This window comes from Brienomyrus brachyistius, chromosome 3 (assembly GCF_023856365.1).
Source record: "Brienomyrus brachyistius isolate T26 chromosome 3, BBRACH_0.4, whole genome shotgun sequence".
In the NCBI taxonomy this organism is placed as follows: Eukaryota; Metazoa; Chordata; class Actinopteri; order Osteoglossiformes; family Mormyridae; genus Brienomyrus; species Brienomyrus brachyistius.
In genome coordinates, this window is record NC_064535.1 from 1,574,130 (window position 1) to 1,627,684 (window position 53,555).

At 53.8% G+C, this 53,555-nt stretch overlaps 2 protein-coding genes across 2 annotated transcripts; both read right to left on the reverse strand.

Moving 5' to 3' along the window:
* Positions 1–3,392: 3,392 nt before the first annotated feature.
* On the reverse strand, positions 3,393–4,070 carry LOC125738161 (protein eyes shut homolog). The gene is made up of 3 exons (XM_049006834.1): positions 3,900–4,070; positions 3,569–3,786; positions 3,393–3,487 (listed from the first exon to the last, which is right to left on the reverse strand). The coding sequence occupies exons 1-3, from the start codon at positions 3,954–3,956 to the stop codon at positions 3,448–3,450; spliced, it is 315 nt and encodes a 104-aa protein (XP_048862791.1). The 5' UTR covers positions 3,957–4,070; the 3' UTR covers positions 3,393–3,447.
* Positions 4,071–20,902: 16,832 nt separating this feature from the next.
* LOC125738577 (protein eyes shut homolog) lies at positions 20,903–53,055 on the reverse strand. The gene is made up of 11 exons (XM_049007723.1): positions 53,042–53,055; positions 52,407–52,557; positions 48,091–48,203; positions 36,014–36,177; positions 28,825–29,004; positions 22,681–22,831; positions 22,063–22,113; positions 21,909–21,959; positions 21,755–21,805; positions 21,447–21,497; positions 20,903–20,957 (listed from the first exon to the last, which is right to left on the reverse strand). The coding sequence occupies exons 1-11, from the start codon at positions 53,053–53,055 to the stop codon at positions 20,903–20,905; spliced, it is 1,032 nt and encodes a 343-aa protein (XP_048863680.1).
* Positions 53,056–53,555: the final 500 nt, after the last annotated feature.

The following is a 53,555-nucleotide window of genomic DNA, read 5'->3' on the forward strand; positions in this document are numbered from 1 at the left end:
ACTTAATTCAGCATGCAATCGCTGGATGACACGCGCAGGGCGCACAAAGAGAGCCGATTTTTATGGAATAAATAAACACCACAATAGACAATAAACACTCACAGCCGATTAGTTCAAAACCACATCTGCTGGACATCTGCGCCGTCTCCGTGGAAACAGAGTCAGTGTGCTAGGTCTTATACCTGCATCCTGCATGTTTGCGGATGATAGCGACACCCTTGCTCTGAAGGTGGCGCTATGGTGCCCTTAACTTTAATTATAAATTGCCCAGAATCTCACTGTTTAGGGGAGAAGCAGGCTGCTGAAGAGGAGCCTGATGTAAACCTATCAATTATGCATTCTTATATCTGTTATGTGACACGCTCAAAACACACATTTTAAATAATTAAGCCCAAAATGCCTCTGTAGCATTTCTTGAATACAGACCCCTAATTAATGTCACTGCGAAGGCGGTGAGGAGGCCCGGCCCTGTGTGTGGAGACATTCCTCCTCTGTCACAGCTCTGCTCGCTGTCCGTCCTTCATCCGCTGCTCCCTTAAAGCCTCACTCTTGTTTCTTTGAATATTGGTTTTCTGAGGAGGCTAGCGACATGTTTTTGTGCTTGTTAAATATATTTCTCTTGAAAGTTGTAAAAATAATGCTGCAAAACTGCTTACTGAGCTTAACGCCGCATCCAAGCACAAATGAAGGCAAATACACTCCGGTTTGTGCAGCCCTTTGATTTCCTGTTATTCATCTACTTTGCAAAATGAAAAGATCAATTTTTGTTTTTTTGTTTCCTGCATTTCCAGAGCTTTGCAGAAGATGCAGTGTGTGTGTGTGTCTGCGTGTGTGTGTGTCTGCGTGTGTGTGTGTCGGTGTGTGTGTGTGTCTGCGTGTGTGTCTGTCTGTCTGTGTGTATCTGTTTTCTGGAGGGTTTTGTCGATCTGCACGGCCTGCCAGACTAATAGCTTCCTGAAGCCCACTCACACTAATCTGGCCTCCTGAACATCACGGCCATACTTCTGGGTCTTGGGTGAATACCGACAAGCTCATCCAAGACCTGCAATACTTGCCAGACATAATTAAAAATAAAAAAAAAAATGAACTTGCAGTGTTTATCCTAAGCCTTGTTCAGTCCAGCAGTATCCTGCTGAGTCGTGTGCTGTTTGTTTCAGGACTGCTTTTAACATGCTCAGACTCTTTGCATGGTGAACGTACTTTGGCTCAGAGGAACTCTTTTGCTGTTGGTTGTAGTTGGTAAAGAGGCATTTGTATTAGTGTTTAGTAGGCCAGCTCTTCCGAGGGTAGGCATCACGGTGACAATGACATCATAATTATGACATTATGCTTCTTACATCACAATGTTCATCACATCAGAATAGCAGAATGACAGTAGAAAGCAGCCGGTCTTCGAAAAGGATTCAGTCGCAAGAGGCCCACTCTGGTACTGGCGCAGTGATGCTGAAGTCACACGTTAGCGACAGTTGTCAGGGGATGCGGTTGCTGGGCACCAGCTCAGTGGAGAAGGATTTGGGGAATGAGCGCAGGGGCTATGCCCCACGGTGTACCCGGCAGCATGCTGGCACGCAGCCGCACGCCGTTCCGCACGTTCACTGGCCCCATCCACTCCCTCCTGCTCTGAAAGCTCCCCGGTCGACATGGCTAAAGCTGCACTCAGACTCAGTCGTGGTGGGAAATCTCTCCCCACTGCTGGCTTCCTCCAATTACCTGCCTTTCTGGTGATTTACAGGGTCACCCTGCCCTACTGGACTCCCCATTAACTTTAAGTAACCCCTGCTTGTTAGGTTCCTCTTTGAGGAAGACAGCAAAATAAACCCAATCAAACCACTGCAAGCTGCTGTGAGGGAAGCAGCACCTTACAAACCCTTTTTCCAAAAGAACTTTGGGCGACGTCCCTCTCTGTCCAGGTTAATGACAGATTCAGCGAAGCTCTGGCAGCTTTCAGCAGTAGCTTTGCATAATGTTAATTACACATTCTCACAATCAGCAATTCCACGGCTTGGAAATTGCTGTAAGCTTAAGGAAATAGCATGAAATACGCCGTAAAATAGAAAGTGCATAGCCAGCGGCACATCTAAAAGATCGGAAGAATGCAGGACAACATGATGAACACACATCCCTGTCCATCCAGCAAATGTTACACCTTCGCTGCCCAGGTCCACAAGACGAGCTCTCTGCCATTTTCAGGCAGAACGGGAAGATCCGGGCTTGTGGCCCGCCGAATCCGTTCCGGGAGCTGAAAGCGCATTAAAAGCTAAAGCAGAAGCTTTTTAAAGTACTTGGGTTCCTATCTGCTGTTTACAACATGAAGTCAAAATCAAAGAGTCACACACCTAGCCAGACTTCCAATTAACTGCCACAAAGTTGCTTGCTCCTCTCTTATGAGTCATCACACAGTGGGTGGCTCAAAGCCACAATTTATGTACAGATTTGATAAAAGCAAAGTGTTTGTGAGCACTTTCTGTCCTTTTGTGAAGTTCCACTGCAGACGCCTGGACACCGTCTTGACTTACCACTAACTAGGAAGCCTCAAGCTCACAGATCTGCTATCAAACTGCACATTTTCTGTTATGACGGACTGTAAAAAGCTTTCCTGTGGGAAGCTCGCACTGTCAGCACAGACGCTGTCCTCATGCCCTTTTCCACTTCTCAGACTTTTGGGAAGGAGGAAAATGTAAGATGCTAATAAAAACAGCCGCTTTGCCAAATGAGAATATCAATAACCGGGATTTCTACTGGACGTTTCCGAGGGCCAACCAGAGAAGCTAATACGCTGTGGAGCTTCATCTCGAATAAGCATCTTAATGTTAATGAACCTATTCTCTATTCTCGGGCTCCTCAGAGGTGAGGTCACTGCAAGGCCGATCAAATGGGCGGGCTCCTCAGAGGTGATCACGGTCACTGCATGGCCGATCAAATGGGCGGGCTCCTCAGAGGTGAGGTCACTGCATGGCCGATCAAATGGCCGGGCTCCTCAGAGGTGAGGTCACTGCATGGCCGATCAAATGGGCGGGCTCCTCAGAGGTGAGGTCACTGCATGGCCGATCAAATGGGCGGGCTCCTCAGAGGTGAGGTCACTGCATGGCTGATCAAATGGGCGGGCTCCTCAGAGGTGAGGTCACTGCAAGGCCGATCAAATGGGCGGGCTCCTCAGAGGTGAGGTCACTGCATGGCCGATCAAATGGGTGGGCGCCATGCAGAGGTGAGGTCACTGCACGGCCGATCAAAAGGGTGCTGTCAGTCCAGCCCGTTTGAAATGAATGATATCTCTGTGTCACTGCTCCTTTCCATGGTAGTATGACGGCCAAATGCTGCATTTACTCGCTTTGACGTGATCTTTTTTTCTGCTAATTTGCAGAACTTCAGTGGGATTATAGGAAAGAATGCCACTGCTGGCACTGTAGACTGGTTGTCACTGGTGACTTCCCTCAGGAAGACTGAGGACTACGAGAACTCTGATGTGACCCAGTGCTCCACAGAAAGCCTGCAAAATCAAAATCAAAACTCCAGTGACCAATGATGCCCCCTACTGGCTGAAGAATGAATGCGCAGAGCAGCTCCTCACCTGACACAGGCGCCTCCGTTGCGACACGGGCGCTGCTGGCAGGGGGAGGAGACACAGTTTCTGATGTTCCTCCCCTTCACGGCCTCCTTGACAAGGGGCACCTCCCTGTCGTTCACCTGCAGCACTCCGATGCAGCCAAAAAAGCCGGTGGCCCCCCTGTGGTTACGCAGCCAGGACTGAGCTGGGACCCCTCCCAGGAAGATGGGTCCCAACTCCACCTATGGAACCAAGCAAACATGCAGTACTGGGGCAGGTGTACTCCGATCATTAAGAACAACTGCAGAACATTCTGTTGCCAGGGCAGAAGCTGTGGAGAGGAGGAGAGGCGTACCTGCAGCACAGGGTGCAGTGGGGGGCTCTCGTGCCATCGTTCCATGCCACTGGCCATCTCTATTTCAGCCGTGCACCGTGGAACGCCCCCTCTGGCGGGCAGGGCGTACCTGCCAGGGAGAGACAGCGGAGACAGGATGACCTCCCTGCAGCACCAGCGCACTAATGCCGGGTCATCTGGGGGGGCGAAGAGAGAAGCGACAATGTACAGGATTGAGCTCTCTCTGCTCTCCCGAAATGCGCTGCCGTGATGGTGATTATTATTATTATGGGATTCTCTGTAGTTACGGGGGCTGCACAGTCACATGCTGTTTTTCTTACGTTTAACTGTTATTCTTATTTTTTATTATTCCCATGGTAATTGAGACCTTCCTTCTCCTACAGTTTTCACCTAGAAACTCAGTCCCCCCCCCCCCAGATGATCCACCCATTAAGCAGAAGTGTGCTTGATATTCCACCTGCATCACTCTTTTCGTCAATTTTTTCCCATTGACTTGTATGGGAAAAAATTTCAAACTGCTCCCAATCCGTCAGTCTTCAACATAAAACCTCAAAACTTGCTGAACACATCCAGTGTGCAGCTGAAAAGTATTCAACCGACTTTCATCCATTTCTCCCTCATTCATTCCTTCTTTCCTCCCTCCCATTGACTTCAGTTCTCTTTTTGGCACCAATCTCCTCCTACAGTTTGTCACCTAGGAACTCTGTTCCACCTCTTAAATGTTCCACCCATTAAGAAGTGTGCTTTTATTTCTTTTTTTTGATATCCCACCCACATCCCTCTTTTTCATCCCTTTTTCCAGAAAGTCAATCCTTTCTTTCCTAGGCCGAGCATTAGTATCCAGTTAATTGCATAGGTTATGGTATGCATTGAATGACTGATGCTGTAGGCGCAGTCACATTTGCATTCTCTTGCAGAAATGCACCTCTAGTTACCTCTGCTGTTTCGCTGATACACTTACAGAGGCGACGCATGTGGCAGACAGACTCGATTCAATCAACAGAGGAGGAGATCGCCGGCTCTCCGTGACAGAGATATACGCAGTTTAATCCTGTCTTGAGGCACTAATGGTGGCGTTTCACAGACCCACTAAATGCAGGAAACGAACATTTATTGTCAGTCGTCGTCCGACGCTCGCGATTGGCAACAGGCAGATAAATGAAAATAAATGCCGAGTTAGTGTCAGCCTATGGAGGAAACACGTTCAGCGTCTGCAGGATGCCCCGTCCACAGACACGCGGGGGCCACCCTCCTGCTTCTCCAGGCCAGTCTTCAGAGGGAAGCTGAAGAGGAGGGAGAGGCCGGCGTGTTACGACGACTGCAGGCACATCCTTAGACGCCCACAACACAGATCGACTGACACCGGAGCTGCTGCACTGAGCATCACTGTCAGCATGGAGGCGCTGCACTGTAAACAAAACCATCCATCCATTTTCCAAACTGCTTATCCTTCAGGGTTGCAGGGGGGGGGGGGGGGGGGGAGGTGTCCGGAGCCTATCCCAGAAGCAATGGGCATGAGGCAGGGAACAACGCAGAACGGGGGGCCAGCCCATCGCAGTAAACAAAACCAGCACATGTGACGTCCATCAATACAAATGTATAAAAGCCACTAATCACCGTAACTCATTAATGCCACACTGATACACACTGATATACACTGATACACACTGATATACACTGATATACACTGATACACACTGATATACACTGATATACACTGATACACACTTATACACACTGACATACACTGATACACACTGATATACACTGATATACACTGATATACACTGATACACACTTATACACACTGACATACACTGATACACACTGATATACACTGATATACACTGATACACACTTATACACACTGACATACACTGATACACACTGATATACACTGATACACATTGATATCTGTATGTATTCTTGTCCAGCTGACCGACTTGAACCACAAGACAACGTGTTCCTGAACGCTAAAGAACAATCTGGAAGTGAAAAGGAGAAAAGAAGACAAGGCCAGTAGCCGCAGGGGAGGTCTGACCCAAACAGGCATCTCAGTGGAGCTCGGTTACGCTGAATCCAGGATGAGTAAAGATGCCTGAATGTCCTTCAGGATTCACGCTCCCTGTTTATGGGGCTGAACATGTGTTTAAACCCAAACCACACAGAACATTCGAGGGAAACAAGCAGGCTGCAGATTTCATCATCACCCCTGCACATAAGCCATGACCGAACCTTCAAACAAAACACTTCCCCTGGATTTTAATGTCCCAGCGTGTGCTTTGGGTGAACACGGTGCCTCGCGCGGTGAGACATATGGCAGGAGCAAGCGTGGGATCAGACGGCTGATTCACTCGGCACGCGCGTTAACTTTCTTTATGTCTCTTTTTGGTACTTTCAGTTTATGAAGAACTAAATCATTAAGCCATTACAAGACAATAATAAAAATAATCAGAAAAATTCTGAGAATGTAAGTAGGTGTGGAAATTAATAAAAAAAAACATTTCAATCAGTATTAAATATGAAGAGTTATGTGACTTTGCCATATCAAATTTATGAGTCAGTGTTAGAGAGAGTCGTGTCAAATATTCGTATTGTGTTATATTTTCAGATCCTTTTCAAGAAATATCTAATATTGTTTGACAGTATAAATGTGATTAGCTTGAAAACAGACATACAGTTGAACAAAATAACTTCTGTTGCTCAGTTAATTAAAAGTGGTCGAATGGACTGCAGCGGCCACAGTAAGTGCAGAATAAAATATTCCTCTTTTGCGCAATCATGGAATCATAGTCTTTCATTTGCTCGTGAAGTTTTATAGTATTCGGGGGGCGCAAACCAGATCGGGCTGCCAGCGCGGAGTGGGACGCTGCTTAGCCACGTAGAAACATTAACGCGGCTGCCGTATAACGCAACATTAACCCGCCATCGGAGCCCATAAAGCCGCCCGAGAGTAGAGATGGAGAGATCGGCAGCTTTTATGATATCCGGGCATGTGGAGCGACATCGCCCCCCCCCCCCCCACAACGCTGCTTAATTCATATTAAATTTACGGGTTATAACAAACACGCTGCTCGCTTTGTAAAGATTTTTCCTTGTTAGAACTAATACAAATATCCATTTTTATTAACCTAAGATACCTTTTAGACCGATTGCAGGTGACAGTTATAATATCGTACAGGAATTCATGATCCATCACCATCACTTTCACTAAACACATTTCAAGGCAGCAGCATAAGCTGCGGGAAGATCTGCACGAGAAGCTTCGGGAAAATTTCAGGGTTGCCAGCTTTGGTCAGCTGGCTGGTGTGAGATTTTCATTTCAAAACAAGTCTGCATGGACATTTACATGAATGTAAGAGTTGTATTACATTGTAAATAGTCTGCAGGGTTTGCAAACAGCCCCAGCCCTAACTTTAGGTTTATAATGGAATAATACAGATTTGCCGTAAGTTTTCTTGGTGAGCATGAGAGTCGGAAACCGTGAGTGTCACGCGGACGCATGAAAGCTGGCAACCCTGAGCTTGAGAGGTCTTTCTTTTACACACCACTAAACAGACTCCACAGGGATGGTCTTTATCTTGGTGTGTTATGATTTAAAGATTACATACGCTGGACATTTTTAGATCGCGTTGTCACCTTACTGTTAATGTCAATGATGTGTAATTAAGAGGCGGCACTTTTCACAGCCAAACGCCATAATCAGTCAGTACTGCTGAACGGACGTTTTGGCGGTACATTGGGGCTTTGGTTTCAGAAATATTAACAGTAATCATAAATGCATATGCTTTAGAAATAAATCACTAAATTTGATTACAGCTGACATTTCAATTACCCTGTAGGATGTCGATTACAGGTGACGCAGCGTCATTTACGCCCATCATAAAGGGAAAGCTCAAACTAACATTCATTAATGAAAATCAATATAACTGCTGAAGACTGAGCAGAATCGAGGAGAATGTAGCAGATCAGTGCATCTGACTGTGTCGCTGTGGTTACGGACAAAACAGCGTCCATCTATCCATCTACCCATCTACCCACTGCGCTGTACTACACACAATGACTACTTAAAAATGCATTTACATTTTTATTTATTGGCGGTTTTATCCAAAGCTACATACCTCCACCCCCCCATCACCTTCCAATCACGATGCATAGCAGAACATTTAGCAAAGCAAAATAACACTTAAGTCCTAAGAAAACATCTAATACCACATCTAATACGTACAAACGCGGCTGTGTGTTTACCCACCACGCCCTGCCACACGCTCTAAGCCCGACTGAGTTTCAGGGCCCTAACCCTCCTGTGTAAGTGACCCATATAACTCACAGAATGAGAACAATCATTGGGTCCAGCTCTTCCTTAACTTCCAGGGGGACAAAAAAAAACCACGTAAACCCAATTTCCCCCAAATACAAGGTCGAAAATGAAGATTATCAACAACCCCTTCGAGGCAGGTCATCCAGGCAAGCGGAAAACAGCGGCACCAAACATGGGAAGCAGACATACGATTATAGGGAATGTGGAAGGCCCCCTCGCTGCCCCCCCGATGGTGGTCAGCATGAATGTCCGCTTTGAGCAGGCAGACATGAGGAGGAAACAGAATCATTATCCCTGAGCTACGACATGAATGCAAGCTGGAGAAACTGTGGGCTCTTTATAAAAAGGAGCCAGCAGGTGCCCGGTGTCACTGGACGCCTTCATGCTGGCACCGGTGTTATTGGAAGCCTTCATGCAGGTGCCTCGTGTCATTGGACGCCTTTGTGAAGGTGCCTCGTGTCATTGGACGCCTTAGTGAAGGTGCCTCGTGTCATTGGACGCTTTTGTGCAGGTGGCAGTGTCATTGGACGCCTTAGTGAAGGTGGCTCGTGTCATTGGACGCCTTAGTGAAGGTGGCTCGTGTCATTGGACGCCTTAGTGAAGGTGGCTCGTGTCATTGGACGCCTTAGTGAAGGTGGCGGTGTCACTGGAAGCCTTAGTGAAGGTGGCGGTGTCACTGGACGCCTTAGTGAAGGTACCTCGTGTCATTGGACGCCTTAGTGAAGGTGCCTCATGTCATTGGACGCCTTAGTGAAGGTGGCGGTGTCATTGGACGCCTTTGTGCAGGTGCTCGGTGTCATTGGATGCCTTAGTGATGGTGGCGGTGTCATTGGACGCCTTAGTGAAGGTGGCGGTGTCATTGGACGCCTTTGTGCAGGTGCTCGGTGTCATTGGACGCCTTAGTGATGGTGGCGGTGTCATTGGACGCCTTAGTGAAGGTGGCAATGTCATTGGACGTCTTTGTGCAGGTGCTTGGTGTCATTGGACGCCTTAGTGAAGGTGGCTCGTGTCATTGGACGCCTTAGTGACGGTGCCTCGTGTCATTGGATGCCTTAGTGAAGGTGACGGTGTCATTGGACGCCTTAGTGAAGGTGGCTCGTGTCATTGGACGCCTTAGTGAAGGTGGCTCGTGTCATTGGACGCCTTAGTGAAGGTGGCGGTGTCATTGGACACATTAGTGAAGGTACCTCGTGTCATTGGACGCCTTAGTGAAGGTGCCTCGTGTCATTGGACGCCTTAGTGAAGGTGGCGGTTTCATTGGACGCCTTAGTGAAGGTGGCAATGTCATTGGACGTCTTTGTGCAGGTGCTCGGTGTCATTGGACGCCTTAGTGAAGGTGGCGGTGTCATTGGACGCCTTAGTGAAGGTGGCTCGTGTCACTGGACGCCTTTGTGCAGGCACTCAGTGTCATTGGACGCCTTAGTGAAGGTGGCAATGTCATTGGACGTCTTTGTGCAGGTGCTCGGTGTCATTGGACGCCTTAGTGAAGGTGGCAGTGTCATTGGACGCCTTTGTGCAGGTGCTCGGTGTCATTGGACGCCTTAGTGAAGGTGGCGGTGTCATTGGACACCTTCAGGCAGGTGCCCGGTGTTACTGCATATCTTCCAGTTTACAGACTGCATTTGCCATAATAACGACCCTTTTTGCTTCCTGTTCCCGACTTCCCTACATCTTGGTTACACTCGTTGGTCGGTTATGCAGCAGGGCCTGGCGTGGGCCGCCTCCCATTTGCACTTACGACAAACTCTAATATTAGCACAGTGGTGTTTGCACACTACCCAACGCCAAACAGGCTTCATAAATCCTCCAGGAGCCCTATTTTGAAAGCAAAACTATAAAATGAGGAAATGACAGCTGAGCATGACCCAAACACACAACTTAACTGCTAAGTCATATTCCCTGAAAGCAGGTGAGCTCTCGCAGGATCCTTCCGGAAACCATCCCCTCTAGCAGACTCCCTCATGGCCATCCCTGTGCTATTTTAACCCCACTAATGCTGTCCTGACTCCGCTGTCACTCATCTACAGGGATCTCTGCAGGAATCACCAGCATGCAGCCTTCCACTGAGCCCCCATAAGCCCCTGCTCCCCAGACTCATTTGCATAGGCCCGACCCCTACGAGGAATGCCGGCAAACAGGAGAACTCTATCTGCTAGAGTCCATTTGTACGATTCACACAGACACTTATGAGATGCAGAGCTGTGCAAAACAATCTGAGCCGCGATTAGATGGCGGATCTGTTGATATCTATACCAGAAGTGCGGCGTTCTGGTGTCTGGTATTTCTGGAATGTTCTGGAATCGAGACGTGCGGCATCTAAACGGCACAGGAAAGCGCTTTTAAGGCCTTGTGCACGTTTCTGTGTCGCCGCACTTTCATCTGGTGGCTATTTTGAAGGAGGGCAATTAAATTATTTAGTAGCAATCATGGCACTGCCATCCTGTGGGCAGTCCGGAATGACTGACATTTACATAATAAAATGCGAGAGAGCTGTGATTTTCCCGTGTGATGCAGCAGCGTTAATGGGCCACGCAGCGCGTCCGGCATGGGGGGGGGCTGTGACAGGCCCGCAGAGCCGCACCCCCACCAGGGCGGCTCGTCCACCAAGTCGGCAGCAGATGGCAGTGATGGCGTGCGTGGAGATTGCTCCTGGTCACTCCGGAAGGTGCGGCCGCTGGCCCCAAACCCGGAAGCTTCCGTCCCGTTTCAATCCTGTCTGCTCAGCCTCCAGGATCCAGCCAATAACAGGAGGAAAGAAAAAAAAGCGAAAAAAAACAGCCAAACGCCATACATGCAATCGGAAATATGTCTGCAGGCAGATGTTTCTGGAACTCAGCACATAGTGGGGGGGGGGGGGGGGATTGGGTCCAGCCAAAAGGAAGGAAAATGGGTCAGATATTTCAAGCAGGTGAGAATGAATTAATCCCCCCCTCCCTCCCCTAGTCTGCTTTTCTGTTTTCTAACAGGCGACACAGAGGCACACTGACTGCAGCTCACATTTCTGTGACACGCACTCTGTGTGTGTGTGTGTGTGTCTGTATGTATGTGTGTGTCTGTATGTATGTGTGTGTTTGTGTCTGTGGCTGTATGTGTGTGTGTCTGTGTGTGTGTGTGTCTGTATGTATGTGTGTGTCTGTATGTATGTGTGTGTTTGTGTCTGTGGCTGTATGTGTGTGTGTCTGTATGTATGTGTGTGTCTGTATGTATGTGTGTGTTTGTGTCTGTGGCTGTATGTGTGTGTGTCTGTATGTATGTGTGTGTCTGTATGTATGTTTGCGTCTGTGGCTGTGTGTGTGTGTGTCTGTATGTATGTGTGTGTCTGTATGTATGTGTGTGTTTGTGTCTGTGGCTGTATGTGTGTGTGTCTGTATGTATGTGTGTGTCTGTATGTATGTGTGTGTTTGTGTCTGTGGCTATATGTGTGTGTGTCTGTATGTATGTGTGTGTCTGTATGTATGTGTGTGTTTGTGTCTGTGGCTGTATGTGTGTGTGTCTGTATGTATGTATGTGTTTGTGTCTGTGGCTGTATGTGTGTGTGTCTGTATGTATGTGTGTGTTTGTGTCTGTGGCTGTGTGTGTGTGTGTCTGTATGTATGTGTGTGTCTGTATGTATGTGTGTATTTGTGTCTGTGGCTGTATGTATGTGTGTGGCTGTATGTGTGTGTGTCTGTATGTATGTGTGTGTTTGTGTCTGTGGCTGTATGTGTGTGTGTCTGTATGTATGTGTGTGTCTGTATGTATGTGTGTGTTTGTGTCTGTGGCTGTATGTGTGTGTGTCTGTATGTATGTGTGTGTCTGTATGTATGTGTGTGTTTGTGTCTGTGGCTGTGTGTGTGTGTCTGTATGTATGTGTGTGTTTGTGTCTGTGGCTGTATGTGTGTGTGTCTGTATGTATGTGTGTGTCTGTATGTATGTGTGTGTTTGTGTCTGTGGCTGTATGTGTGTGTGTCTGTATGTATGTGTGTGTCTGTATGTATGTGTGTGTTTGTGTCTGTGGCTGTATGTGTGTGTGTCTGTATGTGTGTGTGTGTCTGTATGTATGTGTGTGTCTGTGGCTGTATGTGTGTGTGTCTGTGGCTGTATGTGTGTGTGTCTGTATGTATGTGTGTGTCTGTATGTATGTGTGTGTCTGTGGCTGTATGTGTGTGTCTGTATGTATGTATGTGTGTGTTTGTGTCTGTGGCTGTATGTATGTGTGTGTCTGTATGTATGTGTGTGTGTGTCTGTATGTATGTGTGTGTGTTTGTGTCTGTGGCTGTATGTGTGTGTCTGTATGTGTGTGTATGTGTGCATCACACTTGCGGAGAGCTTACTGGGAGCTTCCTTGTGCGCCGTCACACATTAGCCCCCCCCAGTGGCTCCCCAGTTACCCCTTTCGAGTTGCCCAGACAACAGAACTGCGGCAGATTAACTCTCGCGCCCGCTTGCCTTTCCGAGACGGCTGCCTCGCCCCCCAGCTGCACCCGACACATAATTGGCATCGTGACTGTGAGTGGCAGCCTCCCCCCCCCCCCCCCATGCGGGAGAGCTGCATATGCACCCTCCCCACCCAGCTCTATCATCGATCAGCAAAATGAGCTTTTTAAAAGTGCCGGGGAGACGGATTCCACTAGGTTTCCATACGCTGCTGTCGAGCGAGTGAGCGCCCCCCAGGGACATGAACACAGGCAGTGCAGCAGTCAAGCTGGACCCTCATTACCTGTGCAGGCTCTGTATGGGAAAATCCTTTGATTTATGGATTATGTAAGCTGCCTTTTCCCATCTTTTTCCACTGAGCCAAAACGTGTCGCTACTAATTAGGGGAACAAGCGTGATCTACAGTAAATCCCGGTCATTTATTCTCCTCTTCTCCAGTCATAAATTGTATATGAAGACATCGTCATGGAAACACAGCAAAAGCCAGGCTCAACTGGAGAGTTTGGATACGGGAAGCTCACAGTGAGATGCACAGCAAACACGATCCCACGATGCACACGGGCCCTAATAGCGGCCCCTGGGAGATATCCACAGCGCTTTAGCCAACACGCCCTACAGGGGGCCTCGCAAGACCACCGCCACCCCAACCCGCCTTTGAAAGACCACCAGCATCAACTACAGCACTTCACACACTCGGAAAAATGCCAACGCATGTTACACAGCCGGTAGTACATCAGGACATCTTTTGACAGTTTCCACACATACAATTAACATTGGTGCTTCACATAACACTCAGGGTATGGAAATTTGTTATCCAGGGTATGGTGAGTGCCGGCCTGGGAAGTCGAGCTCCCTCCGAAATGGATTCTCTTGTAAACAGGCTGGAAAACAGCTAGATTGCGAGTGCGGTATCCATGGGAAAATGGGGGGTGCTCCAGTGCAGCTGGGAGACTCCTGATATGGATGAGCACGCCGCAACGCACAGGAGTCACGTGGCTCGACCTGGAGCTCCGCGGAACATTCCAGAAGGCACACAAGGGGCAGGGAACATTACTGTGAACAACAGCAAGGTGCCACTGTAAGCCTCCATGCTAATTAGTCTCATCTATACAACATTTTAAGTGGTTTAAACATATGTCAGCCGTCAGTAATGCTGGCTGTCGTGAATATTACCCCCTTCGCAGGATCGCTGTGGATTTCCCCAGACCGTGATCATTTCTAACGACCAACTCAATCATGTCTCCTGCAGCAAATGTCAGCTCCATGCAGAAATACCAGCCGTAAATAAATACTGACTTAAGGAGAGGGAAGAGGTTCTCCACATTGACCGATCCATCAGCATCGTAAGAGGCATTGCCCGTGGTCGCCGGCGAGGCTTGTCACAAAGTGCTTTTCCAAAAGCTTTTTGGGAGGAATCAAAATACAGTAAAATGCAAGATGGCAGCATTAGGAAAAGGCAAATAAAGCCTGACGGATAAACAGGCAGGTCCAGAAGGTGTCAGAATCACAGACAGGCGATGTGGCTGCCGGAGGAGACGACACCCTGATCACGAAGATCCTGAACGCCGCACACAGACAGCTGATAATGCTGCGTCTTAATTCCTTAGCAGGCAGCCTTACAAATAAGGCGAACAGCAGGTCTTTGGTTTAACAAACGGCAGAAGCTGAGAAAAGGCTATGGGTCTCTTTGAAGTGTTTTAACTGACTAAGTCTCTCCTCAAACATGATAAAAAAAAATCACCATCTTTTGGAAATGAAAGGAAAACAATTTGAACCTGGGTCCCGGTTGCATGACCAGGGAACAGTGTCTGGGCGTGGGGGGGGGCGTCTCTGAGATTGGGAAATAGTCACAGCCAACATGCTAACTCGTATGCTGGGACATCATCCGGCTGTGTGTATGACTGAAGCAAGTCAGCTTCCCCTCTCTTCTGTCAGGGAATTCAGAGCAGTGGAGACATTAACTACAGCTATAGGGAAGTTTATCACTGCAGGGATGCGACTGTCCTCAGGAGGAGAGAAGCACAGGCTTTAGATGGGATTTTCTTCATTATGATGTTATATCTCTTATTTTTAAATGTACTTTTTTATTTTTATAATGCAATTAAGCATCATTTTGGGTATTGTTACTTGGACATATTGACAGGTTTTGCCTTCCATTTGTACCTGTTGCTAATTGTGTTTGCAGTTTTAATAATAAATAGTTAAAAATAAATGCTGTACTGAAAGTGCACCGAACCGTGAAGCCAAAACCAAAGTCTGCACCAAAACGTGCATTTTGTGTAACTCTCACACGCACCCCCCGCACGACTGCCCTAAGCCTAACCCTAAGCCTAACCCTAAGTCTAAACCTAAGCCTAACCCTAAGCCTAACCCTAACCCTAAGCCTAACCCTAACCCTAACCCTAAGCCTAAGCCTAACCCTGATGCCCCTCCATCTGATTCTTGTTTCCAAAATTTGGAATTCCTCAGTTATTGAGCGTTGGCGCCTAAGGACTCGGCGACCTGCTCTTTCCGTGATCTGCCACTTTGTGGCTGAGTTTCTGTTGTCATTGAACTCTTCCACTTTGCCATAAGACCACTTACAGTTGACCCTGGAATCTCTATCAGGGAAGAAATTTCACAAGCTGACTTATTGCACAGGCGGCATCCTATGACAGCACCATGCCTGAATTCACTGAGCTCTTCAGAATGACTCATTCTTTCACAAATGTTTGTAAACCTGACTGCATGGAAAGGCCCTTCATTTTATACACCACTCTTCAGTGACGTCTGGCCCAATACTTTTGTCCATATAGTCTATATCAGAAGTAACAAATGAGACTGAATCACAGTAACCTTACATGTTTAAATTGGAAGGTATCGCCCCCCCCCCCCACCCCCCCCATCGGACTACGCCTGATTCCCTATGGATGGACTGCCGGATGGGAATGACAGGACCTGCTGGTAAACTCTGCCTGTCATGCAGCTGGAAGTGGACGATCGCAGTATTCCCATATCTATAGTCTCATTGGTACGTCACCTTCACCCAGTGCGGGGGGGGGGGGGGTGAACAGGAGGCAGGAGGTGCCGCATCAGTGGGGGCCAGATTCTACATTCCTGTGAGACACCAAGGGAGACGTTTGATCTAAACGGCAACTCAAGGTGTAAGGAGCCGAGAGGGCGAGGCGTGTGACCCTGCGGCAGGCAGCTACATTAGATTATCTGCGAGTTCATCAGCTATCAGAGTCGTGGTTGAAAGCTCCCTAAATAACATCTGGGAGCTAAAAGCAGCATCGCAGCCCCCCCACTGTGACAGGGGAGAGTCTCCTCGCAGACCTGGAGCTCAGCCGCTGCTGTGTCTGTGGCCATCGACTCTCAGCAGCTGGGGGAGGCCAGGACCCCCCAGCAAAATCAACCTCTAAAATGACTGATATTTGCTCAGCAATGTGAGGTTTTATGGCCCCCGCCTGACAGGAGGGGGATTATAGCCACAGCAGCATGTCACCCTTATGAGGGTTGAGGACACGGTATATTCTGGAATACCTGTTCATTTCCTGAGCCGAATCCAGTAAAACTACAGGGTAGGACGCAGTGGTGTCCAGTGGGCAGCGCATGACGCATGCATCTCATCTGAAAAGCTGCATCTGTGCTGATTAAATATTTAGAATGTGCTGCACCTCCCCCGCCCCCAAACCGTATGATTAGTGGAGGCTGCAGAGGCACGGCCTCTCCTCCGGACAGCTGAGACACCTGTGAGCTTCTCCAAACGAACACTGAGGAACCTTCTGGCCAGTAGAATCACACAATCAGACGGCTTCATCCATCAAACCGTGGCACGCAACTCCTGCTCATGTGCAGAAGCTTAGTCTCTCTTTCCAGTGGTTCTCATGACCTACATAACGACGAAATTTGACGGGAGTGATAGTCCATCGGTTTATCCATGAAAACAAAGGGCTGTTTTTTTCACAGAATGGGAAAGATGTTTGCCACCCTGCTCGTTTGCATCAGTCAGTCGCAGGATCAGTCCAGCTATCACCCACCTCCTGAAACTCAGTCAGCTCATTCACTGTGTATTTTGAATGTGACTGTCAGGGGAAGCTCATCCACTGGGCCTGATGTGTAAGGCAACAGAACCAAATGATGAATGACTAATTCCCAGTGACAGGTGCCACCAGCTCCAGCATTTCTGGGCCTGACTGGACAACAAGCCCTTTCCAGACTGAGCAGAGCTTGCAGGAAGTCCCACGTCAACACGGGGAAGCTGGCAGGCGCAGGGTCGGCATGTGGCCACTGATCCAGGCTTCCTGCGGTTCTTTAGGGCCAAGCTAGCAACCTGCTGCTGTTTCCCCGGATCTCCTTCTCACTGATACCCCTCCCTCTCCGTCCGGGGGGGATTCAGCCCCAGTCTGGGGGGAATCTTTCCTTCAAAAGCCCCATAGCAGGTCCACGCATTCAAAAACATGGCGCTAACATTTCACTGTGACGAATGGCTGTTACGACAGGATGATGGGATGGTCCTCAAGACTGGGGCAGCTGCCAATTCAAACCAATTTCCATCTGACACCTCTCCTCTGCTGCACTTCTTGTTATGTAATTACGGAGTGGCTCTCTGCCTGGCCTACAGGGCGGGAAATGAGCAAGTTTACAATCCCATTTTCTAAATGAAAGTAATAAATCACATGGCCGAAGCAGTATGATCCCATTCTTTCTTTTTTATTTCTCTTTAGAAATTCTTTCACAGCCAGGGAGGGAAGCCGACCCCCCGATGCCGTATCACCCCGCAGATCTCCTCTGGATCCCTAAGTAAAAACCCAGCAGGCAAAGCGACAGTTTGAAGCAGGTCGCCGTGGCGACAGTGAGGGTGGCCATTCTCGAAGCAGGAGATGGAGTGTAGTGTTTATTTCAGGCACCGACCACGTCGAGCTTGGCGAAAACGCTCAGCGGTTAACAAAAGGGCGCTTCGCTGAAAACACCATCAAAATCTACCACAAGTGAGCAGCTTGATGATTTCTATCTGGGGAAAGTTTGTTACTGTTATTCTGGTCCCTCCGAGGCGGGGGGAGGTGGGGCCTGAGGGCCACGCTGGCCTGACATGAGCCCAGACGTCTTGTTACAGCAGGCTCCAATAGGCACCGCCTTACCCTTGTGACGGCTTTGCATTCGTGCGCGTGACTGATCCGCCGTGTGTTCGTGGGTTTTACATCCATTCTGCAGCGGAACACCCGTGCTACGGCAGTCGGAGCTGAAAGGCAGGGCCTGCTAATTACCTCATTAGGCAAGCGGAGGTAGTGGGGAAGATGCAGACTGGGAATTTGGCAGTGAAAGAGAGATAACATCTTAATGTTTCCCCCGTCTCCAAGGGATCTTAACTGAGCAGCGTCTGTGACTCAGACCCCGGCTTTTGTGGCTCTCATTCAACGGAAGGGAGTCATTTTTGGGAATCATTCATAACGAGTCCCAGGCCGACAAAGGGGGCGCCATAGATTCAGAGGAACAGACCAGCAAAATGGGCGGCATGGCTAATTGTGTGCCCTCTACGTTCCATAACTTTTAGTAATAATACAAATTAATGCACATCTTTAATTTCAATCACTTATCTGCAGCCTACAGTACACCCTGCTTTCAGATTACAGAATATTGTGGTATTTTTAATATATCAGGCAGAAAGGTATAATTTCCCTAGATGTTTAGTGCACAAACCCTAAAGGCTCCAGCCCCCCCTCCCCCATGAAAGGGCAAAATAAACCATCTAAAGCCATTTCTCAGGCGCTGCCTGTCGTGTAATGCAACCAGGTTTTCTGCAGGGCTTGTGATCCAGCGTCTTTACAGATACTGCAGAGCAGCATTAAGTGGCTGTTAACATCTGCGCTGCTAAGGCTGAGTGGCCAGTGCCGTGTTCCAAGACCAGCCTGAGGGGGGCGCCGCCCGACCGGCTCTGCTCATTTAAATCCTGTCACCCTCCGTGCACTCAGTCACTAGGCGGAGAACACAGGGGGAGGGACAGCCATTGTGTCACCGGCAGCCTGGCTTGCAGGAGGGGTGTCACAGTCGAAAGAGTGTCTGACGCAATGGTGTCCAGCACCGACCCTGGGTCGACCCCACGCACTCTGATTACTTAGTTAATCTGCCCCTGGATGCTCTTAATTTTGTCCCATGCCAGGGAATTCTGTCCTGGGAATTCTGTGTGGCAGCCCTGCCCGTTCCTATCACCCCCGCATGGCCACTCTGCTCATACACATCCACGCTCATGTGTTAATTATGATAAGTAAGAGGTCCTTGGAGCCTCTTTGACATTACAAAGCGGGAAGTAAAAGTGAAGGTCAAAAACTCGGGCCAAATGAAAGCTCCGGGACGCGGTCCTGGGGGTCATTCTGCCGCAGCCTTCTCTCCCCGAGCCCTGGGACAGTTTATGTGGGCAATAGATTCATCATTTTAGACAGAAAGTAGACCAACAAATAATGGGGAAAATAATGGACTGACTGCTGTTGGTTGAGGGAGGCAAAGGCATCGGCATCTCCATGTTGGAATGACCTGTCTCCAGCTGCAGAACGTTCCGTGCTGGTCACTGTGTTGTAGGCCACGGTCAGGCCATGCCGAACCCCCCAGGGCCGTGCCAACCTCAGTCAGGAGGCCCCCCAGGCCTCAGCTGTAATGGGGAGGGCCTGTTATTTAACAGATGTCACTTGGGTTAGCTTCCATTTAGCTTCCATTTAGCTCTTTGGAAAAATTCACGAGACAGGCAGCACCTCCTCTGGGAGCCCCTGACAACAAGCTCATTTCTCCTGACACATGTGAAAAATGATGCCCCCTCCCTCCCCCCACACCCAAGAACATTTCTAAATTTATGACCAAGGTGGATGCTCTAAGATCAGATGTTAACTAGTTAGCCTCAAGGGTGATACTCAGAAACTGTTACTCAAGTGATGCTGTCATGGCTGTGGAATTCATCACGTGAAATGGTACACAGGTGCAATGCAGAAATTCCAGCTTTATATAGCTGCAAAAGGCCGTCTACAGAGCCTGATTAATACAGCCGTGCTTTCAGCCATCCATCCATATAGCCAACCAGGCAAGGGTTTCAATGTTTTCAAAGATTTGGAAAAAAAACTGACAGAAATATTGAAGCTGACTGAATGAATACAACTCTGATTTATGGTAAAGTTTATAAGGCCGTGCAATAAAATTCTTACACAAGTTTCTGTATATCTAACAATGCTGCTAAAATGACTGAAGGGCCAGAATAGCCAACCATGACTGGAACGGGCAGTTGAGGGTCCGCGATGGTGTCTGACCCTCAGAAGAGGGGCACGAGTGCCGCTTTAAGAAGCGCTATGAATTTCTCAGTGAATCTGCTGTTACGGTGGAGGCCTCTGGCCAGACATGCAGCGCTATCAAGGTGAAACTGTCTAATGATCAATGACAGCAGGAGAAGTGTGAGTATCATATGAAAAATGGAAACTCAGCTAAGGAATCTGCATCTAGCGCTCATGGGCACGGTCAGCGATGCTGTTTTCACACTGTCAACGTGCGACTACCCATGGTGAGCATATATACCGAGCAGGTGTGGATAGTCGAGCACAGATATATCAAGTGAGGTGGGCTTTATGGTCATGGCATCCATACTCAGGTGTAATGCTTCCCAGGACCACAGTGTAACACGTAGAAAGAGTGAGAAAAGGAGGGCTTTATAATGCATTAAAACACAAAGAGCAGATTTACTTATTCGTGCTCCATTATCACTACCACTGTATAATAAAAATGAAATACTTTCTGGAATATACAGTTTTGGTGTACAAACTCGTATGTGTTTTAATGAACATGATGTATTAATATAAATGTGTTCATATATATATATATATATATATATATATACACACACACACACACGCGCACACACACACATTACACCTACACATCATGACAGCCATTCATATGAACAGTCTCATGCAACAATAATAATGTGTTTGCAGTTACATAATATAAATATATGACACTATATTATTATATAATAATGTGTTATGGTGTGATAAAGTAGCCGTGTGTTTTATGTGGCTAAACGTTGCAGTAACATCTGAATAATGTTCTTACAGAGGATACGTCCCGCCACCTGCCTGGCCATCCAAGCCAGGTTATTCACGGAACCACGACGGGTGTGAGACGGTCCTCGGAGACACGTCCCGCCACCTGCCTGGCCATCCAAACCGGGTTATTCACGGAACCACGACGGGTGTGAGGTGGTCCCCGGAGACACGTCCCGCCACCTGCCTGGCCATCCAAGCCGGGTTATTCACGGAACCACGACGGGTGTGAGGGGGTCCTCGGAGACACGTCCCACCACCTGCCTGGACATCCAAGCCAGGTTATTCACGGAACCACGACGGGTGTGAGGCAGTCCTCGGAGACACGTCCCGCCACCTGCCTGGCCATCCAAGCCGGGTTATTCACGGAACCACGACGGGTGTCAGGCGGTCCTCGGAGACACGTCCCGCAACCTTCCTGGCCATCCAAGCCGGGTTATTCACTGAACCCCGATGGGTGTGAGATGGCTCCCGGAGACACGTCCCGCCACCAGCCTGGCCATCCAAGCCAGTTTATTCACGGAACCACGACGGGTGTGAGGCAGTCCTCGGAGACACGTCCCGCCACCTGCCTGCCCATCCAAGCCGGGTTATTCACAGAACCACTACGGGTGTGAGGTGGTCCCTGGAGATGTGTCCCACAGCCACTCTGGTGACCCTGAGCAAGGTTGCTCACCGAACCACGATGGGTGTAAAGCGGTCCCAAGAGACATGTTCCACAGCCACCCTGCTGACCCCGAGGAAGTTACTCACCGAACCACGATGGGTGTGAGACAGGCCCCGGAGACACGTCCCGCCACCTGCCTGGCCATCCAAGCCGGGTTATTCACAGAACCACGACGGGTGTGAGGCGGTCCCCGGAGACACGTTCTGCCACCTGCCTGGCCATCCAAGCCGGGTTATTCACGGAACCACGACGGGTGTGAGGCGGTCCCTGGAGACACGTCCCGTCACCTGCCTGGCCATCCAATCTGGGTTATTCACAGAACCACGACAGGTGTGAGGCGGTCCTCGGAGACACGTCCCGCCATCTGCCTGGCAATCTGAGCTGAGTTACTCACTGAACCATGACGGGTGCGAGGCAGTCCGCGGAGACACGTCCCGCCACCTGCCTGGCCATCCAAGCCGGGTTATTCACGGAACCACGACGGGTGTGAGGCGATCCCTGGAGATGTGTCCCACAGCCACTCTGGTGACCCTGAGGAAGTTACTTACCGAACCACGATGGGTGTGAGACAGCCCCCGGAGACACGTCCCGCCACCTGCCTGGCCATCCAAGCCGGGTTACTCACAGAACCACGACGGGTGTGAGGCGATCCCTGGAGATGTGTCCCACAGCCACCCTGCTGACCCCGAGGAAGTTACTTACCGAACCACGATGGGTGTGAGACAGCCCCCGGAGACACGTCCCGCCACCTGCCTGGCCATCCAAGCCGGGTTACTCACAGAACCACGACGGGTGTGAGGCGGTCCTCGGAGACACGTCCCGCCACCTGCCTGGCCATCCTAACCGGATTATTCACTGAACCACGACGGGTGTGAGGCGATCCCCGGAGACACGTTCTGCCACCTGCCTGGCCATCCAAGCCGGGTTATTCACGGAACCACGACGGGTGTGAGGCGGTCCCTGGAGACACGTCCCGTCACCTGCCTGGCCATCCAATTTGGGTTATTCACAGAACCACGACAGGTGTGAGGCAGTCCTCGGAGACACGTCCCGTCACCTGCCTTGGCCATCCAAGCCGGGTTATTCACGGAACCACGACGGGTGTGAGGCGGTCCTCGGAGACACGTCCCGCCACCTGCCTGGCCATCTGAGCCGAGTTACTCACTGAATCACAATGGGTGTGAGACGGTCCCTGGAGATGTGTCCCACAGCCACTCTGGTGACCCCGAGCAAGGTTGCTCACCGAACCACGACGGGTGTAAAGCGGTCCCAAGAGACACGTCCCACAGCCACCCTGGTGACCCCGAGGAAGTTACTCACTGAACCACGATGGGTGTGAGGCGGCCCCTGGAGACACGTCCCGCTGCCACCCGGGTCAGCAGCAGTGTCCTGCTGCACCGCAGTCTCAGCATGGCTCTGCCATCCATGAGGAACACGTGGAGGAAACGCTCACCAGTACCTCGTTCCTGACCTGCGAGGGATAGACAGCCATGCTGTGGGGTGAAGGACGAGCAGCTCACCGGGTCACACGGCCCGAATCCCAGTTTGGTCAGGCTGTCACAGGCTGAGCCATTCCCCTTCCTGTCACTTGAGATGCCAACGTGAACATGGGTCATGTGAGCAAGGCTCTTAAGCTCACACCTCAGCTGGGGCCAGAAAAGGTTGAGGAACTGAACACCAATGACACTTGTGAGCTCTTTATTTCATTTTTCACTCTTTCGACAAAAAAGCCTACATGTATTTATTCACACGCTAAACCCTGGGATTTGTCACGGCGACGCCCCGATCCATTTGTCCTGAACCTGGAAGAATCGCCTAAAGGCGCGAGAGATCTTCAAGATCCTTCAGAATGAATCGCTGCCATTTGTTCCCCGGTGCTTGGGTAAATAATCAGTAACACTCCTTAACAGACAGAGGGCGCCCTTGCTCTCCTAGTGTGAGTGCGTAGGTGGGTTATGGATGCTGAAAATGCAGATTAGACGACCCAGCTGCAATCTGGAGAATTGGGTCACGAAATGACAACCACTTCCTTCTGGAGTCAGATGTTTGTGGAACCATGAGACAGGCAGGAGGCAAAGATCTAGAGAAACAGGGCTGGCTACCAGCCTGCAAAGACACGCACTAATAGGACATGTGCTGCTTTCTGTCCTTCTGTGTCTACATGCATCACCCGGGAGGGCAAGCTAATTAATTGTTGTTCTAATGAATAACACCATGTTTTCTGCGGACGGCAGGCACGAGGCGTAGGTGGAGGACAGCTCCCTCCTTCCTGTCCCCATGGGGGCATGGGAGATCTCCTGAGGCCTAAGGGACGAGGCATCCTTTTCCATGTACCTGTCACCTAAAATCACCCCCGCCATTCCCCAGCTGACGAGCCAATTCCACAGAGAGTATTTATGAGTGTGAGTGGAGTTTGCATTTCAGGGACACCCACAATGGCAGGTTGGACGGCACGCAGGTTACTCGGATCTGTGTCAGGCCCGGCTGCTAACTGATTAGGCTTGATGAATCTCCATGGTGCTTAATTGCCATTTTAATTGGTGCAGAGAGCACCTGTCCTTGTCACAATGCTTTGCCTTTCCTTGCTGTGGCTAAATAAATTATTCAGTAACCACACGTTGAGATTGCTGCCACCGAATCAAACATAGACTTTGGAGATAAAGGACAGGAAGTGGGGGCCAGGGGCCGTGCTCACAGAGGGGGAAGTGCATTGTGGGTAACTGGTTAGCGTTTCCACATAATGTTGCCCTTTATTAAACTCTTTATCAAAGGGTGACATTTGCTGGTGAATGAATGTTCCTGTAGTGCCTTGTTGTAAACATGCTGCCTTCCTAATCTGCCAGCATGGAATGCCATCTCCTTCCTGAAATCCCAGAAGGTCTGTTACTCATTTAAGAGTCCAAAGCGTCGCTGTGATAAGTGATCACGTTGCACCAGGAGAGAAAAATGCATAATGTTACCACTAAAGGTACGAACAACAACTGTACCGTTAAGGCAGCAGAGAGGACCAGCAAAGAGCATTCATCACCCTACACTGTGCAGAAACCACACAAAGATAAAAGAAAAACCTACTACCAAAAAATTTCCATTGTAGCTTGGAAAACGTCAAGAACTATTCAAGAAGGATGACCTAGGGCCTGAATATCAACGATAAGCATGTGCATGTTGAAGGAATATAATGTCAAGGACATTTTGTTGTCACCAACTACCTTGATCATCAAAGCAAGTGCTTGATGGTCCCAAAATATGTGTGCGGGGCCGGGTTTGTCGTTTCTGGGGCCTCACTCAAAAATCTTTGGGGCCCCTGCACAGCCCCCCCAAGCCAGTACAGTCAGAATATAGCAGCTAAGCTGGTCCTAAATAAGGAACATATTTCTTTTAATATTTATCGTAGAGACTATCTGTGGCCAACAGGGGGCCAACCTTGGGGCTCCTTGCAAATGTGTAAGTGGTGGTAAACACCATTGCTGAATGTCAGCATGAATTCATCACATTCATTGTTTTAGGTTCGGCGTCATCTCTGAGGTCAGTGACTTCCTGGTTGCCTGTTTGCATCCTACTGGCAGGTCAGTGGTGGTGCAGAGCTCCTCACATCCTGTGAAGAATCAGTGAGCAGCCCTACATGAAAACGCAGAAGAGACGTCTCATACAAAGAGAGCCACGTTCTGTAAGGATAGTCCCTGCGAGCCGGATGACTGAGGTCGCCATGTTGTCTGGGGTGCTGTTGTGACTATCCATCCAAGTGATTCTCTTGTTGACCATGCTTTCTTCGCTGGGGAGGGCCGATCAGTCTGCACTGTGAGCTGCACCATCACAACAGAACGATGACCGGCAAGGTATACACCCTACGCCTGTGCCGCCCAGAGACTGACCGTATCCCAAACGGCGCCTCTGGATTCCCACTGAGGCAACTTTACCTGGGTGTGTAGCGGGAATCGCATTAGCGGACACACAGCCGAGCCCCAATTTCCGTCATTCTTCCTCGAAATATTGATCAGAGATGGTCTTTTCCGGAGGTCTCCGGACACTGAAGCACAGACCATGACTTACAGCCTTCAGGTCGGCGTCACAGCTGGGGGGGAGTGAGCATGAGGGAATTCCTGAGGATATTTAAAGGAAATTAGCCCAATTATCCCTGGGGGGTTTACTGCCCATATGCAGGGTACATATTGAATGACACATAAATAAACAGGCATGTTTTCATATATATGCAAATGGGGAGAGGGAGGGGGGAGGGGGGACATTTCAACATCCAGAGAGCAACCGTCTGTGGGAGGAAGCAGAACCGATCCGTCAGCGGGTGGGCAGGTGGGTGACGGGGGAGATTAAAGTGTCCAGCCCCCTCCCGCAGTGACAGCAGTCACGCTGGACTTCAGGGGTGTGAGCGAGCTGATGTAGCTCTTGAAGTACCTGAATCTGACAACCTTGGTTAAGAAGGTGTGTCGGTGTGGTCCTCAAAGGCCCTTCAGCACCCGTAGCGAGGTCCGACAGAGCATACAGGCCTTTTGCTGTGCTGATTTTTTAAGTAAAAAGTACCTCGGTAAAGAACACGGTACATAAAAATCCCCCAATGAAAAAAAATTCATCATGACAGCATTTTCATAAAGAGAAATTCTATCATTTAAGGCCAACAGACGGTGCTATGCTTGGCTTCTGCCACCAACTATATCAAAGTGTTATATTCAGATTCAATAACCAAATTAAATAACAAAGAAACGCAGAAACACAGATGAGGCATCAAAAAATGATTTGCGGATATCAGTCTACAGCTGCAGCAACATCGTTAAACAAAGCCGAAATGGTTTACGAATGGAAACAGAAAATGAACGACTGCTATGCAGCTCGTTAACCCGGTGCTAATTAGTGTTTAGTCTAATCAGAGTGAAATCGCTCTTCACGGTGTGACCAGCAGACCCTGCGGTGGTCCTTCCAGCAAGAAGGCCGACGTGAGCGCCCGCTGGGTTGGTTACCATGGCAGCCTGGCAGGGCGGGGCAGGGCCTGGCAGGCGGAGTAACGGACACGCTCCATCACCATGGCCGGGGGTGAACCCACCGCGCTGTCACCGTGACGGAGGGGCTGCTAACGGGCAATTTGAGTGTGAAGGCGGGCCCGGGCGCTGAAGTGTTTACGATGCGATTACCACACAATCGCCGCTGACGGCAAGACCACGCGTGCAGAAGTGGACAGATGGAAGAAATGCGGACAGACGCTTAGCGCCATTATATTTTATGTCTTGAGCTGACTGTTCTGCTGCTTACTTATTATAAACCGCACCGTCAAAGTGGCTTAGGAAGAGTGTCAGACACGCCCCGCTGATGATGACCCGGCCGTTTGCTCCCTACAATCCTATTGCCAGTACTTTACCCGTGACTAACATCACGTTTCAGAGATGAGTGTCTCTTAGAATGAGGCTTGGCTTTGGCTGGGAAAAAAAAACACTAGATTTTTTTTTTTTGAGAAAAACAGAAGAAAACACACTGAGCCAAAGTAAAATAATAAAAACGAAAGTCTGCCAACCAGTGGCTAGAGTGTAATGAGTGATAAAACTTCTAGTGGCAGGAGGTGTGTATTGCTGGAACACGTGATTGGCTCATTTCATTTCGATGAAGCTCACATGCCCTCAGATAATGAGAGGAGCAGAGGGAGGTTCTGAAGAGGGAGCCAAATCTCGGCCATCCAGGCTAACGGGGGAAGACGGGACCCATTTTACCTGAAAGCCTGCGTTATGTAGGGCACCCGACCCCCACAACAGAGCTGCTGGAGACAGATTACCTTGGCTGCTCCTCGCAGACCCTAGAGCAGGAAAATAAAGTACCCTTCAATCTAGGGATCACATGGGAAGCCCCAACATCACAGTGACTGGGAGCAGGATTGGCCGGAAATTCACCGGCTAGCGGCGCATGGGAGAGCGGCCCTGGGCGGGACGCGTAATTGGACCCCGTCGGGTTTATGATGGATCGTATGGCGACGGCAACGAGAAGAGAGATTAATGGTATTAAAGATGCCGCGTGCTGGTAATCGCGTGATGAAACCAGAAGAGGTTTCATATAAAGACGCAAAGGATTGTGGTCATGGGCCACCTTTGTGTCACAGAATTTAGCACAGCCTTAGTGGAATGTTCTGGATCTATGAAAATGTTACGTTCCTGGTCACTGCAGACTGAGTTAAAGGGGACGGCAGCTCTAATAACTGGTGCAGCTGGAGATTGATGCTGTGACGATGATAATGGTATAACTGGTATGCATTCTTGTACCAGTTACATTAATCCCAGCTTATTATTAATACATGAATACCAAACATACAACTGATGGAACAAAAGAAAAAGCCAGAATTTTCCTTAAATTAAGATGAAAAACAGCGACTGTAAACTTCCCTCGGATCCTGTGGGTTTGCAGCATTGAAATGAGGTAACCAGAGTAAACGGAGTGACACCCTGACCCCAACCTGAGAGAGCATCCACATGCAGTGGGGGAGGGGCAATTTTACACAGGAGGGGAGGGGCAATTTTACACAGGAGGGGACGGGCAGGTATCACTGAAAGGCGACAAGCACACGCAGACACACACACGCAGACACACACAGATACACACACACAGACACACACACACACATGCATGCACACACAGATACACACACACAGACACACACACACACATGCACGCACACAGAGATACACACACACAGACACCCCAGTTTGCTTTACTGACACCTTACTGCTAATTTCTTTAAGCTCAGGGGAACGGCAGAGAGGTGAATCCGTCCGTGATGTGGCTCTTTAAATGTGAGCACTGAGACGTGCGCAGCACGAGCTGGACGCTGTCATACATGGCCGCTGCTGGATAATGGGCCCTTACACCTGCATCACACCGGCCGCGGTCACCGTCACCCAGCACAGCTGCTGTCCCTGTGTGACGTTGGAGGTGCTTAAACACCAGGGTCGGCTCTGAATGTTGGGGGTGGGGGGAAGACTATACAGGTACAGTGAAGAAAAATTCTTCTGCGATGTCAAGATGTAAGTGTGTGAGATAATGACTGGGGAGAGGGGCAGGGGGGGGTCACTTTGCTGCAGAAATGTGTTAGATGCAGTGGTAATCCTGGATCATGATGAGGAAGTGAGCGTGTGTGTGTGGGTGGGTGCGTGCAGACTCTACGCGGTGGGAAAAACGCACAGCACTTCCCATGCAATCTTTTGTATGCAGTGTCTCAGTTCAGATGTACAAAGGACGCGTGTGACAGCAGCGTGCTGTTTATGGGGCGCTGATGATCGCAGCGACTGCTCCCGGTGCTCCCCCCCCCCCCGGGCCTGCATTACAAGACGAAATGAGTTAAAGGTCTTTTCATTTCAGGAGAATGAGCTGGAGGGAGGAGGGCTTGGGTGTCTGCATGCGTTTTCTGAGCCCTAACAGAGATTGCTCTAAAACAAGATAGGTGGCATTTTAGCAGGTGGCAGGGACGTTACGCACTGAAGAGCAAGGTGCCGTGGGGAGACGCACTCTTCAGCGTGAGGTACAGCGTCACTGCGTTTACCCCGCCCTGCACGGAAGGCGCCCCCCCGGTTGCCCCATCCTGCTGAAGGAGTGATGAGAGAGGAGGCAGTTCCAGGTACGAATCACCGTGGAAATACGGGGAAAACACAGGAGTGTCTGAAACACAAGAGGGAAGACAGATGGGGGGGTCAGACCAGCCGGATGGCCTGGAGGAGGGGGGGTCTCATAAGAACATAATAAATTTATAAACGAGAGGAGGCCATTTGGCCCATCAAGCTCATTTGGGGAGAACTCAACTAATAACTCAGAGCTGTTAAAATCTTATCTAGCTCTGATTTAAAGGAACCCAGGGATTTATCTTGAGCAATTTATTTATTTTGAGCTTCATTATTACTTCCTTTCAAAATTCTACACAAATTCAAGCCAAACAACTCAATGAGTTTTTTTTTCTGGATCAACTACTTAAGGAAAAAATATTAAACAACAATAATTTTAATTAAGTCCACGACTGAAATATACATACATATATATGTGGATTAAATTAAATTGTTCTTGCTTGGAAATGAAAGCATTCAATTTAATTAAATCCTAGCTGGGCGCAGAAACGTTATCGGCGCTTCCCCGCGTGTGTGGGAAGAACCAGCAGAGACCACCCAAAGAGGGAGCAGGCGGTCAGCGGTCAGCGGCCAGCGGTCAGCGCAGAAACGTAATGAAGGAAGCAGAGTAGATAATCAGCCAGAAATCAGAGGCCAGCCAGCACAATTTACCTGTGTGTGAACAAGCTGCACTACCAACTGGTAATTAACTGCAATACATCCATCCATCCATCCATCCATCCATCCATCCATCCATCCATCCATCCATCTGTCCATCCATCCATCCCTTTATTTATCTCCCCCCAAAGATGTTTTTAAAGCAGTAATGCACCTCAGCAATGCACTCATCCCGTCCGCATGCCACCTCAGCATCCCGTCCGCATGCCACCTCAGCATCCCGTCCGCATGCCACCTCAGCATCCCGTCCGCATGCCACCTCAGCATCCCGTCCGCATGCCACCTCAGCATCCCTTCCGCATGCCACCTCAGCATCCCGTCCGCATGCCACCTCAGCATCCCGTCCGCAGGCCACCTCACCATCCCGTCCGCATGCCACCTCAGCATCCCGTCCGCATGCCACCTCAGCATCCCGTCCGCATGCCACCTCAGCATCCCGTCCGCATGCCACCTCAGCATCCCGTCAGCATTCCACCTCACCATCTCGTCCGCATGCCACCTCAGCATCCCGTCCGCTATGCCACCTCAGCATTCGTCCGCATGCCACCTCAGCATTCGTCCGCATGCCACCTCAGCATCCCAGTATAACCTGAGAATCCCTCAGTCTGACCTGTTGGTTATGTAACAATTCTGCTAAATATCAAGCCAGCGTCCTCCCCATCGTGAATAGACTCAGAATGTCAAGTGACTCAACCTTGCTCATATTTACTCTAAAATCCAATCACACTTATCATCTAAAATTCAATTCCTGCATTGCCACAGGATGCCTGTCACAAACTGATACAGGAAAATCATCAGGCAGTAAGGTAAGTGAAAGGTACCCCCCTGCCTCCCTGCCATAGAAAGGCTGTTTTACTTTTGTCGTACAGTTTCCCCAGATAAAATAAGAGAGATACATTTTGATTGATGGTCAAAGAGATGGACAGGTGGATTTATAGACAAACAGAGACAAACAGAGATGTGCTGAAGGACAGACAGATACAGAGAGTTGGACTGACGGACAGACAGATGTGAAGATGGACTGTTGGACAGGCAGAGACACAGGCGGACTGTTGGACAGGTATAGACACAGGCGGACTGTTGGACAGGCAGAGACACAGGTGGACTGTTGGAGAGGTAGAGACACAGGTGGACTGTTGGACAGGCAGAGATGTGTTCCTTGTGTGCTGTGAATCACCTCCCCTCATACACATTAAACAATTCATATAAACAATTCATATGTAACAGTAAAAATGAAGTGCTGCTTGTTAGATCCCCTACAGTATGAATCCCTGCCCTTTTCGCTATTTACCAAACCAATAATAGTAAAAAAACTATGTTAAAAGGGTCATAAAAGCTCATTAAAATGCTCATTTGGGTAATTCAGACATCTTCTCAGTTTGCCTGGCTAACTAACATGCCTCAGTGGCTGTACAGGCTTCAAAAAATAGCCATCAAAAAGAATACGGACAGTCATCGTGCTGACATGGATGTCACATGGGGGGACAGGGAGCCACGTGACACTCTGGGCTGGTCACATGGGGGCACAGGGAGCCACGTGACACTCTGGGCTGGTCACATGGGGGGACAGGGAGCCACGTGACACTCTGGGCTGGTCACAAGGGGGCACAGGGAGCCACGTGACACTCTGGGCTGGTCACATGGGGGGACAGGGAGCCACGTGACACTCTGGGCTGGTCACATGGGGGCACAGGGAGCCACGTGACACTCTGGGCTGGTCACATGGGGGCACAGGGAGCCACGTGACACTCTGGGCTCGTCACATGGGGGGACAGGGAGCCACGTGACACTCTGGGCTGGTCACATGGGGGCACAGGGAGCCACGTGACACTCTGGGCTGGTCACATGGGCAGACAGGCCGTGTCCCCATTAACCCCCGGAAAATTGGCCTCACAGGGCTTCTCCCCACCATGTCCCTCATTCTCCAGCTGACCTTGGGCACTCTGGAGTGGGCAGGGTGGGGGCGGGGCAACCCCCCCCCCCCCCGTCTGCGAGGCCAAGCTGCCAAGAAAACAGCCCCTGGCACTGAGGGGTCTCATCTTTAACATGTAATAGCCCTTAAATCACATTTAGTGCCGTCCACATACAATCAATGGGCTATTTTACAGTCTGCCGTGGAATTATTAGTGACCCTGTGGGGGGGCTTAGGGCACATCACCCTCAGAGTCAAAGAAGACAGCCCCCCCATCCCATGAGCTGCCCTGCCAGTTTTAGTGCTGAGCAACTGACTCCTGGCCTCCAGCGAATTTATGAAGCGCGCCACCTCTGGTGAGGAGGTGCTCGTGGAGGTGCTGATCAATATGGAGCAGGTCTAGATGATTTCCTGCACCTCCGCTTATCTATCACATTCCATGCACTCACATCCCCCCCCCCGACCAGTTAGGGTGCGTGACACCCTGTCCTCCCCATTCATCATCCATTTCTACTTTTTCCTCAGGGCTATATCACGTGTTCTGTATCTTTGCTAATTTTCCTCCCTTGACAAATGAATGGAAATGACACAGACAACCGAGAGAGAGCTTACAGAAAAGGAGGCAGCACTGCTGAGGAAAACTACACTCCTAAAGTGCGTTACACACCGGGGAAGAGAGCTACACTCATAAAGTGCGGTAAGCACCGCTGAGGAAAGCTATACTCCTAAAGTGCGTTACGTGCCGGGGAAGAGAGCTATACTCCTAAAGTGTGTTAAACACCGCCGAAGAGAGTTACACCCTCATAAAGTGCATTACATGAAGCACCGCTGAGGAGAGTTACACACTCCTATAGTGTGTTACGTGAAGTGCTGCTCAGAAAAGTTGCACCCTCCTGAAGCGTGTTACGTGTAGCACCGCTGAGGAAAGTTACACCCCCCTAAAGGGTGTTACACGCAGGGGTTAATTATGGGGTTTTGTATCTGTGGGCTGGAAGTCATATGTAATTAAAAGCCTCTTTTGAAAGGAGAAAATGGATCAGAGAATTGAAAAGCAGACAGGAGCTATTGCCGAGTAATGGAGCCAGAGACGAGGGGGTCCAGACCCCCCCTGGCTCCTGACCTGGAAAGGATCACAGCTTGCAAACCATAAGAGCATTGCCGACGTAGGCCAGCAGGGTGCGCCATCGTGCATGAGTATATTATGGGCTGTGAAACTCCATGGCAGAGGGTGCTGGCTTCGTGAGCCAGTGGTGAGCCAGTGGTCGGGAGGTGGTGAGCCATTGCCTAGCTAGATGCCCGACACTGGTGAGAAGCTGCAGTGGGTGTGTGATTAATTAAGATTCATAAATGCATTTCTGTCTGAAAAAAAATACTTTCAAGCTGCATTTGTTATTTACTGGAAGCGAAAGCAAAACCAGATACACATAGAATCTCTTGTCAGGATCCATCGCTCACTGCGACATGACATCACGCCGCTTTACACAGCAGCAGTCGCTTAATCCCTGCCGCCCGAACGCTGTTTTAACCAGGTATTTTACTTGACCTCACTGTCTCAAGTCGTCGCTCCAAATTAAAATAGGTTTTAACCTGAATTTCTCTCTAAAGATATGATGAAATTTAGATACTGGCCAGCAGGGGGCAGAGTCATGAGAGGCATATGCCAGGCATTCCTCTGAGACACTACTGCCACATTTGTATTGCTTCCGTTTTTACGGGATTTCGGAGGGAGGCTCCTTTGCTCTCTGGAACAGCTGCGCTAGAAAGCAGCCGGCATTTGTAATCAATATTACAAGCATGTCTTTGCACGAGCGGTGACCAGTGGGAATCACTCGTTAACGCAGGTCAAGGCATCTGCAAGCACGCAAATAAGGATGATCCATCTCCGGACGGCCCTCACTGCGCTCCCAGCACGGAGCACTGGAGGAGGCTGCTAATCCACCATCTCCTTGATTATGGGATGTTTCCCGCTGGGGAAGCAGTGATGAGTCTGTGAGCGGGACTCCCACTGCCTCACCATGTGGGACTTTTTAAGTCCGTGTGGTATGGGTGGGTGCGAGGGAGGGGCTGCACTTTGTCCTGGCGAGTGTGGCGTCGACAAGGGGCCATTTATACAGTCAATAAGATTATTTATCATCCATCTCAATTACACATTTCCTACTCCAATCAGAGGGAAGTCTAGACAGGAAGGGGCGGGACACAGATGCTATGCAGTGTCACCTTCTCTGTGATGACACACACGATCGGAGCGAGGGGACAAATACACTCGGCTCCCAGCCGGGATGACGGCAGACACTGCTGGTGGACGGTTCCCACCCCCAATTCCGGTACGATCTGAGGGTACCGGAGCCTCCAGGTCAGGGAGGGATGTGATCGCCGCTTGTTAGTCACCGCTAATAGATCACAGAAGCACGTCGAGGCCCCCCGCCATCCCGCTTTGCTGTGTGAATCACCGGCTGGATGAAAGTGGTCCTGGCAGGACTCAGATCTCGGCAGGACAGCACCGCTTCTGTGGAAGCCTCTCCTCACACAGGAACATCAGTGGGCGCTGACTAACAGCCGCCCTAAATGATCCGCAGCAGGAAAGCACCCGGGGCCCGTCTCTGGCTGGTGTTTAACGTGGCGAAGCCCCCCGCCCTTCCCATGTGAATAGTTGCACTTTCGTTGCCACCGACGACCCCGCCGAGCGCGCCCGATCACCGACGGCCCCGCCGAGCGCGCCCGCTCACCGACGGCCCCGCCGAGCGCGCCCGATCACCGACGGCCCCGCCGAGGGCGCCCGATCACCGACGGCCCCGCCGAGCGCGCCCGATCACCGACGGCCCCGCCGAGCGCGCCCGATCACCGACGGCCCCGCCGAGCGCGGCCGATCACCGACTGCCCCGGCGAGCGCGCCCGATCACCGACGGCCCCGCCGAGCGCGCCCGATCACCGACTGCCCCGCCGAGCGCGCCCGATCACCGACTGCCCCGCCGAGCGCGCCCGATCACCTGGGTGTGACCCCACCCCCAGCAGAGCACCCCCTCAGTCTCCACGTTCTTCATTTCACCCATGAACCTCGTTTAACTTTCTCTCGCTCTATTTTTTTCACCACTATTTTGTTTGCTTACTCTAACATTGACCTTTCAGCCCCCCCAAGAGTATAATTTAAGCTCCCTCCCTTCTCCAGGTTGTCAGAGGACCTTCACTTCCCTCCCTCCTCTCTGTTGGCAATTACAAATCATCATAATTTCGCCATGCGGTGGGTCGCGTCTGCGACATTCATGCCTGGCCCAAGGTCACTGTGTTTACGTCTCGCCCATGAATCCCTCACTCACTCCTCCGTCATGCTCACTGTCATCTCTCGTTTCACTTGTCCTCTTTCCCATCCATCTGTTTCTGTGCGGCGCCCTCCTCCTTCCATTCATAAACACCCCCCTTGCCCCCCATGATCACAAGCCCCTAAAACATTGTATCTGGTATAACCCCATTTACAAATTGATCAACACACAGACGCAATAACTGATCATGAATTACTCCAATCAGGACTAAAAAACAACCTGTTAACTAGGATTTTGAGACAATAAAACGCTTAGATGCAGATTTACGATTGTGAACATAGTAAACGGACGACTGAAAGCACTTCCTGGGTAATAATGGTGTGCATTACACTGTGTATCGTGTAGGGCTGTTACTGCTGATCTGGATCAGACTAGTTTAGCTAGCCCGGTAGTCTGCCAGACGTGGTTAGGGTCAGCACATTTAAGGCCCCTGTCTGACACACTCACACAAACACCCACAGGTGCTGCAGTCAGTCACCCCAGCCCATCCCAGCCCCCAGATGACACCCCCACTGGTATGAGGAGTGAAGTGACAGCCCGCCTTGTTTCCCAGAATTCCCTGCAGTCAGCCTCATGGCAGATAGACGCGGATGTAAGCAAGAGCCGGGACTAATTACTTATTTATATGAAAACGGCACTCTGCCGTCGATGCCCTCCGGATCCCTCATCGATGGAGCCAAATTAACTAATTGCTGGGAAGATTTGTTTTCAACCTGTAAATTGGTTTATTGATATGACCAAATGCATTTAGTCAGCAGAAACAAAGTTTTACACTTGCGGCGTTCAGGTGAAAATTAAATTAGATGCTAATCAAGATGAAATGGAAACTGCCGCAGGAAGGGCCCTCTGCTGGCCTGGCAGGGGGGGTTCGTGGAGGTCCGTCAGACTCGCATTCTGGATGTGAGGACGTGGAATAAGGCAGTATCTCTCGGATGGACCTTGCAGACGGTTCACGTTCTTGCTCCCCTGGGAAGGAGGAATGTCTTGCAGGGAGCTGGGAAGGAGCAAAAATATGGAGCGTCGGGGGGTCCCGAGGAGCGGGCTGGGAGACACGGCCCTAGAGTGCACTCACAGAGGGAGGCGCTTAATGGACCCGAGGAAAAGCCCTCTTTGTCAAATTCATCTTCGTTGTCCTGTGCATTCTGTGCTCTCAGGGTACGTACCTTGCTCGCAAAGACGACCGCTGAAATACAGGGGGCAGTCACAGGCGAAGGACGCTGCCCCTCCAGGCCGCAGCTGCAGTGCCCTGCAGGTAGCACCATTGAGGCAGGGAGCGCCATCGCAGGCCACCGTTGTTGGGGTAGGTGAGGCGGGGCGTGGCATGTTCCTAAACAGGGAAGCGCAGGGGGGGTCAGAGTCGACTGAATGGAGCTGCAGAATTAAGAAACTCCTGGTCAGCCGCCTGTGAGCAGAATTAGCATCATGCAGACGTAAAACAGACATGGAGGTCAGGGAAACATCAGCAACACGTGAGGGGACGTCTGCCGGGGAACTCCCAGAGTCTCTCTCCACCAAGCACAAAACTTGTCAGGAGAGATTAGAATTTGACCCCGGTGGAGGGTCGGATTACCTCGCGCTTGTCAATCACCGCGCGCTATAAGAAAAGGGGGTTAAACTGCTCAGAGTGTCCCCTTTGCCTTGGGTTCGAAGTACTGCTGCTGGCAACCGGTAAACAGGATTATCGGGGACTGACTGACCCTGCTTCCTCAAATGTCGTCGCTTTGGGTAAAATCGTCCGATAAATAAATAAAACGTAAATTCTGCAGCCCTCCCCACAGTGATACCCCAGAATGCAGTCAAGGTTTGTCTGTCCTCAAAATGCAATTATCAAATAACAAAAGTCGACTTCTGAAAAGACATAAAACTTCATCATATATGTTTCAGAATGTAACCATAACATTGTCCTCTGAATAACCTGCTGCGCCTCTGGGTTAAAAGAACATTATAGCATGAATAATAATGGCACCGGTTTTGGCACCAAATGGAGCCTTAGAGCCCACCCCCCATCCAGGTGAGCCCCCCCATAAAATAAAGCCGCTTTTAGCTGAATTCACAGCCTGCAGCATGTCTTCAATGCGAGAAATGCAACAAATGACTCCCCAAGCAGAAGGGACACTTTTCATTTCCCCCACTGATATTTTTGCCAGGTTTATGTCTCAGGATAATAAGAAAGGACAGAACCAGAAGACGAAGCGTCGTCTATCTTCCTAAAAGATAGCAAACAATTTGTTAGGTCCATTAGGCCCAGGGCGACTGAGCAGAGCGTCGCGTTTCCGGAATAAACTGTGGACAGACTCTCTGTCCCCAGCCCTGTGACGGAGCACAAACCGGGCCTCTTCAGGAGCGCTTGTCTTTATTCCCTTCATAACCAGGTATTATAAATCAGTATGAGTACATAGGGTGAGGAGGGGGGACAGTGGGTGGGGGGCAGGGTGAGGAGGGGGGGACAGTGGGTGGGGGGGCAGGGTGAGGAGGGGGGACAGTGGGTGGGGGGGCAGGGTGAGGAGGGTGGGGACAGCGGGTGGGGGGGCAGGGTGAGGAGGGGGGACAGTGGGTGGGGGGCAGGGTGAGGAGGGGGGACAGTGGGTGGGGGGCAGGGTGAGGAGGGGGGGACAGCGGGTGGGGGGGCAGGGTGAGGAGGGGGGACAGTGGGTGGGGGGCAGGGTGAGGAGGGGGGACAGTGGGTGGGGGGCAGGGTGAGGAGGGGGGGACAGTGGGTGGGGGGCAGGGTGAGGAGGGGGGGACAGTGGGTGGGGGGCAGGGTGAGGAGGGGGGGACAGTGGGTGGGGGGCAGGGTGAGGAGGGGGGGACAGTGGGTGGGGGGGTAGGGTGAGGAGGGGGGGGACAGTGGGTGGGGGGCAGGGTGAGGAGGGGGGACAGTGGGTGGGGGGCAGGGTGAGGAGGGGGGACAGTGGGTGGGGGGCAGGGTGAGGAGGGGGGACAGTGGGTGGGGGGGCAGGGTGAGGAGGGGGGGACAGTGGGTGGGGGGCAGGGTGAGGAGGGGGGACAGTGGGTGGGGGGCAGGGTGAGGAGGGGGGGGACAGTGGGTGGGGGGCAGGGTGAGGAGGGGGGACAGTGGGTGGGGGGCAGGGTGAGGAGGGGGGGGACAGTGGGTGGGGGGCAGGGTGAGGAGGGGGGACAGTGGGTGGGGGGCAGGGTGAGGAGGGGGGGACAGTGGGTGGGGGTAGGGTGAGGAGGGGGGGACAGTGGGTGGGGGGGCAGGGTGAGGAGGGGGGGACAGTGGGTGGGGGGCAGGGTGAGGAGGGGGGGACAGTGGGTGGGGGGCAGGGTGAGGAGGGTGGGGACAGTGGGTGGGGGGCAGGGTGAGGAGGGGGGGACAGTGGGTGGGGGGCAGGGTGAGGAGGGGGGGACAGTGGATGGGGGGCAGGGTGAGGAGGGGGGACAGTGGGTGGGGGGGTAGGGTGAGGAGGGGGGGGACAGCGGGTGGGGGGGTAGGGTGAGGAGGGGGGGACAGTGGGTGGGGGGCAGGGTGAGGAGGGGGGGACAGTGGGTGGGGGGCAGGGTGAGGAGGGGGGACAGTGGGTGGGGGGCAGGGTGAGGAGGGGGGGACAGTGGGTGGGGGGTAGGGTGAGGAGGGGGGGACAGTGGGTGGGGGGCAGGGTGAGGAGGGGGGACAGTGGGTGGGGGGCAGGGTGAGGAGGGGGGGACAGTGGGTGGGGGGGGCAGGGTGAGGAGGGGGGGGACAGTGGGTGGGGGGCAGGGTGAGGAGGGGGGACAGCGGATGGGGGGCAGGGTGAGGAGGGGGGGGACAGTGGGTGGGGGGCAGGGTGAGGAGGGGGGGACAGTGGGTGGGGGGCAGGGTGAGGAGGGGGGACAGCGGATGGGGGGTAGGGTGAGGAGGGGGGACAGTGGGTGGGGGGCAGGGTGAGGAGGGGGGACAGCGGATGGGGGGCAGGGTGAGGAGGGGGGACAGCGGATGGGGGGCAGGGTGAGGAGGGGGGGACAGTGGGTGGGGGGCAGGGTGAGGAGGGGGGGACAGTGGGTGGGGGGCAGGGTGAGGAGGGGGGACAGCGGATGGGGGGCAGGGTGAGGAGGGGGGACAGTGGGTGGGGGGCAGGGTGAGGAGGGGGGGGACAGTGGGTGGGGGGCAGGGTGAGGAGGGGGGGACAGCGGATGGGGGGCAGGGTGAGGAGGGGGGGACAGTGGGTGGGGGGCAGGGTGAGGAGGGGGGGACAGTGGGTGGGGGGCAGGGTGAGGAGGGGGGGACAGTGGGTGGGGGGCAGGGTGAGGAGGGGGGACAGCGGATGGGGGGCAGGGTGAGGAGGGGGGACAGTGGGTGGGGGGCAGGGTGAGGAGGGGGGGGACAGTGGGTGGGGGGCAGGGTGAGGAGGGGGGACAGTGGGTGGGGGGCAGGGTGAGGAGGGGGGGACAGCGGGTGGGGGGCAGGGTGAGGAGGGGGGACAGTGGGTGGGGGGCAGGGGTGAGGAGGGGGGACAGTGGGTGGGGGGGCAGGGTGAGGAGGGGGGGACAGCGGGTGGGGGGGCAGGGTGAGGAGGGGGGGACAGCGGGTGGGGGGCAGGGTGAGGAGGGGGGACAGTGGGTGGGGGGGCAGGGTGAGGAGGGGGGGGACAGTGGGTGGGGGGCAGGGTGAGGAGGGGGGGACAGTGGGTGGGGGGGCAGGGTGAGGAGGGGGGGACAGTGGGTGGGGGGCAGGGTGAGGAGGGGGGGACAGTGGATGGGGGGCAGGGGTGAGGGAGGGGGGACAGTGGGTGGGGGGTAGGGTGAGGAGGGGGGGACAGTGGGTGGGGGGCAGGGTGAGGAGGGGGGACAGCGGGTGGGGGGTAGGGTGAGGAGGGGGGGGACAGTGGGTGGGGGGTAGGGTGAGGAGGGGGGGACAGTGGGTGGGGGGCAGGGTGAGGAGGGGGGGACAGTGGGTGGGGGGCAGGGTGAGGAGGGGGGGACAGTGGGTGGGGGGCAGGGTGAGGAGGGGGGACAGTGGGTGGGGGGCAGGGTGAGGAGGGGGGGACAGTGGGTGGGGGGCAGGGGTGAGGAGGGGGGGACAGTGGGTGGGGGGGCAGGGTGAGGAGGGGGGGGACAGTGGGTGGGGGGCAGGGTGAGGAGGTGGGGACAGCGGATGGGGGGCAGGGTGAGGAGGGGGGGGACAGTGGGTGGGGGGCAGGGTGAGGAGGGGGGACAGCGGATGGGGGGTAGGGTGAGGAGGGGGGACAGTGGGTGGGGGGCAGGGTGAGGAGGGGGGACAGCGGATGGGGGGCAGGGTGAGGAGGGGGGACAGCGGATGGGGGGCAGGGTGAGGAGGGGGGGACAGTGGGTGGGGGGCAGGGTGAGGAGGGGGGACAGCGGATGGGGGGCAGGGTGAGGAGGGGGGACAGTGGGTGGGGGGCAGGGTGAGGAGGGGGGGACAGTGGGTGGGGGGCAGGGTGAGGAGGGGGGGACAGTGGGTGGGGGGCAGGGTGAGGAGGGGGGACAGCGGATGGGGGGGCAGGGTGAGGAGGGGGGACAGTGGGTGGGGGGCAGGGTGAGGAGGGGGGGGACAGTGGGTGGGGGGGCAGGGTGAGGAGGGGGGGACAGTGGGTGGGGGGGGCAGGGGTGAGGAGGGGGGGACAGTGGGTGGGGGGCAGGGTGAGGAGGGGGGACAGCGGATGGGGGGCAGGGTGAGGAGGGGGGGACAGTGGGTGGGGGGCAGGGTGAGGAGGGGGGACAGCGGGATGGGGGCAGGGTGAGGAGGGGGAACAGTGGGTGGGGGGCAGGGTGAGGAGGGGGGGACAGCGGATGGGGGGCAGGGTGAGGAGGGGGGGACAGTGGGTGGGGGGCAGGGGTGAGGAGGGGGGACAGTGGGTGGGGGGCAGGGTGAGGAGGGGGGGACAGTGGGTGGGGGGCAGGGTGAGGAGGGGGGGACAGTGGGTGGGGGCAGGGTGAGGAGGGGGGACAGCGGATGGGGGGCAGGGTGAGGAGGGGGGACAGTGGGTGGGGGGCAGGGTGAGGAGGGGGGACAGTGGGTGGGGGGCAGGGTGAGGAGGGGGGACAGCGGATGGGGGGCAGGGTGAGGAGGGTGGGGACAGCGGGTGGGGGGGCAGGGTGAGGAGGGGGGGACAGCGGGTGGGGGGCAGGGGTGAGGAGGGGGGGACAGCGGGTGGGGGGCAGGGTGAGGAGGGGGGGACAGCGGGTGGGGGGCAGGGTGAGGAGGGGGGGACAGCGGATGGGGGGCAGGGTGAGGAGGGGGGGACAGCGGGTGGGGGGCAGGGTGAGGAGGGGGGGACAGCGGATGGGGGGCAGGGTGAGGAGGGGGGGACAGTGGGTGGGGGGCAGGGTGAGGAGGGGGGACAGCGGGTGGGGGGCAGGGTGAGGAGGGGGGGGACAGCGGATGGGGGGCAGGGTGAGGAGGGGGGGACAGTGGGTGGGGGGCAGGGTGAGGAGGGGGGACAGTGGGTGGGGGGCAGGGTGAGGAGGGGGGACAGCGGATGGGGGGCAGGGTGAGGAGGGGGGACAGTGGGTGGGGGGGCAGGGTGAGGAGGGGGGACAGTGGGTGGGGGGCAGGGTGAGGAGGGGGGGGACAGTGGGTGGGGGGCAGGGTGAGGAGGGGGGGACAGCGGGTGGGGGGCAGGGTGAGGAGGGGGGGACAGCGGATGGGGGGCAGGGTGAGGAGGGGGGACAGTGGGTGGGGGGTAGGGTGAGGAGGGGGGGGACAGCGGATGGGGGGCAGGGTGAGGAGGGGGGGACAGTGGGTGGGGGGTAGGGTGAGGAGGGGGGGACAGTGGGTGGGGGGGCAGGGTGAGGAGGGGGGGACAGTGGGTGGGGGGCAGGGTGAGGAGGGGGGGACAGCGGATGGGGGGCAGGGTGAGGAGGGGGGGACAGTGGGTGGGGGGTAGGGTGAGGAGGGGGGGGACAGTGGGTGGGGGGGCAGGGTGAGGAGGGGGGGACAGTGGGTGGGGGGCAGGGTGAGGAGGGGGGGACAGCGGATGGGGGGCAGGGTGAGGAGGGGGGACAGTGGGTGGGGGGTAGGGTGAGGAGGGGGGGACAGTGGGTGGGGGGGCAGGGTGAGGAGGGGGGGACAGTGGGTGGGGGGCAGGGTGAGGAGGGGGGACAGCGGATGGGGGGCAGGGTGAGGAGGGGGGACAGTGGGTGGGGGGGCAGGGTGAGGAGGGGGGGACAGTGGGTGGGGGGCAGGGTGAGGAGGGGGGGACAGTGGGTGGGGGGGCAGGGTGAGGAGGGGGGGACAGTGGGTGGGGGGCAGGGTGAGGAGGGGGGGGACAGTGGGTGGGGGGCAGGGTGAGGAGGGGGGGACAGTGGGTGGGGGGCAGGGTGAGGAGGGGGGGACAGTGGGTGGGGGGTAGGGTGAGGAGGGGGGGACAGTGGGTGGGGGGCAGGGTGAGGAGGGGGGGACAGTGGGTGGGGGGCAGGGTGAGGAGGGGGGGGACAGTGGGTGGGGGGCAGGGTGAGGAGGGGGGACAGTGGGTGGGGGGCAGGGTGAGGAGGGGGGACAGTGGGTGGGGGGCAGGGTGAGGAGGGGGGGACAGTGGGTGGGGGGTAGGGTGAGGAGGGGGGGACAGTGGGTGGGGGGCAGGGTGAGGAGGGGGGGACAGTGGGTGGGGGGCAGGGTGAGGAGGGGGGGACAGTGGGTGGGGGGTAGGGTGAGGAGGGGGGGGACAGTGGGTGGGGGGCAGGGTGAGGAGGGGGGGACAGCGGGTGGGGGGCAGGGTGAGGAGGGGGGGACAGCGGGTGGGGGGCAGGGTGAGGAGGGGGGGACAGTGGGTGGGGGGCAGGGTGAGGAGGGGGGGACAGTGGGTGGGGGGCAGGGTGAGGAGGGGGGGACAGTGGGTGGGGGGTAGGGTGAGGAGGGGGGGACAGTGGGTGGGGGGCAGGGTGAGGAGGGGGGACAGCGGGTGGGGGGTAGGGTGAGGAGGGGGGGACAGCGGGTGGGGGGGTAGGGTGAGGAGGGGGGGACAGTGGGTGGGGGGCAGGGTGAGGAGGGGGGACAGTGGGTGGGGGGCAGGGTGAGGAGGGGGGGACAGTGGGTGGGGGGCAGGGTGAGGAGGGGGGACAGTGGGTGGGGGGCAGGGTGAGGAGGGGGGGACAGCGGGTGGGGGGTAGGGTGAGGAGGGGGGGACAGTGGGTGGGGGGCAGGGTGAGGAGGGGGGACAGTGGGTGGGGGGCAGGGTGAGGAGGGGGGGGACAGTGGGTGGGGGGCAGGGTGAGGAGGGGGGACAGTGGGTGGGGGGCAGGGTGAGGAGGGGGGGACAGCGGGTGGGGGGTAGGGTGAGGAGGGGGGGACAGTGGGTGGGGGGCAGGGTGAGGAGGGGGGACAGTGGGTGGGGGGCAGGGTGAGGAGGGGGGGACAGCGGGTGGGGGGTAGGGTGAGGAGGGGGGGACAGGGTGGGTGGGGGGCAGGGTGAGGAGGGGGGACAGTGGGTGGGGGGCAGGGTGAGGAGGGGGGGACAGTGGGTGGGGGGCAGGGTGAGGAGGGGGGGACAGTGGGTGGGGGGCAGGGTGAGGAGGGGGGGACAGTGGGTGGGGGGCAGGGTGAGGAGGGGGGGGACAGTGGGTGGGGGGTAGGGTGAGGAGGGGGGGACAGTGGGTGGGGGGCAGGGTGAGGAGGGGGGGACAGTGGATGGGGGGTAGGGTGAGGAGGGGGGGACAGTGGGTGGGGGGCAGGGTGAGGAGGGGGGGGACAGTGGGTGGGGGGCAGGGTGAGGAGGGGGGGACAGTGGGTGGGGGGCAGGGTGAGGAGGGGGGGACAGTGGGTGGGGGGCAGGGTGAGGAGGGGGGACAGTGGATGGGGGGCAGGGTGAGGAGGGGGGGACAGTGGGTGGGGGGCAGGGTGAGGAGGGGGGGACAGTGGGTGGGGGGCAGGGTGAGGAGGGGGGGACAGTGGGTGGGGGGCAGGGTGAGGAGGGGGGGGACAGTGGGTGGGGGGCAGGGGTGAGGAGGGGGGGACAGTGGATGGGGGGCAGGGTGAGGAGGGGGGGGACAGTGGGTGGGGGGTAGGGTGAGGAGGGGGGGACAGTGGGTGGGGGGCAGGGTGAGGAGGGGGGGACAGTGGGTGGGGGGCAGGGTGAGGAGGGGGGACAGTGGATGGGGGGCAGGGTGAGGAGGGGGGACAGTGGGTGGGGGGTAGGGTGAGGAGGGGGGACAGTGGGTGGGGGGCAGGGTGAGGAGGGGGGACAGTGGGTGGGGGGCAGGGTGAGGAGGGGGGGGACAGTGGGTGGGGGGTAGGGTGAGGAGGGGGGACAGTGGATGGGGGGCAGGGTGAGGAGGGGGGACAGTGGGTGGGGGGCAGGGTGAGGAGGGGGGACAGTGGGTGGGGGGCAGGGTGAGGAGGGGGGACAGTGGGTGGGGGGCAGGGTGAGGAGGGGGGGGACAGTGGGTGGGGGGTAGGGTGAGGAGGGGGGACAGCGGATGGGGGGCAGGGTGAGGAGGGGGGGACAGTGGGTGGGGGGCAGGGTGAGGAGGGGGGACAGTGGGTGGGGGGCAGGGTGAGGAGGGGGGGGACAGTGGGTGGGGGGTAGGGTGAGGAGGGGGGACAGCGGATGGGGGGCAGGGTGAGGAGGGGGGGACAGTGGGTGGGGGGTAGGGTGAGGAGGGGGGGACAGTGGGTGGGGGGCAGGGTGAGGAGGGGGGGACAGTGGGTGGGGGGCAGGGTGAGGAGGGGGGGACAGTGGGTGGGGGGCAGGGTGAGGAGGGGGGACAGTGGATGGGGGGCAGGGTGAGGAGGGGGGGACAGTGGGTGGGGGGCAGGGTGAGGAGGGGGGGACAGTGGGTGGGGGGCAGGGTGAGGAGGGGGGACAGTGGGTGGGGGGCAGGGTGAGGAGGGGGGGACAGTGGGTGGGGGGCAGGGTGAGGAGGGGGGACAGTGGGTGGGGGGTGGGACCCTGACTCCCAACACACCTGTCTGACAACAAGACAGTCTCCCGAAGTCGAGATTCCATCTGGCCTGACTAGTGACTCTATGATTTATCGTCCCTCTTGTGCCCAGGGGACCGAGACATCAGCCACGCAAACGAGCTCCTTCCGTCGTTTCATCATCGCCTCTTTGGGTCCTCTCTTAATTAGTCAACACCACACTGATAAATTAGGAGACAATGCTCTGTACACACCGGCGAGATAAACACCTGGTGAAGGAAATAAACAGCAGCGCCAATTACAGGCAGCTAATGACCAGACTGAAAATCACACAGGGAATAAAGGGTTTATGGACCCCCCCCCCCCGGCCCCCCGGCACCATGCTTACCGTTCAAATCGCCTCCCTGGGCATTGTTGTGTAAATCCGGATGGACATTGCAACATTAAGCGCCCGCAGCCCCTGGCAGCGCGCCGCATGCCATGCGCCTGTGCTGCTGCAACATGCCCCCATCGCTGGGGATTAGAGTGACAGGCTGCCGTCTCGCTCACATTCGGCCAATCAGGATGGAGACGGCGAAACAATGGGCGAGCTGCGCCGGGCACAAATGGAGATTAAACGGCATTCTGGCACCGGGACTCCAGTGAGATGACGTGCCGTAATGGGGGCAGGCGAGAGGCTTTTCCCTGCTCACGGGGGGGCAGTCCCTGGAGCAAGGGCCTTACTCAAGGGGCCCAACAGAGATAACAACCTGCTAACACTGCGATTTGAACCAATGACCTTCTGATTATGGAAGCAGTGTCCGACCCCAGCAGGCCACATACCTCCCTCCTTAGGAAAGAGATGAGAAATTTGACCTACATTTTAACTAAATGTCAACTGAAGGTAAACAACAGAATAAAACAGCAACCTGCCTAAGTATGACAATCTAACCAATCAGAGGCTTGCAATGAGAACATGAATAAAGGTGAACGGACACCACAGTGTCCGGCACACGGGCACCTGTGAGTATCAGTAATGTATGCAATTTATTTTTATATAGTGCCTTTCACAATAGAGTCGCTCCAAGGCACTTGACCGTCTGTCCCAGCATCCGTCTGTCCCAGTTTTCTGTGTCTCCTCCCTATTCGGCCAGCAGGTGTCGCTGGCCATCCTGTCCTCTCTGTTGTCCAAGTCTTTAGTGTGTTTCCCCTGCTCCCCAGATTGGCGCATGGTTCTATGGGCTGAGCATGCGGTTACCCAGACCTACAGTCGTGTGTTTGGATCTGGCCACCTTAGTAGATTGTGTTTCCTTTGTATTCGCTTCTCTACTTCCTGAGTTTTGTGGTTTGTGTTTTGCTTTTGCCTGATGCTTGTGTTTGTGAATATTATGTGTCTTTGGTATATTATTCTGTTTCTTAGTTTCCCTGTTGGTCTCTTAGGTCCTTCATTTAATTATTAGTTTCACCTCTTACCTGATTTGTTGTGCCAGTCCTTGATAATAGTAGTAGTAATAATAATAATAATAATAATAATAATGCATTTTATTTCTATAGCGCTTTTACATAAACTCAAAGACGCTTGCAGAGAAAGTACACAAAAACAGACAGCACATTATGCATATGGAAGGTTTAATACCTTAGTAAAAAGAAAGGTTTTTAGCTTGGTTTTAAAATCTGAAACAGAGGTCGATAATCGGATGGCAGTAGGGAACGAGTTCCAATGTTGGATGTTCTACCTGATGCCTCGTTGTCCTGCACCCTACCTGACTGGTTAACTATTTCATGTTTCACTCCCCCTGTTTCGTTACCCAGTTCAGTTTGTGTATTTATGTTCCTGCCTTAGATCAGTTCCTGAGCTGATCAATATGTCAGAATGCTTGCTGTTGGCAGAATGTCATACCCCGTGCTGCAGTATGAGTTTGTGCTGTGTTCCTGAACCTTATTTCCTTGTCATTCCTTTTAGTTAGTCGTTGTTTCCCCATTTTTCTTTTTGACCCCTCGTCGTCTTTTCCTTTGTAGTTTTACTCAGTGTTTTAGTTTCTGTGATAAACGCCCCTGTGTCTCAGAGCCGCCAGTGGATCGTATCCTTCTTTTTCTGCCTGCACTGTGCCTCACTCCCGTAACACTTTACAATCCATTATTCCAGTCGTAGTGCAGGAGCGTCGCGCTGCAGGAGCGTCGCAGTGTGAGTGGCCACTAAGGCCCGGCGATCCGGCTCCTGCCTCAGCCCGCCTTTGTCCTCACGACGAGAGCAGCGCTGGTGTGACAAGATCGCAGTGACACCTTTAATTAGCAACGGCTGCCTCTCAAACACAGAAAGGCTTTTTCTAAATGAGACAAAATTTCCAGTATGCTGCCTTTGTCACAAAAAGCAGCAATAATGAGAATTACAAACAAACTCATTTCTGCCAAAGGGTCTGTGGCTCTTGATGAACAGCCGTGTCTCAGCAAACCCGCCCCCATCTCCTTCAGCCAACTTCTTTGCACCCACTGCTGCCTCATTCAGGCTGCTGCCTCATTCAGGCTGCTGCCTCATTCAGGCTGCTGCCTCGCCTCCCCTGTCACCATACCCCTGCAGTTGCCTCCATTAGGCCTTTACCTGTCCCCCCGCCCCCCAAAGGGCTCCTGCCCCCCCACCTTTCCCATCTACCAGTGCCGTCCAGCTGATATGTCAGCCTCGACATTTCGCTAGTTCCCTCCCTGCTTTCCGAAGGCAACCGTTTGGGATTTTAATCACATCATTGTTTGCAGATGTCACCTCGCTCCCTCTGTTATCACCAATGCGGAGAGCGAGGGACCTGCAGGGGGCAGAGAGCGAGGGACCTGCAGGGGGCAGACGGGAGCCCTTTCTGCCTAACAGGCAAACACACAAACCCTGTAATCTGAATATTCAGAGACTTGTCAATAACTGATGTGTCAACTCCAAACCGGCCACTGAGACTTCCCCAAGCTGAGGTACCGCCGTCCATCAGCCAGGAGCTGGCAAGGAGAAGACCTGCTCGTGATGGAGAGAAGATGCAACATCACAGAGTGGGGCACCTTCGCTCCGGGGCTGCGAGTTGTGCATTCCTCCGCTGCATTTCTATATGAACCACATGCGATCCTGTCTATCCAAACACTAAAGCACAAGGACATGGATTATGCAGAGCCGAGTGTGTCTCCTTTCAGTGTGAACTGCTTCTCATAACAAAGGCAGGCTTCCAGCAGTACAGGGTGGAGGGAGATCTATACACCCCCGCAAAGTGCTTCCTAATCCTCGGAGTTCCACTAGAATAATTTCCATTACTGAGTTGTGACACCTGTCCTGATGTGTGACACCACAGATATCATAAGGTCAGATTTCGTGCACGTCGTGTGGCTGACAACAGGAGGGGCGTACACATGTGTGTGAAGCGTGTGCGACTCCTCTGATTGGAGCTCGGTGCTGACAAACTACCTTTACCTGCATCTCTCCACGCTGCCTCTGCCAATGGCTCGTAACAGCAAGAATGCGCTCGGCTGAATAAGCTCTGTGATCTCGATGCAGCCCGTGTAGTTGGTTATCGGTTCGGCACCCTGGGGGGAAAGAAAGCAGGATCATTCCCCAGCTATTAAGAACAACATTGCATGGAAACACCACTAAACAGTGCCTGGACAGCAGCGTGGCGGTTTGGGGCCGCATCAGGATTAGCATGTGGGGCCAGTCTTCAGAGAGGAAGTACAGTAGCAGTGTACCCCTGCTCCTCCCACGCTGGCTCCTCCCACACCAACTCCTCCCATACCAGCTCCTCCCACGCTGGCTCCTCCCACACTGGCTCCTCCCATGCTGGCTCCTCCCATGCCAGCTCCTCCCACGCCTGCTCCTCCCACACTGGCTCCTCCCACACCTGCTCCTCCCATGCTGGCTCTGCCCATGCCGGCTCCTCCCACACCAACTCCTCCCATGCCAGCTCCTCCCACACCTGCTCCTCCCACACCGGCTCCTCCCATGCGAGCTCCTCCCACGCTGGCTCCGCCCATGCCGGCTCCTCCCACGCTGGCTCCTCCCGCACCTGCTCCTCCCACACCGGCTCCTCCCATGCGAGCTCCTCCCACGCTGGCTCCGCCCATGCCAGCTCCTCCCATGCCAGCTCCTCCCACACTGGCTCCTCCCACACCGGCTCCTCTCATGCTGGCTCCTCCCACGCCAGCTCCTCCCACACCGGCTCCTCCCATGCTGGCTCCTCCCACACTTGCTCCTCCCATGCTGGCTCTGCCCATGCCAGCTCCTCCCACGCTGGCTCCTCCCACACCAGCTTCTCCAACCCAGGCTCCTCCCACGGCAGCTCTTCCCACGCCAGCTCTCCAACCTCCATTACACCACGTACGGCCTCTTCTGACCAGCAATCGTACATGCAGCGACTTTGACAGTCACATGCTGATGATTATCAACACGAAAGGTTCTCCAGGAGAACCACACGGAGATGAAGAGAAACGAATCAGAGGAATGCGGCATTGCCATGGGCTGGCGTTCAGTCTCTACCCGTCCAGAGGCTCTAATTGTGTGCTTTTCATCCAGTCTTCCTGCTAACAGTGCCTTGAGCTCCAGGAAGCCACAAAACCACTTTTAATTACATTATTTATTTAGCAGATGCTTGGGGTCAGAGAGTATTCCAGGAACAAGTGGGATTAAGGGCTTTGCCGAAGGCTTCTGCGGTGATACGATGACTCTGCTGGATACAGGATTTGAACCTATGACCTTCCAAACACAGATCCCTAAGCTGCTGAGCTACATGCTGTATTACAGTACTTCCAGAACATACTGCATCTCTAACACTAGATTTCAATGTGAACCGTTTCTTGTTTTCTATTGGCTTGATTTACCTCTGTGGTCCAGTGATTTACTTCACTTCAGTGTTCAGACCAGAGGGCACTGGTTCCACCCCCATTAACACACCTGCTCACCCCGCCCCCTTTCCACATGGCCAATCGGCCACAGCATTGTGGGAGGGCTGAGTGTTCATTGGAAGAACTGCCCGCTGGCAGTGACTCAGTGGGGCCGGATGGACCCTATAAGCCGTCTGGTGAGTGGCCTGAGCCAAACTCTTCAGATTCCCTGCCAATCCGCCCTCCAATTGTGTCTACAGCCAGTGGCTCCCAGCCTCACTGGGCAGGCGAAGGCATCCCTGATCTCAACTTTGATCTGGGCTTAGCTTTCAATCTGTGCCCAGGGAAGGCGCCGCATACAAGCTGTGCTGCCCACAATCACATTTCCCCACAGAAAGGGCTTTTACATGTTTTATTAACCTGGGCCGTACAGCATATTGGCAGATTAAAGCATTATGGCCTGTCACCCAGCCGGGCTGCATTTCCCCCTGCCTACGCCCAGCTCATGACACTGCACACTGCACACTGCATAGCGACAAGCGTCTGCAAAGGCAAGTCGACAGTTGCAGGAGACACCAGACTGCAGGAGTGAGGTGAGGAGAAGTGTGGCAAGGAGGAGTGAGGCAAGGAGAGAGAAGGAGTGAGGAGGGAAGGAGTGAGAAGAAAAGTGAGGAGAGGAGGAGTGAGGAGGAGAGGAGTGTGGCAAGGAGGATTGAGTTGAGGAAGAATGGGGAGGGGGGAATACAGTGGGGCCCCCCCTCTGGCCCCCAGTGCACATCGACCACGCACTAATTATTAATTAATAAAGCGTTACACACGCAGAGTGGTCTGGCATTTGCTCAAAGGTTACAGATGCAGCAGCTACAAGCTCCCTCCTTGTCATCCCATACAGCATGTGCCACGCGGTTGGCATGGTAATCACACGGGCGCCCCCCCCCGGCACCTCTGCGGGGACAGGGGGGTCTGCAGGCAGACAACATGAGCACGTTCAGGCTGTCTAATCAAACACCTCATGCTTTGATTCATTAACACGGCAGCAGCCACAAGAATACCGAGACGTTTCTGCTGGTCTTTGTCATTCAAAAACTTTGCCTGTTTTTGTTTTTTTTTATGTTTAGCAGACCCCCGTACCCACAATCCCATGCTGTTCTGTTCATCACTGCCGTGTGATTATACACGTAATTACAAACACGCTCTGATATGTATCGTTACAAATATACCAGGCATAATTGCAGAATAGCCTGTAAGCCTTCAGGATATTAGCAGCGTATGGTTGCTTTGTGATAATTCTGCTCCAAGATCAAAGGATGAATTAAACCGTGAACAAACAGTTGAATTGGAGGGTCTGTCAGACAATCTATAAGGTTAACCATCCAAAAGAAGCAGAATCCTTCAGAGGGGGCCTTGGGCACGCTTCTCTGATGTGCGATTTTGCGAATGAATTGATAATTTTAAGAGGTGTGGGTAAATGCTTGGCTCAGGAAGCTGACCATGTGTGAGGAACAGGTTCATTATTAAAGTAGAAAGGACCCCCACATGGAGTCGGGGGGGGATTTAACAGGCCTATCGCTCAGAGATCTAATAAAGGGTTCGATAAAAAGGGATTACTCCCCCTCGGTCAGATGGCCGTTCCAGCGAAAAAGCCACAGCGGCTGCAAGCTTGCCTGCCCCCCCACATGTCACACTCCGTCCGAGGCCTGCCATTCCTAGCAAGTCCACCTCCTTTTCCGTCTCGGAGGTTGTACAAAACAAAGGCCCACATGATGAATGAACAAGGCTGTATGCTTTCTACCAGAGGTACAGAAAACCGATACGTTCATCCACCTCAGACGGTGAATGACGGACGTTTAGAGCAATACCTGCTTAATACGACAAGGCACACATTCAATTACTGATACAGACAGCTTATTTTTTTTAAAACATCCCATAATATGTGTTTTAAAGCCCATAAATTTCTGTTGCTTTTTTCCTCTCCGTTGAAAAGGTCTCGATTTCAATCCAGCTCTTATGTGCAGAAAATCCGATTTTTCAGTCGCACTTGCACTGGTCAACACTTGAAATGGAAAGAGAAACACAAGCAGCTATTGACTTTTTCTTAAAACGTATTAATTTGGAGAATTCTCAGGAGCAGCCATGCCGCAGATGCTGCTGGTGTGTAAAATTCTACTTGGCCCAAAGCGCCGGTCAGCAATCGAGGGTCGTTACCTCCTGGAATTAAGCGAGTGCCTACGGCCCATCTTTCTGTAATTGGCCTGCAGAAAGTGGATAAGTTGTAAGACATTTAAGGTGTTTCGCGGCTTGTGTACAACACCTCCGTGTGCTGTGCTGGAAATGGCCATGAAATATCATTATGAGACCCTTCTGCACAGATCTGTTCTGTGTTCAGGCTGCACTGATGTTTTATAGTTCATGCATCCTGATCTTTTTACAGTTCTCTCTTTAATTTCCTCTGCTGACCCCGGGGCTCAGAAAGACGTCGCCCCCCAGTGGCCTTCAGGTGAACTACAGACACATCACTACATAAAGGCTGCATGACGATATTAAATTTCACTATCAAAGCACGCTGACGTGTGTAATACTCAGCCAAATTCATACTGCGCGTGCTTCATAGGATCTCCATGTGCTGGGGGGGCCCACATTCCCGTCACACTCTGCGGGACACTTTCTCCGGGAACGCATCTATTCACAAGGCTTCCTTTCATTCTAGGCCGTTCTGTCAGCGTCCCCCTAGTGCATCATGGGATACTGCCCATCTGGTATCGCAGCCTTTCGGCTGCTGGGAATCTCTGCTTCTTTGTGGAGATGACGGTGGCACGGTCTGGCAGTGCGACAGGTAACCCATTTCATTACTGCTGGGGTACTGCACACCCCCGACGAGCAATGGGTGGCAGCATTGGTGGGCGGCTACTGTACCGGGGCGAGGGTGCGGCCGAATGGGATGCCCCCCACGAAGAGATGAGCGGATCTGCGCACCAGAGGCCCCGACCGGGAGCTGCTGGGCTGAATCCAGGCTGCGTGGTGGCCGGACACCGCCATCTCCACCTCACATGGGGACAGCTGCTGTCTGTGGGTGACAGCACAGAAACGTCAGGAATCAGTCCGCCTCAGGGTGACGCGTCACGCTCATGTGAATACACACAGCACGCTCATGCTGACTGAGCGACATGTTTACTTCAGTTCAGTCACGTGCTCAGTCTCTTTCCCTGGGCGTGGGCTTCAAATGCTTGGTTGTTTTAGAAGAACTGCCTGCTTCCGCAGTTAATTTGACCGATATTCTCTCCTGTAGGGTGTATCTGCTTCTGCCATTTGGCTATGCCCCTCGCTAAGTGGTTATGAATGCGGCAGATGAACTTCATCGATACGAGCAGTGAGCTTCCGGACATTTCCGTCACCTGCTTAATTTAATGATATCTCCCTTGGCAGAGCGGTGCACAGCCCCTTTAAACCCCCCCCAGCCCTCCTTAATGCCCGCTTTGTCTTGTTATGGTAGTCAAACCAAAAACAGGTTGTGCTCAGTGCGTATTAATGAAGGCTGTTTCCATGGATACCGGAGATATTCCATTTAGAGGATGACCTAAGCACTGGGCGTGATGTGCCTCCGACATGGGGGGGCAAAGCCCCGTTTGTACGGGACTGATGACGGATTCAGGGTCACATGATAGATTATTCCGTTCCCTATGTTTTGTCCTCTCCTAAGGCTCCCAAGATTACTTTGCTGGGATCGATGATTTTATATATATGCAGTCAAGTCAATATACAATTCAGTAGACCGGGGTATTTTTGGCTGTGTAAATTTTCACATATATCACGCAGAGAAACATGTCGCATGGATGAATGCCTGAACTTGGAAGTTTATTAAGCAAGTCCCAGAACAGACTATTCTGCCGCACCTTCACAGAAGGTCCACACACGATGCTGATTTGCTGTAGAAAGCAGGAGCTTTAAGGCAGCTGAGTCTGTCAGCAGGATAAGCATCAGAGCTACAGTCCAGCAAAGGGGCTGGGCTGTACAGCTATCTGACGGCTAAGTGTCTCTAAGCGAAGACTTCCAGTGGCATTTAGC

Bases quoted from the DNA above. Each gene is read 5' to 3' on its own strand.
- LOC125738161 (XM_049006834.1), bottom strand. From the start codon at position 3,956: ATGGCCAGTGGCATGGAACGATGGCACGAGAGCCCCCCACTGCACCCT. The intron at 3,787-3,899 runs GTACGCCTCTCC...TTGGTTCCATAG, and splicing joins CACTGCACCCTGTGCTGCAG to GTGGAGTTGGGACCCATCTT. The intron at 3,488-3,568 runs GTGAGGAGCTGC...TTGATTTTGCAG, and splicing joins AACGGAGGCGCCTGTGTCAG to GCTTTCTGTGGAGCACTGGG.
- LOC125738577 (XM_049007723.1), bottom strand. The intron at 48,204-52,406 runs GTACAGTAGCCG...CTTTCCCCCCAG, and splicing joins TCGGCCGCACCCTCGCCCCG to GGTGCCGAACCGATAACCAA. The intron at 21,960-22,062 runs GTAAGTAACTTC...TTGGATGGCCAG, and splicing joins CTCACACCCATCGTGGTTCG to GCAGGTGGCGGGACGTGTCT.